General features: G+C 39.2%; 1 pseudogene; it reads right to left on the reverse strand.

The window, feature by feature from the left end:
- Positions 1-24,920: 24,920 nt before the first annotated feature.
- Positions 24,921-51,732, reverse strand: LOC149263055 (cell division cycle 20.2, cofactor of APC complex-like; annotated as a pseudogene).
- Positions 51,733-72,089: the final 20,357 nt, after the last annotated feature.

The following is a 72,089-nucleotide window of genomic DNA, read 5'->3' on the forward strand; positions in this document are numbered from 1 at the left end:
CATTATTTGTTGGTTTAAGCAAATGAGCTTTTGGTATATGTATGTGTATATAGATGTTGTTGTAAATACTACAATGAGTTTTGTTATAAAGTTCCAATAAGCGGTATGTTTGTTTTTCTTTCAGCAGAATGTCATTGGAAATACTGCATTGAGCTATGTTATAAACCTCCATAGCTAGTATGTTTTATATTCAATGATTTTCTGGTCATAAGCATCATTGAACATTGAGGACGGTGTTCCCCTAAGGGGGAGGGGTTTGTAACAACCCCTGGTTTATTTTTCATGTAAATAAAATAAGACCAAGGTGATGGGACACATATTCCAAGCTGAATGTTGGGAAAAACATAGTGATGGGTATTACTTGTGATTAATTAATGGCTATAGAAATTAGAAAATGCATTGGCAAAGGGAAATATGTAATACTTGGCATTTTATTTAAGAAAATAAAGGAAAATCGGAGAAAAAGAAGGTGAAGAGACACAAATGTGCATGCAAGGGAAATTAGAGGAAAAATGAAGGAAAATGAAGAAATTAGAGGAATAAATGATAAAAAAGCTTCAAAGAATCAATTTACAACTTTTGGCTTAGTATTTGGTCAGTTCCATTTTCGCTCTCTCATTTTCACACTCTCATTCTCTCATACTCTAGCACACTTAGAGAATTCTTAGAGCATGCTTGGAGCAATCTAGTATTCATTGTATTTGGAGAAAGAAGGCAAAGGAAAGCAGGCAGCGCAAGGAAACAATTGGATCAACATCTACCGTTGGATTACTTTGCAGGTAACAGGTTGAATGTGTGATTTCCTTGTTGATTTCTGGATGCATGATATATACATGTGATTCTCTAGTTATGTGTTATCATTTGCATGGAGATTTGCCTGGATTGGTAGTGGTTTTAGCCTTGCCTTGCTATTTCCTAGATAGCCATGGTGTTGTGGGTTTCCCACTTTCTTTCTTTCTTTTTGGTGCTCATATTCCTTATGGTTGTGGGTTGGAACAAATGTTGTAGAAGCCATACAACAGTTTGGGTTGAGTTACTAGTTCCTAGAGTCGTTGGTTGGGACAAATTCTCTAGAGCCCTTGGTGGGTTGAGTTATTAGTCCCTGGAGCCGCGGTTGGAACAAACGTTTTGGAGCTCTGGAAGGTTGTGGGTTGAGTTACTAGTTCATGGAGTCCTTGACAGCTTCGGTAGAGACCGATTTGGTTGATGTTAGTGATTTTCATACCGTAGAGGTGGAATCAATATGGTTGAGGGTTGAGGTGGTTTGGCCTCTGGAAGCCTTGGTTGGTTTTGTCTTGGCTTATTCCATGAGATCCCAAATTCATGCTTGGAATATGGTAAGGGGGTGATTGGATGAAAGAGATATTTGGTTCAACCTAATCTATGGTCGAGTGGTACGTGGAAGTCCCTAACTTGGTTGGTATTTTTATATATTGATAAGAGTTATTTTTCCTACTGTGATTTATGAATACTTGTAGTGATTATGTTGGTGGCATTATGGTTGATTTTCCATGGTTTCTATGTTTGTTATATGATGTAATCTGCCTTTGGCTCTTGACATGTTTTGATAAGTTATTGATTTGTTGATGAATGCATGGCCTAACAAGTGTTATTATAACTATTTAGAGAGGGATTAGAGCCTTCATTTTGATTCTCAGATGAAGACTATCAATTTATCATCAGATATTCATAATGACCTGTAGCTCACGTGTTTTTCATATGTTTGAAAAAACATTTGTTATGGATTAGGCAGTCTAGGTCAAGTTCTTGCTTCGAGTTTAAATGTTTGGCATTAAGACCATGTAAATTATGATTTTGGAAAGTTACAGGGAATTCTAGGCAGTGGTCTAGAGGCTGGTCTGAAACTTCGCACAAATCCCGGGGCTGCATGCTCATATCAGAAGGATTTAGGTCATAACCACATGGAAGGAGGCTTATGTCTACGGTTGGATGCATATAACCGCACCCTTGGCTTGTTATGCATGTAGTTGGGGTGCTAGGTCATATGAAAGGGTTCCAACTCAAGGATTGATCACTTGGGGTGGTTATTCAACACCTGAGTGATTTGTAGTTCTTGTAGGATGTCAGTATGTGTTCAGTTTGTAGGTCCCACTTCCTTTTATGGAACTTGGAGGTCAAGTCATGGCATAATTACAACTCGTCTCATGTTTACCCTAGTGATCTTGTGAATTCGGGTAAATATGGGAGGGGTGGTTACACAAATCCCTTAATGTGGGAAGAGCTAGATCCCATGATTTGGCCTACCAAGCCATGTTCAACTAATGTGGGGCTTGTGCTCTTTATTATGGCGCAAAAACTTTGACCTTTGGAATTTCTTCCAGCTTCTTGGAAAAACGAGAAGACATTTCCTTCTAATACCATGGTCTATTTGCTACCATTGAATTAAAAGCATTGATATCTCGTAGCATGACTATCGATTACAGGTTGAGTAATTGGTCTAAATGTCTAAAGTTTAAGTGATATATTGGTTTCCTTGATGATAAACAATGCAAAAAATTTGAATCTTTACTTCTTGTCTAGTTTTCCAATTGGCAGACTATGTAATCTTCTTGTTGTCCTCAAAATTTAATATACATTGTCTAATCTTACCCCAAAAAAATTAGTGCAACATATAAATGAAAAAATTGGTAAAACACCAATAGGCATCAAAACATTTACCTCATAATGCATCTCACACTGTCAAGATTAAGGAAAATAAAAATGAACTAAATTATAACTATATTTTAACTTATTACTATTATTATTATTTATAAAAAATATTTAATATTTGAGTTAAACATATATACTTAAAAAACACGTAACAAGATTCTTAATCATAGAGATTAATATGTAAATAAGCTTTGTTACAATACCATGGGTCAATACCATGGTTTACTAATACCACATGTCCAAAAAGTCCATAACTCTCGTTCATGTGACATTTTTTTTCTAATTAATCAGTTTAATTAAAAGGGAAGAAATGACATAACTATTTTTTAGATAAAACTCATTCTTTGATGTGTGATTACTATTAAGAATACTTAGAGGTTAAATCCCTACCATCCACTTAATAATAACTAAATTAAAATTTTAGAAGTCTTAATCCAAAATAGATATGTCTATAGGCTTAACTATATGAAAAATAATTATTGCATCATTTTACACTTCAATATGAGGAAAATGTGTAATTCCTTCTATCCTCAATTTGTCACAAATGTTCTTCTTAAAATAAAGATAAAATATTTTCTGAATAAAAAAATAATGTCTACTATATTTAAAAACAAAAATAAATATGCATATCCATTAATTTTAATGAAAACCATTATTAATATTACAAAATATGAAGAAGATGTGTAATTCCTTCCATGGGTTGATATATATATACTTTCAACTACAAATAAAATATTTTAATGTTTAAATTAAATAATGTAAATATATATCAATTTTATCTATAAAAAAATGGAATAATTGGAAGTAAAAAAATTTATTGTATTTTAAATGTTCAACACAATGAAGATGTGTAATTCTTTTATTTTTAAAGATATTCTAATAGGAGCCTTAAATAAAATATATAAATATCCATGTTAACAAATATGTTTTAATATTAAATTCTCTCTCTAAAACACAAGCACATATAATGTTAATTATAAAAAATATATTTCAATGCTTAATTTAAATAAAATAATTATATAGAGAGAGATTCCAATTAGTGTATTTCATTCAATTTTTAATATGAAATAGAAACCACATGTTTAAAAAATATAGATTATAAGCAAAATATTTCAAAGAAAAGCAATATATAATATATATAGAAAAAGAAGGAGACGGGCATTTAAAAATATATTAATTAAAAAACATTTCAATATGAAGATCGTAGATTATAAATAATATATTTTTAATGTGTATGTCAGTAATATATATATAACGAGGAAGAGTATTCCACGCCTTGATTGCGAGAAATACACTAGGAATTGTAGAATTTAGATTATAAATAATATATTTTTAATGTGTATGTCTAGTAATATATATATAACGAGGAAGAGTATTCCAAGCCTTGATTGCGAGAAATACACTAGGAATTGTAGAATTTCCACGAGATTCTAATATGCTGATAAGAACAATATGAAAAACATTTTCTTTTCTTACAAACACATAATTTCTCTACTCAATTTGCAGCGGAATTAGAACATAAATAAAACACAGTCACAGAATTCAAGACACACAATTTTTTTATAGGGAACCCAACTGGGAAAACTCTCTACTTGATGCGAATTTTATTGATAGATAAAAACTAAGCAATTGATCTCTTACAATACATTGTTTCAATAGAGAATACAACCTTCTCTTAGCCTTAAATTAGGCTTGAAAACACCTTCAAGAATATTGATCTTTGCTCCTCTATCAATCATGTGCACAAGCTTCTCTTGCACACTCTTCCTCTCACAAGATCCACACTCAAACTTGTGCTTCCTATTTCTTGGTCTCACCAGCTCGTGCTCAACAAAACAATGATTAAACTTGTTCCTTTGTTCCTCATTTAAAGGCAATTTGGATGGTTAAAACTAGCATTTGCACCAGATGTTGCAAATGAAAAGCCGTAAGGCATAAATTGAAGAACACAAATAAAACAAAAGAATACTTTGATAAAGAATATGCAATCAACAATAATTGTATAACACCCTGCAAGCTTAGCATAGTCATTGAAGAAAATGCTTACCTCTGATAGATGAATCCACAGAGGCGATATTTGCACGGTTTTATTTTCCCTGTTTCTTAAATTTCATTTCCATAACATATATTTGAAACCAATTTATTTAATAAATTTCATTTACACTACCTAAATAATTTAAAGAGAATCCTTAATCTATGTGATCTTGCCATTTGAACCATCCTTATTTATGACATATTATTTGCAGGTCATAGATATTCCACAATATCACATATTCTCACCAATGACTTTGATTCTACACAATATCACACATTCCCACCAACGACTTTGACTCTACCCCACATAGCTGCATGGTCATGATTACAGAAGATGCTTTCAAATATTTTTAGTAGTTTCTTACACACTCACATGTCCTTATGGACAAGAACTTACAACATTACATACATACTTAATTATGAGACAGATAAACCTGAAGGCCAACACCACTACATTACAGTTCTAACTTGATAGTGCCATAATACTTCAAGTCTACTTCTTTGCTGCATTATTCCTATTACCAAAATTAGCAGTAGCTTTGGCTACCCTATCAAGAACCCCAACAACCATCAGTGCTCCTGTTGCAAAATAATTGTTGTTGACAGTTGTTGTTCCTGCATTGCAAGCTGCATGCCCAGCTGTAATCAAAGCTGCTTTTGATATCTCTCCGAAGAATTTGCCAAAATCTGCCACCTTTGCTGCAGCAGTGTCACTCCCAGTGGCCACTATTCGACCATTGTTGGCATTTTCTATCACGGAGATGAGATGGTCATCGCCCAGATCCAACAGTGAGATTGGCAGCAGAGGATCTATGCGAATGGAATTTATGCCTCTGTGAATTAAATCTAGGCAGATTGCAACTCGGAGAGGCCTGGTGAGAGCCACTGGTTGAAGAATATTTCTGTAAAATTGATTCGCAATTCAACGGTTTTATTGATTACTTGTTGCATAGCCATCGACGTCGCTGCACATAGTATTGTTGTCCATTAAGTCAATCCCAGGAGGCGTAGTATTTTTTTATATCCATCTCTCAAACATTGTGGAGATTTCTACATTTGTGAAAGCCATTAATGGAATTAGTACAACGCTTTGCTGCCCATGAAGTCAACACCACCCGACACCTTGTGGACATTTCTGCATCTTTTGAAAAGCATTCAAGGAATTAGTATGGTGTAACATCCCATACCCAATTCGAATTACCTGTCAAGAAAGAAATCAGAGTCAGAAATGGAAATCAGCGCGGAGATTCATAAGCAGCAGAAGCTAATCATTAAACAGTCCAGGAGTGGGAAGGCAGGACAGAACTGCGGTCCAAGTATTGTGATAGAGAGCTCATAGTGTTTCCCAACCTTCGATCTATACAACAGTATGGTGTACTACAATAGACCATATAGCAGGCTATACAGTTTTCCCTGTAGGTTGTTTCTTCTTGGTTTTTGTGCAGATCTGTTTCTGAGGTGAGTTTGATTAATTGTGGAGCTACTAGATTGTAGAGCCAAAAAACATACCATAAACTTATGCTTCTTCTTGTTGCAGTTACTCTTAAGATTCTGCATCTCCTTCTTGGGCTAACGTAGACACAGATGAGTTGCCATTTTGGTTTTGTTCTCACTCATGTAAACCCTTCAATCTTGCCCTTGTGCACTCTATTCACACAAGCTGAGGCACTCAACCTCCTTCAAGGGTTACATCAATATGGCTCGATCTCCTTTATTGGCCTTAGACCAAGCCCTAAACCAAACTCAACCTTGCACTGGTGACACATTGTTGTATTGAAATTAAATCTCAATGTAGTGATGAATGCGTATGTTTTGTGGAAAAAGGTGCGAGAACCTTAATTGACATGTTAAGATCCATTTTACACAAACTGCTCCCTGTGGAAAAATGTCTACCTGCGACACATTGTTGTGTTGATATAAATTCTCAATTTAGTGATCATTGCCTTTGTAGAAAGAATGTACGGATTAATCCAATAAGGCATCAATAAGTTTGAATCTCAGTATTTGAGACGGTTCATAAAGCATTGCTGGCACAGAAAGCTTTACCAATTGGAAGCTAGCTTTGGAGTGTAAGTTCCTGGGTTGATGTGATAGCCTCCTTGCACAAACTTCCTTTGTGCAGTGCCATCATTGTTGGTGACTTTAATGGCATGCCTCATGGACCATCTTCAGCTTTTGATTGTGACCTATGTGATGTTATAGGGTATGTTTCCAAAATGGCATATCCCTTTGTTGAAATTATATGAACTTGTTTTATTTTGGTAATTAAAAGATGTTCTTAATACTTATTACTGATCTAAAAAATTTATTACAAAACTGGGGTGGCCAGAGCCAATCCCCCTGTTGTGGTTTGGAAGTGGCTTTTAAAGCTTTTATGCATGATATTCTAGCCATCTTTACAATGGCATGATATGAATTTCTCCAATATATATTTCTGCCCTGTAACAAAATTGGCCTCCTAATGGTTGGACTAATTTGCTTTCTAGAGATCAGATTGATAGCCTTTAAGATTTTAATACCTTGGTTGTACAGATCTGTACAACAGTATGGTGTACTACAACAGACCATATAGCAGGCTATACAGTTTTCCCTGTAGGTTGTTTCTTCTCGGTTTTTGTGTAGATCTGTTTCTGAGGTGAGTTTGATTAATTGTGGAGCTGCTAGATTGTAGAGCCAAAAAACATACCATAAACTTATGCTTCTTCTTGCTGCAGTTGCTCTTAAGATTCTGCATCTCCTTCTTGGGCTAATGTAGACATAGATGAGTTTCTATTTTGGTTATGTTCTCGCTCATGTAAACCCTTCAATCTTGCCCTTGTGCACTCTATTCACACATGCTGAGGCACTCAACCTCCTTCAAGGGTTACATCAACATGGCTCGATCTCCTTTATTGGCCTTAAACCAAGCCCTAAACCAAACTCAACCTTGCTCTGGTGACACATTATTGTATTGAAATTAATTCTCAATGTAGTGATGAATGCATATGTTTTGTGTAAAAAGGTGTGAGAACCTTAATTGACATGTTAAGATCCATTTTACACAAATTTCTCCTTGTGGAAAAATGTCTACCTACAACACATTGTTGTGTTGATATAAATTCTCAATTTAGTGATCATTTCCTTTGTAGAAAGAATGTATGGATTAATCCAATAAGGCATCAATACATTTGAATCTCAGTATTTGAGACGGTTCATAAAGCATTGCTGGCACAGAAAGCTTTACCAATTGGAAGTTGGCTTTGGAGTGCAAATTCCTGGGTTGATGTGATAGCCTCCTTGCACAAACTTCCTTTGTGTAGTGCCATCATCGATGGAGGCTTTAATGGCATGCCTCATGGACCATCTTCAGCTTTTGATTGTGACCTATGTGATGCTATAGGGTATGTTTCCAAGATGGCATATCCCTTTGTTGAAATTCCATTCCATATTAGTATTCTTCTATCTTACCTTTAGCTTTAATCTTGTGAAATCCAATTTATTGTTTTATAACCTAGCTAAGCATTTTTGTTACACAACTATGGCACACTTGGGTTCTATATTATTATACCATTTGAAATTTACAAAATTATATATGTTAATAGCCTTTCAAATATTTTTGCATGCACCACAAAAAAAATCATAGAATAGATTGTTCTCCAAAGAAAGTGAAAACAAACATGAGTTGGCCTTTTCAATTTTGTTTTAATCCCATCCACCTGGCTAAGCATTTTTGTTACACAACTGTGGCACAATTGGGTTCTGTATAGTATAGCTTGCATTTGAAACAATGTTCAAATCAGATTTGTATTGGTGCTCATTAACCCCAACAACAAACATAGGCACATCCTTGCTTGGAGCTGAGATAACAACTTTTTTAGCACCTGCCTGTTAGAAATCAACAAAAAAAATTATTATATGGAGTTCAAATTGTAATTTCCATTGTTGCACTTTATGGAAAGGCAGTGCTATGGCCTTTGAACCAAGGCCAGACATGAGGGTTCTGTGAGGCCTGGTATGCATTCCTTTTCCTTTCACATCACCACCTTCTAACATTTTAAACATGATTTCTCTCTTATTTAGATCTACATTTTTCTCTGCAAAGTTGCCTTGCTCTGCAATGTTCTTTGATATCAATAGTGATACGAACTTGTTTTATTTTGGTAATTAAAAGATGTTCTTAATACTTATTACTGATCTAAAAAATTTATTACAAAACTGGGGTGGCCAGAGCCAATCCCCCTGTTGTGGTTTGGAAGTGGCTTTTAAAGCTTTTATGCATGATATTCTAGCCATCTTTACAATGGCATGATATGAATTTCTCCAATATATATTTCTGCCCTGTAACAAAATTGGCCTCCTAATGGTTGGACTGATTTTCTTTCTAGAGATCAGATTGATAGCCTTTAAGATTTTAATACCTTGGATGGCCCCATCTTGCAACCCATGATAAATATTTTGATAACATAAGAAAACCTTCTTAAATGGCTGCAAAACCTTCCCATTGCCTCGGTCCTTTTTGCTTCATTCTTCTCTCTCTATCAGTGCTGTGTTTGCAATGTATGTACTCTGTTTTGTCTCTATTTGTAGGATGGCTTCTTTGTCTTTCTCATCTCATTGGGATACACGCATGGTGGGATTCGTCAAGTTGTACAACCTTAATTCCACTTCTTCCTTCTAGTATTTCATTAGAGCTCCATTCTCCAAAATTTCATTTGTAGGATTGATGGTCCATTCAGTGTGCTTGTGTTGTGCCTCATAACACATTTTCAGCCAAGTATAGACTAGCTAGCTTGTTCATCATGAATGTGAATGAGAGTGCAATGCAGCCTAGTAAAAATACGTCCCAATTCTCTGTTTTAAGTTCCAGGGGAATGGGTCTGTGGGGGATACATTGGGGATTCTCCTGTTCTTTATTTTGGGTTCTCACTTTACCTCCAGTCTTGAGCAAGGTGCCCATTCTGTCTACCACTCACTTCTTTGATTGCTCCTCATAGCTTCCTCTTGCTTGGTAGGTTGCTCCTCATATCTTCCTCTTTTGGAGGAGATCTTTGCTACCCTTTGAGGACGAAAGTGTCCGGACCTACACATTTTCCTTTCTCGTACATGCCAAATAGATATAAAGAGGTTTTCCCTCTTATACTCAGGACAAGGCTCAAGCAATCAAAGAAAAGCACAAAGCCTAGGGCTTGACAGCTAAAGGAAAGAGGAAGCATGGCATGGTCTGAACTTATAAAATTTGGTGGAAATACACCTTAGAAATGGAACTAAAACTATGAAACTGCACTGGATAAACAATAGAACCTGCCTTTAAAACCTAAATCTTCGAGAGAACTGGGCACGATGTTAAACTATCCAAGAATGGATGACCCAAACCTTTTGGAAGAACTCTATTGCACACTTACTCAGCACAATGTTAAACTATCCAAGAATGGAAAATCCAACCCTTTTGGAAGAACTCCATTGCACACTTGATTTAGAATCCCAAGCAAAATAAAAAAGCAGAGGCCATAGAAGTGCACTTTGTAATATCCACAATGTCGTAGTCTAATGAGGCCAGGGTTTCGCCCAGAAAATAATAGAAATTATGGCATAATTTTAAGAAAATTTTGCAAATTTTTTAGGCAATCCGGATTACAGCTATCAACGTCGCCTGCTCCACCAACGTTGGTGATGAGGAACACATTGAATGTCTTATTTCATTTTAGAGTAAGTTAATTACCCAAAATCAAGAGGTTAAGTTAATTACCCAAAATCAAGAAACCTCTATAGATGGCCAAGCATATACGAAGAATACATCTCATTCATGTGCAATACCAAATCCATCTTTTCTTTTCTCTGAGTAAAATTTCAAAAGCATGAACACATGCCATTTCATATGCACAATAAACCCAACTTCTGAAATTTCAATGCTTGGATGCATCCCATTCATATGCTACAGTAAACCCATATTTTCCTTAAATTTCAATCCATAAACAAATAAAAGTAGCCTTGAAACCAGATCTGGAACAGAGCTATTCATCACGGGATGATCTGGAAGAAGCTTGAACTCAGTTTTATAGTGATTGCAAAGACGTACATTTTTAATTCCACAGAGAAGGACCCATGTTGGCGAGACAGACAGGCAGGCCTACCATTTATGGATCACTTGGTAATTGCCAATTTCTAAAACACTAATTGTAGAAGAGCGTCAAGTTGATTTCCAACAGTCAAGTTGAAGGGTGGAAAAATGTCCACTCTACTATTGGCATTTATAAATGCCGAGAAAAATAATGTGACAGACATCAATAAATATTGATCATTCATGCCAGAAACGAAGAGCTACAATCAGGTAACAGTGACAGAAGAATGCAATACAAGAACTTGAAGTTGCAAGGCAACTCATGCCATAAATGATAAAATAATATAAAGATGACACATAGATGTATCACCAAGGGCTACTTAAAAATTCAAATTTGTTGCAAAATTGTAGTGTGATTAGCTAAGTACAAAACCAACAAACAAGCGCACCATAATACAAAATGCAATGGAGGGACCATGCTAGTCTTCTCTGTATGATTCTTTTGTTGAGAGTTTGAATCCATCCATGTGCATCTTAGAATGTTGGCACGATCCCATGTTCCTTATGCCTTGCCTAGGATTTTGATTCAGAAGGATGCACTGCAATAAAACAATTATTACTGAGTAATAGAAGCAATTCATCAGCATTAGACACATATTAAATGGTAGTCTTAAGTATCAGATAACCATGCATAACAAATTAGACAGTAGCTGAAAACTCAGCCTCTGTGATTAACTGAATTCTGCTACATTAGCTTAAAATACCTGACAGTATATCATTTAAATAGCCTAAGGAGGTACCTTTAAAAAGAGGCAAAACTAGAATTTCATCTTAATGATTTCCATTGATCCTTAACAGAATTCATTGTTGATACCTCATTATCCCCTTTATTGTTGACTAAAAGGATGAAAATTTCAAAAATCATTTGTTAGACATATGGCAAATGCAGTGCTAACTTGCTAAGTACCAATCAGCCATGCATAATAAATTACAGATCATCTGCAAACTCTGAATAAAACTAAGTGACTAAATGCTGCCACATTAAATTTAAGAAACCTGACAAGTATCTCCTTTCAATTACCTTAGAACTTTACGAATAGGGAAAACAAGGTTTTCATCTGGTTATTTCTTACTCATCAATAAATGAATTCATTACCAAAATGTACTGGAAAGTGGCAATAAATAGATGAAACCATGATGGAACTTAATCTACTTTATTGGCACTGAAACCCACACTATTTGGCATAAAGAAAGGTATTGGAAAACACATGTGGGTATGTTAAATTTTAGTACCAGCAAAAATATCAATTAGTGGGGCAGACAGTATGAGAGGCCAAAATCTGACAAGGGTCCCTGAGAAAGCAGTCACAACAATTAACACAAACAGCGAAGTTTCAAATCAAAGCACAGGCATCGGATGGAAATCAGACAAAACAAAAAAGCCACAACTTAAACTAATTTCGGAAGCAGATGAATATAGGATAAATATGGTTGTTTTAATAAAAAAAGATAAATATGGTTGATCAGTCCAACAGACCAATAACAGATACTAGCAAATGGGAGGAATGATATGATAGATCATAAAACCAATGAGCATGAACAACATTAACAAACATTCAAAATATGTAAGGTGTTGTTGTGGTCACCAACAACCCTCCTCTTCGTTTGATATTAGTAATAACATCAAGCAAAGGGGGACCCTTAGCCAAAAATCCAAAAAATATTTTTGTTTGAAAATTCTTTTGTATCAGCTCCCTAAAAGCTATATCGCGTCGCAACGGAAAAAGGAGCGCTTGCCCAAAGCGGATAAATACACTAAAAAGGAGCGACGCGAGAACCCATCGCATCGCGCACATTAAGAGCGTTTGAAAAAGGAGAACCTAAAGAAACGCCGACGGCCGATATGCGACGTCACACGTCGCAATGCCACACGAGCAGCACAAAATGACAAAGTGAAAACCTTGCGATGTTGCGATCTGCGATCTGCGACCATGCAAAGCTGCGATCTGCGATATTAGCGATCTACGATATCTGCGATCTGCGATAACACTTAATAACGTCGCAGCCACCGATACTGTGATACCAATCGCAGAAAAAACTCATCGCAAGAGTTCTCCAACATACACGATAGATCCAAATTTGAAAGCGCGCCTTAAGGAAAATTAATGACCGCATGCTCGAATATCCAGAAATGATTGCATCGCATTTATCGAAGAGTCAAGTTATGATGAATGTCATTAATTTCGCATTCATTAGAATTTAATGCTTTCATGTCAATCTTTTCGTCATTTCCCTTCTTCTTTGCGTAAACTGCAAGACATGCAACTTATATAAATCTATATGCAGGAAACATCTAAGGAGAAGGGAAGAGCGCCAATAAGACAATAGAGAGAAGATGCCTCTGCAATTGGATGCCGCATACAGCAGAACCGCGGATTCCAGAGTATCGCCCAACAGGCACTGATGAAAATAGACTGTCCAAGACTCAGAGTCAAAGGCGCACAAAAGCAGCGTGTTTACAAAAGATCCTGAAGCTCAGACTTGGTAAAGCAGAGAAAGAAGCACAAGAGAAGAAAGACGCTCCAGAAAAGCCTGGAACAAAGAACGGAAACAGTTCTCGAAACAGGGGATTGTCCATACAGCGCAGCTTCTAACTCATTGAGTCATTCGCATGACCGGAAACTGAAATAGCAACAGAAAAATCAGTTCGAAAAGAAACTGGGTTGTACTAAGTGTGCGCACAGCGAATACACCCAGCTAGAGAAAGGTTTTCGAAAATATCTTCTAATCTAACAGAAAGAGGTGCCAGCGCTTGTTGTTTCTAATTTTCAAGCACGAACAAAAGGAAAGGACAACCAGCCGACTCTTTCAGGGTGAACAGCGCATTGCTTATAGCACTAAGGAGCAGATACAGAAACGGTTAGAAATTAGATTCAGTTTTTAGAAATAAATTTGTTTTTAGAAAAAGGGCGGTCATTTGAAGCCGTTCCTTGAATTTGTGTAAAGTAAAATTAGCCGGTTACTAGTATTTAACCCTTCTCGTTGCATTGGAGAAGGGTCTGAAATTTTGTCAAAAAACTTGTCCTCAGAACATGCACTTTTGCACCCTCGGAGGGGGTTTTTGATGAATGGACGGATCAAGATTTATTTATGTTTGCATTTTAAAACCTGCTACTGATGTTGCACTTCTGTACTCTTAGTAGGCATTAGAAGCAAGTAGAAATAGATCATTATTGCTTAAGGTCTGTAAGTTTAAAATCAGTCATAAATGGTACTTTTATCTCTTGACTAGTTTCTGCTTGCATTCTTAGAGTAATATACAGCTGTTGTTATTTATATGTTAACGTATGAATGAGTGGACTACCATTTGGCACTTTTGTACGGTGGAGTCATTGATTTGTGCTTAATACATGAATAGCTGATTATGCAATATGTTGTTCACAACCATTTTGCTTAACTTCTTACGCAAGATGGTTCATCTTAATTGATTTATATTCTCATAATAGCTGAATAATCTTCATTACCAGTTATTCTGTGAAATCTTTCTAGATTGCATAATGGAAAAATTTTGTCCCGGGTTAGTGTAGATTAGATGTATTGTTTTTGTTAGATTAAAGTAGTATAAAGTCATTTTAGAATTTAGAATTAGATTAGTTAAGGAATAATTACAGATTTTTTACTATCATTTTCCACACACACACATCACCAGTTTCTACACACACACACACCCCTTAGAACGGCAAGCTGGTCCCGTCATCCCCAGTCGGACCTGCTACACCAAACGGGCACGGAGCCGCCAACTAGGTTCCCGACCGGGTGGGTATCCCCCTTGTTGTTGACCCGATTTCGGGGCCCTCAACATATTTGGCGCTAGAAGGAGGGCCCGAACTATGAATGGCACCTAAAGCAATATCCAAATACCATTCTGAGAGTAATACACCCTCATCAACTCCCTCAACTTCTCCAACACGGTTAAACCCGGAATTTGAAGTCGCTTGAGTATCCACCACTGCTACATATTCGAATATATCAGACCAATCTATTATTGAACCCCCTGAAATTCAAACTTTGATTCGTAAACTCCAGGGATTCTCCATTTTTAACCAGAAGTCTGATAAATCTAAAAGCAGCGTGACTTCGCAGTACAACCCTGCTCATCCCCTTACCAGATTAAAGAGTGAAAAATTTGGCATACAACCAAGTGAACTCCCTCTTCCTACCAGAAAAAGAGCAAGGAAAACACCTCAAGAGTCTGACGGAGAGACTCTCTCATCCACTTCGTCCATATCAACTCCCTCACCGCGAAGTCAACCACCCACTTTTCCATTCCAACTCACTCACCCGGCTTCCACAAACCTTCCTCTTCGAACATCAAAGATCCTGATTTATTCACCTTCTCAGCATCAGGGGTCAGTTTCTGCACTTCCATTAGCTAGCAGCTCCACGATGGCCCAATCTCCATGGAACAATCCTGGGGCGGTTTTAATGCCTCCACCCCTGAGCCCTATACCGGCCCATCCAGAGAAGTGGCTACCTAAATTCAACCCAGAAGCAGGCATGCTAGCCGAAGAGCATATCAATAATTTCATGCTTTCTGTTAATCTCAACGGAGTTACTAACGAAGATGCTGTTTCCCGGCTCTTCCCTTATACAATGCAAGGAACAGCCGGGTCATGGTACTTTTCGTTACCTTCCGGATCCATCACAAGCTGGGACATTTTTCAAAGTCAGTTCCTCACTAAGTTTGGTGATGACCGATCTACGGCGACATTGATTAATGACCTATCTAATCTTAAGGCTGAGGTTAGAGAACCCATTAAAGACTTTAACTTACGGTTCAATAAGATCCTCAACAAAATCCCCGCTGCTTCACAACCCAGCGAGGAAGTAAGATGTGAATGGTACATCACGGCTTTACCTCCAAACTTGGCTATCTTCGTAGATAGGGCAAACAAGACCACATTAGTTGACAACTTGACAGAAGCGTTAGCAGTGGAAAGACGCGTGGTAGCCCTAGAAAAGAGATCTGCTATAGAAGAACGCAAATCAAAGAAGATCTCTTTCAAAGAAGACACCAAAAAGAAGCAAACGAAAGATCCTTTTGATTTGGAAGGGTTACAAAAGGTGTTGAAAGCCATGTCCAATGAGATGGTCGATATCAAGAAACAAGTAGCAGAGACTTCTTCGAAAAAGCCCTTTAGGACTTTTAAAAGAAATCCTCCCATGGAGGTAAAACCACCCAGTGTTGTCTCAAACGTTGAGTCTGAAGAAGATGAAGAAGAAGAGAATACCACTGAAGGGCAGACTGATGAGGAAGAAGTTGTAGAACTTCAAGGAATGTGGGATTTCATCCTCCCACAGGAAGAGGATCAAGAAGCACTTCCTGTTAGCACGAGAAGCAAAAATCAGCTTGATCCTCCCCAAACTACCCCAAAACAAAAGGGCGCAAGCCCTGCAACAAAAGAAAGGGTCGTAACCAAAAAGACAACTGCTAAAGCGACCCAGTTTAGCCCAGTCCAATCTGAACAAGCACCTCCATCAAGAACACTAATAGTGTCGGATGAAATGGATTATAACATCATTGACGACATGAAGAAGACTAGGGCTAATATCACTCTGTATGAATTGAGTAAACTGAAACACCAACAGAAAATCATGATGAAAGAATTACATGCTGTGCCTACTACATCTTTACCTACAACTGTGGCTTCCCACAATCTGGGAAGACCTCCAACCAATACGATAAATAAAATTGATCCAAATGACATCGCCTTGATTGGAGGGAGATCAAGGTCTCATACTCCTCCTTTTCTTCTCACATATGAAATCTTTAACAAAAACGTGCATAATTGCTTGGTTGATTCTGGTGCTTCAACGAATATTTTACCCAAGTCAATATGTGTCAAATTGAATGTGCAACCTCAAAAATCTGCAGTACGTATAGTTCAACTTGATCTATCCCAGGTCGAAGTGATTGGTGAACTTAATCAGGTGACCATAAGATTGTCGACTAACCCAAAAGTGTGTCAGGTTATCGACATTCTGGTAGCCGATATCCCTGAGTTCTATGGCTTGATTCTTAGCAGGGATTGGTCGGAGAAACTCCACGGATATTTCTCAACCGACTGGTCGCACATGTGGTTACCATACAATGGTAAACCAAATCAGATAAAGGTTGAACGAGAGTTGCACCAAAAATACATAGTGACAGAACTAGAAGGAGAAAATGAAGCCATCACATACAATAGCAGCATTGTAGGCAATTACGCAATAGATTCTTTCCTAGGCAATTTCAGTGCTCATATTTCACCATACTTAGAGAATTCAGTTTTATCCCAAGTTGAAAATTTCTCCCAAACTGATGACTCAAAATGTTTTAGTTTTTTAGATAATTCTGTAAATACTTCTTTATTTTGGAAATTATATTTTGACGGATCTAAATCCAACGAGGGGGCAGGAGCAGGATGCGTTCTGATCAACCCAGACGGGAACAAGATTATGCTCACATGCAGACTTGAGTTCGATTGCACGAACAACACAGCGGAGTACGAAGCCTTGGTTCAAGGCCTATACAAAGCAATCGGATTGAATGTTAAGTATCTTCAAGTCTTTGGAGATTCTGAGATCGTCGTAAAACAGGTACGTAACACCATACATTGCCTGTCTAGTCATTTAAAGCATTATCAATCGTTAGTGCAAGATCTCACTGCCATTTCATAGCATTTAACATCTCGTCAATTCCAAGAATTCAAAATGCAAGCGCAGACCTGTTAGCTAACGTAGCCTCTCGACTTATCCCTTCCGAATATTTTAGTCCTGATAGGTTTTCAATAGAATTAATTTTTAAACCTTCCATTCCTGACAATATCACCAACTGGAGAGTGTTCAACGACGACCCAGACATCGTAAGTTTCCTCACCTCTGAAGGATCCTACACAAACCAGATAATTGACGAAGACTGTCATGATCACCAGATACAACAAAGTAGCACTGATAATGCTATACCCAAATCGGTGGTCAAATTAGAAGACTTATATGACTTGAAAAGTCGGTTCAAAAGGTCGGCTAATGCCAAGCTTTATAGTTCAACTCTGAACTACGAATCAATCAACCTAGGAACCGACGAAAAGCCGCAAAACGTTAATCTAGGCCAGGGCTTAGCCCCTGAAGAAAAATCAGCATATATCCGCCTTCTGAGACAGTACAAAAACGTTTTTACCTGGAACTACGATGAGCTGAAGACTTACAACACTTCCATCATTCAGCATGTTATCCCTATGACTGACAACGAGAAACCTGTCCAGCAGAAGCTCAGGAAAATACACCCTAACCTAGAAAACCAGATAAAAACTGAGCTTAATAAGTTGTTGAGAGCCAGAATAATCTTCCCCGTTAGGCATTCCAAATGGGTATCCAATATGGTGCCCATTAGGAAGAAAAACGGAGACATTAGAATCTGTATCGACTTCCGAAATCTCAACAAAGCCTGCCAGAAAGATAACTTTCCCCTCCCACCTATGGAGCAAATTCTACAGGCAGTAGCAGGCTCAGAATCAATGTCATTCCTGGATGGATTTTCAGGATACAATCAAGTACTGGTGCATCCCGATGATCAGTTAAAGACTACGTTCCGAACCAAGTGGGGCACTTATGCATATCGGAAGATGCCATTTGGTCTGATCAACGCCGGAGCTACCTTTCAGAGAGCCATGGACATCGCGTTTAAAGGATTGGTCAATAAATCAGTAGTGATTTATCTGGATGATATAACAGTGTACTCCAAAAAACGGAAAAACCATCTCCAAGATTTGAAGCAAATCTTTCAAAGATGCTTGAGGTATGGGATTTCGCTCAATCCAATGAAATCTTTCTTTGCATTAAGCGAAGGGAAATTGCTCGGATTCATAGTATCTAAATCTGGTATTCACATAGAACCTGACAGAATCAAGGAAATTTCCGAAATATCCATACCTCATAACAAGAAAGCCATGCAATCCTTCCTTGGACAGATCAATTTTGTCAAAAGATTTGTCCCGGATTTTTCACGTATTATTTCACCCTTACAAAAAATGATAAAAAAGAATTCAAATTTCAAATGGGGTCTAGACGAGCACGAAGCGTTCAACTTAATCAAACAGGCCATCATCAACGCTCCATCTTTGGCTACCCCAAATTTTTCAGAACCTTTCATCTTATACACGTTTGCCTCAGAAAAATCTTATGCTGCGATTTTAACTCAAGCAAATCACGAAAAGGTAGAAGCCCCAATCGCATTCTTTAGCTCGAACTTACAAGGTGCTGAACTCAATTATTCTGACGTCGAGAAACAGGCATATGCCGTTTTCAAAGCAATCAAATATTTCAGACCTTTCTTTCTAAAAGCCCATACCAAAGTCATAGTAGCGTTTCCAACGGTAAGAAACCTCCTGATACAGAAGGATGTGGGCGAGAAGAGAGCGAATTGGATCACCGCCTTACAAGAATACGACCTTGAGATCAAACCGGCACACATCGTAAGAGGCCAAGGCTTCTGCAAGATGTTAGTTGGAGCATCGCAAATGCCTGAGAACTCGTCTGAAGAGGTACACGCGTATGAGGTAAGCCTAGACGACGCAGAATCATTATATGCTGACACCATTTATTTTCTTAAGAACGGGTATGCTCCATCACGTCTGGATCATGCCAAGAAAAGAGCTCTGAGATTAAAAGCTAAGCAATACCAGCTCATAAATGATGTCCTGTTTAAAAGGAATTATGATTCTGTACTTCTTAGGTGTCTTGAGAAAACTGAAGCCGAAAAGGTTTTGCAGGAACTCCATGATGGACCAGCAGGTGGACATTATGCCGGAGATGCGACTGCACACAACATCTTGCGTGCAGGGTATTATTGGCCCACGCTGTTCAAAGACTCATACAATCACGTAAGGAAATGCCAAGTCTGCCAGACTACTGCAAGAAAACAAAGGAAAGCGTCCATGCCGCTACAACCGGTCAACATTGACCAACCATTTAGTCAATGGGGCTTGGACATAATAGGTGAGATCGTTCCTCACTCTTCTAAGCAGCATAAGTATATCCTTACGGCAACTGATTATTTTACCAAATGGGTAGAAGCAGTTCCTCTCAAGACAGTTCATTCTGAAAACATTATTGAATTCATAGACCAATTTATCATAACTAGGTTTGGATTGCCAACGGCCTTAATGTTTGATAACGCTTCATATTTTTCTGGAAATGCTATGACTGAGTTTGCGCTCAAAAGAGGGTTCAAACTGAAATATTCTGCCAACTACTATCCGCAAGGTAATGGGTTGGCTGAATCAACAAACAAGAATCTAATCAGAATTATCAAAAGAACAGTCGACCAAAACCAAAAGAATTGGCACAAAGCGCTGGTAAATGCTTTATGGGCTGATAGAATCACAAAGAAAGCTTCGATCGGCACTTCTCCCTTTAATTTAGTTTACGGGCGGGAAGTGGTTCTTCCGACTCACTTAGTCATTCCCTCTTTGTATTTAGTACAGTACATCGATGAAGTACCTACTTCCTCATTACAATTAAGACAAATGGAAATAATCAAACTAGAAGAACAAAGAGAACAAGCTAGGAAAACCCATGCACATCACCAAGCGCTAATAAAATCTTCTTTTGACTCAAGCATCATAACCAGAAAAAACTTTCAGATGGGTGATTTAGTTTTGAAATGGGATAAGGCACATGAAGAAAAGGGCAAACATACGAAATTCCAGAAGCTGTGGCTTGGCCCTTTTCAGATTGTAGAAGTCGTAGGCCCGTCCACATTCGTGTTGCAGGATCTGGCAGGTAGGAGAGATTCTTTACCTGTCAATGGATTGATTCTTAAATTATATTTTCCATAGAAGAGAAATTCTTCTAATTTTTGTAGGATAGATTTAGTTTTTATATTTCATTTTGTTTTTTTTTTTTTTTTTTTTTTTTTTTTAATAAATAAAACCCGTTGTAGATGATCATGTGAAAAGGATTCATGAAAAGAGCACGCCAATTCTCTATCAGATTTTGATTTCGCTTGTACAAATAGCAAAATTTTTGAAAAATCTGAATTTTATTATTAACAAATAGAGTTAACTTCACCTTGATTACGATATTAGTTTCAACCTCAAAGAACTTTGACGAAGGCAACCTTTGGTAAAAAAATTGTTTTGTATCAGCACCATGAAAGGTATCATCAATAATAAAATAAGTACTCTCTGCAAAGCTGTTGTTTTCAAAAAACTCTATTATTGTCGTCCAGAGCTTTCTTAAGGAAAAACAATGACTTCCTCCCTGCTAAAAGGGAATTGCAGCATTCAGAGAAATAATCCAAGCAAAACACTATATCTCAAAGAATAAGAGGTCTCATCACGAGCCGGCTTATCATGATCACAGATATTATAACTTGCTGACTTTGCCAATACTGTCTATCAAAACAGGGAACCGACTTAAGATTGTTGCAATCAAAAGACAAGAGGTCTCATCACGAGCCGGCTTGTTCAGCAAAAGTGTAAATCAAGTGAATGACTGTGTCATAATTTGGCCACCAAACCAAGACATTGTTCTTTAGAGAATTAAAAAAGGAAAAGTGTGTCAAAAAGGATTTTTCTCTGGAATGTTGCGAGTAACCTCAGGCAGGAAAAAGGATCATTGCTGGATAACATGGTAACCCTGTCGAGGCTATGGACGCTTGCAGGCAGCAGAGGCTCTACCTACGACAAAATGAGTATACTTTTAAGCCAGTACGCAGAGAAGACCTTATTTTATCTTTAATCAAGACCAAGTAATGTCTGGTGCGAATGCAAGAAAAAGCCTGAGGAAGCAAGCAATTGAGATTAAAAAGGTTGAGACAAAGTATCGTTGACAAGGTGAGGGGGTCTACTCTATCTATTCATAACAAAATTTAGACATATAAGAATTTTGTTGTTTCGGAAGTGAACGGTCAATAGAAATGCAGAGATAACTGGTTCTTCACAGTGAATTGCCATTGTTGTGGTCACCAACAACCCCCCTCTTCGTTTGATATTAGTAATAACATCAAGCAAAGGGGGACCCTTAGCCAAAAATCCAAAAAATATTTTTGTTTGAAAATTCTTTTGTATCAGCTCCCTAAAAGCTATATCGCGTCGCAACGGAAAAAGGAGCGCTTGCCCAAAGCACATAAATACACTAAAAAGGAGCGACGCGAGAACCCATCGCATCGCGCGCATTAAGAGCATTTGAAAAAGGAGAACCTAAAGAAACGCCGACGGCCGATATGCGACGTCGCACGTCGCAATTCCACACGAGCAGCACAAAATGACAAAGTGAAAACCTTGCGATGTTGCGATCTGCGATCTGCAACCATGCAAAGCTGTGATCTGCGATATTAGCGATCTGCGATCTGCGATAACACTTAATAACGTCGCAGCCACCGATACTGTGATACCAATCGCAGAAAAAACTCATCGCAAGAGTTCTCTGACATACACGGTAGATCCAAATTTGAAAGCGCGCCTTAAGGGAAATTAATGACCGCATGCTCGAATATCCAGAAATGATTGCATCGCATTTATCGAAGAGTCAAGTTATGATGAATGTCATTAATTTCGCATTCATTAGAATTTAATGCTTTCATGTCAATCTTTTCGTCATTTCCCTTCTTCTTTGCGTAAACTGCAAGACATGCAACTTATATAAATCTATATGCAGGAAACATCTAAGGAGAAGGGAAGAGCGCCAATAAGACAACAGAGAGAAGATGCCTCCGCAATTGGATGCCGCATACAGCAGAACCACGGATTCCAGAGTATCGCCCAACAGGCACTGATGAAAATAGACTGTCCAAGACTCAGAGTCAAAGGCGCACAAAAGCAGCGTGTTTACAAAAGATCCTGAAGCTCAGACTTGGTAAAGCAGAGAAAGAAGCGCAAGAGAAGAAAGACGCTCCAGAAAAGCCTGGAACAAAGAACGGAAACAGTTCTCGAAACAGGGGATTGTCCATACAGCGCAGCTTCTAGCTCATTGAGTCATTCGCACGATCGGAAACCGAAATAGCAACAGCAAAATCAGTTCGAAAAGAAACTGGGTTGTACTAAGTGTGTGCACAGCGAATACACCCAGCTAGAGAAAGGTTTTCGAAAATATCTTCTAATCTAACAGAAAGAGGTGCCAACGCTTGTTGTTTCTAATTTTCAAGCTCGAACAAAAGGAAAGGACAACCAGCCGACTCTTTCAGGGCGAACAGCGCATTGCTTATAGCACTAAGGAGCAGATACAGAAACGGTTAGAAATTAGATTCAGTTTTTAGAAATAAATTTGTTTTTAGAAAAAGGGCGGTCATTTGAAGCCGTTCCCTGAATTTGTGTAAAGTAAAATTAGCCGGTTACTAGTATTTAACCCTTCTCGTTGCATTGGAGAAGGGTCCGAAATTTTGTCAAAAAACTTGTCCTCAGAACATGCACTTTTGCACCCTCGGAGGGGGTTTTTGATGAATGGACAGATCAAGATTTATTTATGTTTGCATTTTAATACCTGCTACTGATGTTTCACTTCTGTACTCTTAGTAGGCATTAGAAGCAAGTAGAAATAGATCATTATTGCTTAAGGTCTGTAAGTTTAAAATCAGTCATAAATGGTACTTTTATCTCTTGACTAGTTTCTGCTTGCATTCTTAGAGTAATATACAGCTGATGTTATTTATATGTTAACGTATGAATGAGTGGACTACCATTTGGCACTTTTGTACGGTGGAGTCATTGATTTGTGCTTAATACATGAATAGTTGATTATGCAATATGTTGTTCACAACCGTTTTGCTTAACTTCTTACGCAAGATGGTTCATCTTAATTGATTTATATTCTCATAATAGCTGAATAATCTTCATTACCAGTTATTCTATGAAATCTTTCTAGATTGCATAATGGAAAAAAAATTTCCCGGGTTAGTGTAGATTAGATGTATTGTTTTTGTTAGATTAAAGTAGTATAAAGTCATTTTAGAATTTAGAATTAGATTAGTTAAGGAATAATTATAGATTTTTTACTATCATTTTCCACACACACACATCACCATTTTCTACACACACACACACCCCTTAGAACGGGAAGCTGGTCCCGTCATCCCCAGTCGGACCCGCTACACCAAACGGGCACGGAGCCGCCAACCAGGTTCCCGACCGGGTGGGTATCCCCCTTGTTGTTGACCCGATTTCGGGGCCCTCAACAGGTGTCAGAGGACAAAGATAACTGATCAGACCAACAGTTCCATGAGACGGGATCTTGCAACAGGGGCACAGCAAATGATGATGAATATCGCTTGTCGTAGCAGCACATTAGAAGCTCTCAATTTAGTGTCTACTCATTCATGGCTATATCATCAATACCTGGTATGCATGGAGGTCTTGAGTCAGTTTTTCAGTTCTTCTGTCGTAGTCAATATTTTTGTAAGGTTGAGAGTTGTAGCCACAAGTTAGGGTAATTCATGGAGTTCTTTCAAGTTTCAAGCACCTATGTATGTGACTATTTTTTTTATTAATGTCTATTAAAAAATGCTTTACTGATCTCTTGAATGAATATATGTGAGAGATGAATTTTGCAAGCCTAAGGAACTAAACTACGGTACAATGTAAAATATTACAAAAAAATTATACAAATGAGATAGCAATATAGATACATAACTAAAATTCTATAGCAATATAGATATAGAATTTATCTCAGGTAAGAAATTACATAATAAGTGCGTCATAGCAAAATGAAGAAGATAAATCATTCAAGAATTACCTATAAGATTGAGTAGAGGCGTGAAGGCTTTTTGTAGAATGTGAATCATTCCATGAGTGGAGGAGGCGTGGAGGTTTCTTTGTTGATGTGAATGACATACTTGCTAACACTCATAATGTATTATTTTCAGAACCTTCATTGAAGCATATGGCGCTCCAAAGACTTGCCAAAACCATTTTAATTTTTATGATGCAGCTGAAGGAGTGGTTCTTGTCTCAAAAAGTTGTTGCAACATTGTTCCATCAGGTTTCACAAAAGATAAATTCAAAGTTCATGGTATACGAGAAGAAAGAAAGAAGAAACTATAGCATATTACATTGAAGAAAGTGGAACATGCTCCATGACAATCCAACAGCCTGCAGAAGAGCTATGTGAAATAGAAAACAGAACATTTAATTACTACCTTGAGTTAAACATCCTCATTTCATAAATATAGAAAGATGCTTATTAGCGGATGTAAGTATGACACTTGTTGAAAGCCCCATTTTCATCTTTACTCTTCGCCCTTTTTGAGGTATCAAGAACTCCAAATACTTGCCAAAACCTAAGTGTTTCATCTGCTGCAGCTGATGCAACTATGTACCCATCAGGGCTCTGAAGAGGAAAGGCATAAGAAGGATCATGAGGACAAACCCATTCATAAAACGAGAGATGAATGCATAAGTACTCATAAAAATAAATCAATTTCCATACCTGTGCCAGATGAAGAACTCGAGAAGTATGACTTGTAAGTTCAATAATCTTCACCATATATGGGTACTTCCATAAGGTTAACTGGTTCTGACTAAATCCATGTGAACTCAGTAACTCACGTTCATGCCTATTCCAGAGTAATGAACAAACTTGGGAATGAGTGTCTACGGTATTTAAGCAAGCACCTGTGTGAGTATTCCAAAACTTTATAGACCTGTCCGCACTCCCTCCACCAGATGCTAAAAGATTTCTTTGGAAGGGGCACCATGCCAAGGCCTTGACTGCTGCAAAGTGTTCATCTAAGCGGTGGAGATATTGAGAGGTAGAATTATGGGATGCCATGCTCTGATCCCAAATGTACAGCAGATTGTCATTCCCCCCACTTGCAAGTTGTTGGCCAGAAAGAGACCATTTCAATCCACAAACCTCCTGGTCATGCCCTCTATATGTTTGAACAATGTGCTCTCGCATATGAACATCATGATTGATTACGATCCCATCCCGTCTTCCTGTCGTAAGAATAGGACCATTCTAAGCAAGGGTGCCAACACGTGCGTGATGACCTTTCAATGCTCTTAACTGCAATTTTATCCATGTCAAAATTTGGAGATTGTCATTACATTGGAATGAAAAAACCTTGAAGGGTCCCATAGCTGTATAACAGAATTATTCAACCCAATGGCAATGTGCCTCCCATCAGATGCCCAGCTAACACTAATAATAGGGCCTTCTTCATCGTCTATAATCAGAAGCTCTGATATAGAACTATTTGAAGCATCCCACAGGTATACAGTATTGCCAAGGGCTACGGACAACACATTGTTCAAACTCCAGTCCGGTAGGTTCAAGTAATAATCATTCACAAGGTCTAGTGCATCCAGAGTTCTATTTGCATACTATAATCAACATGGATAAGTTAAAATATTAAGAAAAAAAGGTAAATGGCCCAAGGACAATTGTTTTGAGATGGGCATATCTAGTGTACTAATAACTGAAAGCCCCAAATACTATTCTATTTGACTAGACTCCAAGGGTATATTTAAAAACCCACATCAAGAAACTCTAAACAACACTAAAGCTAGCAGATACAGAAAAAATCCACAAACCTTCTGTATTGAACAGGGACGATTCCAGCCTGAAACTTAGCAATGTGCAAACCCTCATCCAAACCCTTCTCCATTCTCTGCAGGTGCCCCACCCTCCTCTGCAGCAACTCCGCCCTCCTCAACACCCCCGCCCTCCTCTGCATCAAACGTAGATATTCGCGTGGGACGGGTTCATTCGGTAGGTAATATAACTGATATATTAACTAATAACTACTAGATTAACTTTTTTTAAAGGTTTTTTAATGTTTTATTACATTTTTAATTAAATTAGACGGTTGATTTCTGTTCAATCGTTTAACAATAGATCCGACAGCTACTATTAGGACAGAAAGGCATTTTGGGGGGTTTATTTCAAAGGGAAACGCCTTACGGCGTAATTAGTGAGTTCTATGTTTGGAAATTTGAACTGGTGCTTTTCTAGTTAACAACAATTAACACAACTTGTTAAATAGTTCCTCCTAAAATTTAGGAGGCTAACTCCAATTGTTCTTTTAGTTTTCAACTAACTCACACTAGAAAATCAAGAACTTGTCTTTCAAATTCAACGCATAAGTTAAATGCCTCATACACTCCTAACTTTTAGGGAAACTCCTAAATTTTAGGAACTTGACCATGCATAAAAAGGAACTCGACTTTGACTCCTTGAATTAAGGAACAAATCAAGGAATCACTTTTCTCTCTAATTTCAACACTCCTTGATAGCGAGGAAGGTGTTCCTGGAAGACCCTTGTCCACCTGGATTTGTCCCCAACACTGCCAAGTTCTCCATTGCTACAGCTGCTCCCTCTGAACTAGAAGACTTCCATGCTTTCTTCTGTAGAACCTTCTTTGAAGACCTATTATTTCCCACCATACTTTGTGAGTCCATCACTTCTCCATTATGAGCACATACTTCCTTGTTGCTCCCTCTGAAGGCATGCATCTCCAACTCCACAATCTACCACTTTAATGATCACAACTTCTTTTGTGTCACTGAACTTTGGCTCACTGATCTGCCCACTAGCAACTCCTTTGTCCATCAAGAATTCCAACTCATAGGGTCTTCAATCTGCTGACTACTTGCTTCATTGTTGCTCCACAAAGACAAGTCTTAGGGTAATGGAGCTTGCCCACTATCACTGTAGAATTCCATCTCTACACAGTGAACTAGGGATAAATACTAGGCCCTCTTGGTTGCTTCGTTTGTCCATTCAAGGATCAGCCCTGAGCTTCAACAATTCTGTCGCTCCAACCAGATTTGATTTCCTCCTCAAATGTTGGACTTAGGGCACAAAAGCTACCGTCTAACTGCTCTCCAAACAGTACATAAGATGTCCACCAAAATTGTCCTAAATCTGGACTCAAACAACCAACATAATCATCAACTACATAAGGACATACATACCTCAGAAAGTATCCTTCTTTAAGTTGTATGAACCTCTTCGACCTGTGCACTTCCTTCTGAATTTTGGTCATATGTTTAGGGCACCCTGCGGCAGTATGGGAATGATCCTACTTGGCCAAATTTCCCTTCTATACCTGTGAAATTCCCTTCTTAGATACCCTTCCTGCTACGTTGTTCCTTTAGGTGTTTCCACCCTTGACTTAATTCTTCTCCAAGACAAAAAAATCATGCCCAAGTCTACTCATAAAAGGGCTCGACCCTTCGTGAATAAAACAGAGATACTACAGCCTCTTCCACAAATAATTACCACTCTTAGAACATGCACAAAACTACCATTAAATATGCCAATGAATTCCTCTAACTAAGCCTACTCCAACACAGAAAGAACCCTCAAGAAAACTCATAGTTCTCCCTTTGGACAAACTCTTATAGAGGTTGCGGCTCTCTTAATTCATATGTATTTCTTCTTGAAGATTTGCACTGGTTTTGTTCTTAAATCTATTCCAAGAGCTCTGATACCATGTAGAATTTCCACGAGATTTGATTTGCTGATAAGAACAATTTGAAAAACACTTTCTTTTCTTACAAACACAGAAAACCCTCTGCTTGATGGGAATTTTATTGATAGGAAAAATTGAGCTATTGATCTCTTACAATACATTGTTTCAATAGAGAATACAACATTCTCTTAGCCTTAAACTAGGCTTGAAAACATCTGCAAGAATATTAACCTCTACTCCTCTATAAATCTTATGCACAAGATTCTCTTGCACACTCTTCTTCTCACAACCTCCACACACAAGCTTGTGCTTCCTATTTCTTGATCTCACGAACTCATGCTCACCAAAACAATGATTAAACTTGTACCTTTGTTCCTCCTTTTAAAGACAATTTGAATGGTTAAAATTAGTGAGTTCTATGTTTAGAAATTTGAACTGGTTCTTTTCTAGTTAACAATAATTAATACAACTTGTTAACTACTTCCTCCTAAAATTTAGGAAGCTAAATACAATCGTTCTTTTAGTTTCCAAACCGACTCACACTAGAAAATTAAGAACTTGACTTTAAAATTCAACACGTAAGTTAATTGCCTCATGGACTCCTAACTTTTAGAGGAAACTCCTAAATTTTAGGAACTTGACCATGCACAAAAAGGAACTTGACTTTTACTTCTCGAATTAAGGCACAAATCAAGGAATCACTTTTCTCTCTAATTTCAACAAGAATTGCATATCAACTTTTTTCTATTATCCAAGACATATGTCGAACTTTCCTGCGGAGCATACTACTTAGAGATAAAAATGGAGTTTATGTAGGTGTATATTGGTGGGCCCCTCCCGCCTATTCCACTTGGACCCCCAACATGATCTCTTTCATTTTTTCATGTTCCTTAATTGTAGCAGAGTTTCCTATTTTTGGCAGTTTTTCGAGTCCTTAACTTTTAGAGCCGTTTTAAGGCCCTAAACAACGTTTTTTTGGGAAAACCAGGAAAACATTATTTTTTAATTGATGTTTTCATTCGAAAGTTGTATTCCTCTAATATATCTTTTTGACGAAGTATTATGTGCGTCAAACAGAGATCGTATGCCAAAACTACGACCCGAGAAGTTGATGTACCAATTTACCCAAACGGAGCCCATAGTTTTGGCGCTTCATCTCCTAGGGTTAGGTTTTGGGATGTTTAGGGTTTTCCATTATTTCTCAATAATAAATAAGCCTTCAAGCCTCATTGTAACACAATTCAGAGAAACGTAGCCGCCACATCTCTCCTCAGAGATAAGCTACCATTGCCCAAGCTAGTTTTACTTCCTTTCTGTTTGTAATCATATTTTAATATTTGATATTAATGAAATGAAGTGTTATTTCTACTGCATCTCTATATTTATGGTTATATCTATAATTTCTTGTGTTTATGTTTAATTCCGAATCAGTGGTATCAAAGCACTCTGCTCTTTCCCTATTTTTCTTTGCATGTCCCCAACGAGGTCAAGATATAAGGAGTTAGGGCTCAAACTGGTCTAACCTTTGCAAGACCAGCCTCGCAAATCTCTATGGCCTCCCATGGTAGAAGAGAAGAGAGACGAGGGGGAAGGATATCCTTTCAAAATATTTATTGAAGAAGCCCTCGAGCGACAAAGCAACAACTTTTCTCAGATCCTTCAGCGACTACCGAAAGGCAGCACATCTCTTTCCAGTAGCTACTCTCGGAGCACCACACCCTTTAAGGTACAAGCTAACTTTGACATCCCCATATTTGAAGGTCAGATAGATGTGTATGTCGTAGATAAATGGTTAAATTTGCTAGAAGGATATTTTTTTGTTCCTGATTTTTCCAGTCAGGAAAATATTACTTTTTCACTTCTCAAAGCTACCCCCCACGTCAACGACTAGTGGGAAACTACTATGAAAAGAAGGATGAAAGTAAACCCTCATTGTTTTCAGCCGCACCCACTTGGAATTTGTTTCAGGACACCATCAAGATGTAGTATTACCCTATCGGGAGCTATGAGGATAAATACATAAAGTGGACCACACTACAGCAGGGAAGGGACCAAGACTTGCCAGAGTTTACCAATGTTTTTCATACCCTTCTCACAAAGTTGGGCATCAAGTATTCTGAGTGATATTTTGTACTCAAGTACCGTGGATGCCTACACAAGTACATCCAGGATGAGATGGAGTTCCTGGACATCTCCTCGCTCGACACGGCGTATTGATACACTGTCATGATTGAGCAGAGCTTTAAGTAGAAGAAGCGAAACTTTGGATCTATGAATCTGAAGCAAGGGAAAGATGCACCCAAACCACAAAGCAAAGGACAAAGCCAAGGCGGGGTGACCTGGGACAACCTGCCAAAGCCGCAAGAAAAGAACAACACCATGAAGACAAAGAAGGACACAGGAAAATGGTGTGAGTTCCATAAGATCTCCACTCATAACACGAATGAGTGTTGGGCCAAGTAGTCACCAGTGGCCGAGTTGAAGGCTTCTGAATCAGACACATGTTCTGACTCTGAGTCAGAACCCAACAAGGGGAATGACAAAGGGAAGCAGATCATTTATGCGGATCCCAGTGCCACCGTGGCCACCACCAAGATCCATAATAATGAGCCTAAATATCCATAAGAGGGGGAACCCCTCTTCCACTCACAGATGTGGGTGAAGGGTTCTCTGCTGCAGTTCATTATCGATAGCAGGAGCCAAAAGAACATCATTTCAGTTGAGGTCGTGAAGCAGCTGGGCCTACTGACTACAACACATCCACAGTCGTACACCATTGGGTGGCTTCACCCAGGACGAGATCTCCATGTCAGCCAGCAGTGTTTCCTTCCCTACAACATCAAGCCCTTCATGGATGAAGTACTATGTGATGTTGCCCCTCTTGAATTTTGTAATGTATTATTAGGACAATGTTAGATCCCTATAATACTAGTGATTACCCCACTACTATTGTAGTTGTATCCCTTATTAATATTGTTGTGCCCATATTTCCCCCATATTGTTATTATTGTGCCCCATAGAAACCCTCTATTGTTATTTTTGTGGCTTTATAGTATTATTGTTAGGTCAGCTGGGTTATATTGTGACTCCTTAGACTCCTATATATAGAAAGGAGGTTTTGTCATTTGTATCATCCAAGAATTGCTCATTTATGTAATGTAAAGGAGGTTGCCCCCTCGAAGAGGCTGAATTCTAAGGCGTGGATCTCTCTTTTCTATCTTTTTGTGAGCTGGTTTCATAACATTTGGTATCAGAGCTTTGGATTCTAGGGTTTCGCTGCTCCAAACAGGTCATCAAGGCATTTTCGCTATAACTTTTTTTCTACGACGTTTCAGAAGCTAAAAACAAAACCCATTTGAGAAGACATCACGCTAAATCTTAGGTCCGAATTGTAGAGCTTTTCACTCTATATTTGCTGAGATATGATCTGAGGAAGTTGGTATTTTTGCAGACTCCTGAATTACATTCCAAACAGAAGACCTGGGGAAAATCGTCATAACTTTCTCTCTGAGCATCGGATTGAAATTTCGTAAGAAGGTACAGAAAGAGGACAGACTGTATCTTTCTTTTATATATTTTTCAGAGCCAAAGGTCAAAAAAGTGACTCGTGGCATGTCATACAAGTTCGCCCTACTAAACTAGTCTATAATCAGGTCACTGTGGGAGATTTGGCATAACTCTTCTGTGGAGAATCCAATTTGGATCAGAATGGTGGCATTGGAAAGAGGACATAGAGGGCTATCGCAGGTTGCAATTTTAGAACTAGATGATTCGAAATTACAAAGATACATCAGATTCAATATCAAGCTCCTACAAAGTGAAAAAAGGTGTGTAGTTTTTTTTTAATTTTTGCATAAGCTTGGTTTGAAAAATTAGTTTGAAGGAATTCAAAGGGCATAGTAAAGAATTATTATCGGTAATTGATGACTCGAGGGAAGAAAATTCAAACAACTAGTAGGCAACCTGAAAGCTCTAGCATGACTCATGAAGAAGAGGAAGAAATGCAACATGATATATCAAAATTACGAGACCAAGTGCAACAAGTGTCACTTGCACAAAAAGCAACAGAATCTAAGATGGATGGTTTAAAGAAAGATGTAGAAGCTAAGATGGATGGTTTAAAGAAAGGCGTAGAAGCTAAGATGGATTGTTTAAAGACAAGCATGGAAGATTTGAAGACAGGCATGGAAGATTTGAAGACAGATTTGACAAAGTTTCTACAAGAAATGCTTACTAATGGTGAAAGGGTAGTAAAGGAAACTCATGATGAGAACAAAAGAAATGTTAATCATGATTTCATAGACTCTAATTTTGGATCGAAGACCCACCATATTCCAAAAATTGATATGAGGAAGTTTGATGGCAAGGATCCCCCAACATGGATATTACTGATGGAGCAATTTTTCGATCTCAATAATGTGAAAAACACACAAAAGGTACGTATTGCAACTTTATATTTGGAACCAAATCAGTTTGTATGGTATCAATGGCTTTTCTCTCGTAAACAAATTATCACTTGGGCAATTTTTACGGAAGAATTGATAGCACATTATGACGACACAAAAAGCAACACTTTTTTTAGCCAATTGATAAGTCTCAAACAAAAGGGTTCAATAATGGAGCACATTGAGGAGTTCCAAAAATTGAACATAAGGGTAAAAAATATTCCAGAGGAGCATAGGATTGATCTGTTCATATGGACTTTAAAGGATAATATCCAGCATGATGTTCGCCTTTGGGAACTTGATTCATTAGAGAAGGCATTCAGGTTAGCAAGAAAAATGGAAAGCAAAATTATGGCAACCAGGAAGCATACCACTCACAACTATAAAGATGGAAGTGTTGTTGCCCCTAGTCTTCCACAACCTATAAGGTTGACACCACAACAATTTGAAGAAAAAAGAGCAAAAGGGCTTTGTTACAGTTGTGATAGCAAATACACTAAAGGTCATAAGTGTGCTGAGAAGAAATTATTCTACATAGATTGTGAAGAGGAAGAAGAAAAGGAGCAAGAAAGGTCAAAAGAGGAGGATATACTCCAGGAACAAAGCCTAGATAAAGAAGAAGTGAATCTAACCATATCTTGTAATGCATTGGCGGGAATTACCACTCCTCAAACCATCCAGATAGAAGGACAAATCAAGAAGAAAAAGGTAATAGTGTTGATTGATTCAGGAAGTACCCACAATTTTATTCATTGTAAGGTAGCAAAAGAATTGAATTGCTTCTTATATCCAGCACCAAAGTGTCAAGTGATGGTTGAAAATGGAGGAACAATAAATTGCTCTAGAAAGTGCCATAATATCAAGCTATCCATGAGAGAATATGTATTGACTAGCCCAATGCTTTCCATTCCAATGGGAGGTGCTAATGTTGTACTAGGAGTCCAATGGCTACAATCCTTGGGTACAATATCTTTTAATTTTCAAGAAATTTTCATGAAATTTTATGCGGAAGGAGTTGAATTAAGGGGTATTGCAAGGAAACCGGGAAAGATAATCAGCTCTAATGGTATGACCAAGCTTCTAAAAAAGGAACAAAGAGGTGTAATTGCACAATTATGTTCGCTAGATGTTTCCACATCGGAATCATATATTTCTCCAAATCTCCAAAAAGTCTTGGACAATCATTCCAAGGTATTTGAGACTCCCAAAGGTCTCCCACCTATTCGTGATCATTGATGAATTACTGGATGAATTGCATGGATCAATTTACTTCACCAAGTTGGATCTTCATTCAGGATATCATCAATTCAGAATGAAGACCGAAGACATTCCGAAAACAACATTTAGAACTCATGAGGGTCATTATGAATTTTTGGTCATGCTTTTTGGCCTTACCAATGCACCTTCTACATTTCAAGGTTTGATGAATTCCATTTTCAAACCCTTCCTTAGAAAATTTGTGTTAGTATTTTTTGATGATATACTAATCTACAGCAAGACTTGGAAGGATCATGTTGAACATGTTGACAGGGTGCTACAACTATTGGAGGAGAAACAATTATATGCAAAAAGATCCAAATGTTTCTTTGGAGTACAAGAGGTGGAATATCTGGGTCATATTGTATCTCATGAAGGAGTTAAGGTAGACCCTAGCAAAATTAAAGCCATTAAGGAATGGAAAATCCCCACATCCATAAAGCATCTGCGATGATTTCTCGGGTTGACAGGGTATTATCGCAAGTTTGTTAAGAATTATGGGAGAATAGCAGCACCTCTAACCACATTATTGAAGAAAGATGCATTTTCATGGACTCCAGAAGCAACAAAGGCCTTCGAACATCTTAAAGAGGCAATGTGCCAAGCACCGGTCTTAGCTACACCAGACTTCACAAAAACCTTTATTGTGGAATGTGATGCTTCAGGAAATGGAATTGGTGTTGTTTTAATGCAAGATGAAAGACCCATTGCTTTTGAAAGTCGTCCAATCAAGGGAAAGTTTTTACACAAAGCTATTTATGAGAAGGAAATGTTGGCAATACTACATGCACTTAAGAAATGGCGACCCTACCTAATGGGAAGACACTTCAAGGTAAAAACGGATCATGATAGCCTTAAATACTTTTTAGAACAAAGATTATCCTCTGAAGAGCAACAAAAGTGGGTCACAAAGATGTTGGGTTATGACTTTGAAATCATCTACAAAAAAGGGAAGCAAAATGTGGTGGCAGATGCACTCTCAAGTAAGGATGAGGATGTGGAAGCATTGTTGTGCGCCATTTCTATTATCCAACTCGATAGGATAAATGAAGCAAGGGAGGAATGGAAGAATGATGAAGAAGTGTGGGCACTTATTCGAAAGTTACAACAAGATTCCAGTACATCTTATACATTTAGCTGGCAAAATGATTCGTTATGGTACAAAGATTTCTTATACCTCTGTAAGAATTCCCAACTCAAACAAAAGATTCTTATGGAATTGCACACTTCTCCCTTAGGAGGGCACTGAGGATTTTTAAAAACTTACCACAGGGTTAAGAAGGAATTTTTTTGGGATGGCCTTAAATCGGATATTCAAAAGTTTGTGGCGGAATGTTTGGTTTTCCAACAAAATAAAGTTGAAACAATTAAGACACCGGTCTATTACAACCTTTATCCATTCCAAGCCAACGTTGGGAGGAGGTGTCAATGGATTTTATCATAGGTTTACCCAAGTCTGAGGGAAAGAATGTCATCATGGTGGTAGTTGACAAACTTACCAAGTATGCACACTTTTGTGCATTATCACATCCATTTAAAGCCAGTACAGTTTCTACTGCATTTATGGAAACAATTCAAAAGCTACATGGAAATCCAAATATTATTGTAAGTGACAGAGATCCCATCTTTACTGGAAATTTTTGGACAGAATTATTTTCTTGTCTTGGTACTCAGTTAGCTCATAGCTCATCTTATCATCCTCAATCTGATGGGCAAACTGAGATAGTAAACAAATGTCTGGAAGGATATCTTCGTTGCTTTGTCTTTGATAAACAAACACAATGGGTCAAATGGTTGCCTCTAGTTGAATGGTGGTATAACACATCCTTCCATACATCAACAAAAATGACCCCATTTATGGCACTTTATGGATATCAGCCACCATGCATCACATCATATTTAAGAGAAAATTCTAAGGTTCAAGCAGTGGAACATCACATCCAACATCAACAACAAGTCCTCCAACTCTTAAAGGATAACCTCGTGTTTGCATAGAATAGAATGAAACAACAGGCAGATCAACATCGCAGTGAAAGATGTTTTGATGTAGGTGATTGGGTATTCCTACCGGCTACAACCATATAAACAAATGTCCCTGAAGCAAGCTAAGAAGGATAATAAATTATCACCAAAGTATTATGGTCTGTACAAGGTGTTGCAAAAGATTGGTATTATGGCATACAAATTGGAGCTTCCTTCAGCTGCTCGAGTGCACCCAGTTTTCCATGTTTCATGTTTAAAGAAGGTTATAGGCGACAAGCTCCCAGTTCAAAAAATATTGCTAGAACTTGACAAGGAAGGAAAAATTATATTGGAACTGGAAGCAGTCACAGAGACAAGAACTAGACAGCTACGAAATCGATCAATTTCAGAGTATCTCATCAAGTGGAAGAACTTATCCGCTAAATATTCCACATGGGAGGATGAGAATTTTACACAGAAGCATCCAGAACTACTCAAGCGTTGAGGACAACACTTTTTTGAAGGAGAGGGGCATGTTAGATCCCTATAATACTAGTGATTACCCCATTACTATTGTCGTTGTATCCCTTATTAATATTGTTGTGCCCCTATTACCCCCATATTGTTATTATTGTGCCCCATAGAAACCCTCTATTGTTATTTTTGTGGCTTTATAGTATTATTGTTAGGCTGGCTGGGTTATATTGTGACTCCTTAGACTCCTATATATAGAAAGGAGGTTTTGTCATTTATATCATCCAAGAATTGCTCATTTATGTAATGTAAAGGAGGTTGCCCCCTTGAAGAGGCTGAATTCTAAGGCGTGGATCTCTCTTTTCTATCTTTTTGTGAGTTGGTTTCATAAAAAACAACCATACTTATGGAAACGGCATGTTGTATATGAGTCGTGACCTTGCTTTGTGATTATTACTTTGGGAAATAAGTTGTGCAAGATACCAGAGGTAGCCCCACATACCGCCATCTATTTGATCACTGCAAAGCAATGCAGTAAGATCATTTCACATACCAGGAAATTTATTTTCCCTATGATTCACCCTCTTGGACAAGGTTGTGGAGTAGTATAGGGAAATTTTCCCCTCGCCTACGAGGGTTCCTCTGCACTGTCAGGTTAAGAACTTCTATAGATCTAAACTTAAATGTTTCGCTACCCAATGGGCTGATCTATCAACACTATGTTCTGGAGAATGATGAGATCAAGAGGTAGATTCATGAGTTGTTGCAGAAAGGGCACATCAGGCCAATCTTATCACCCTGTGGGAGCCTGATTGTATTGGTACAAAAGAAGGATGGGACCTAGAGACTTTGTATTGACTATCGGGCATTAGATAAGATCATTGTACGAAATAGGTACCCAATACCACAGGTTGATGACCTTCTCGACCAGCGCAAGGGGGCCAAATATTTCAGCAAGATCGATTTGAAGTTCGGTTATCATCAAGTGCCTATCAAACCCTCCAATGTGTGGAATACTGCCTTCAAATCCAAAGAGGGCCTTTTCGAATGGTTGGTAATGCCTTTCAACTTAACGAATGCCCCTGCAACCTTCATGAGATTGATGGACAACATATTATGACCCTTCACCAATGCATTCATGGTGGTGTTTCTGGATGACATATTGATTTTCATCCAAAGTTGAGAAGATAACCTCCACCATATTTGACGGGTCCTCCAAACGCTTTGACAACACAAGTTGTGTGTCAATTTGGAGAAATCCACTTTTGGGATGACCCAGGTTCAACATCTGGGGTACATCATTGATGAGTAAGGTGTGCATGTGGACCCAATAAAGATACAATTCATTTAGGATTGACCAGCCCCAACCACTCTAACAGAGCTCCACATCTTTCTAGGTCTCTCCAATTTCTATCGCAGGTTTGTGTTGGGTTTCTCTCATATCACTTGGCCTTTAATTCAAGTCACCAAGGGTGGAGCGAAAGTAAAGTTCTTTTGGTCTTAACCCAACAGAAGGCGTTTGGCGATTTGAAGCATCGCCTCTTCTTTGCACTAATGTTCACATTACTAGACCTGCAGCAACCATTTGAGATTGAGACAGATGCCTTCGACTATGCTATTGGTGCAATTCTTACTTAGCAGGGGCATCCTGTAGCTTACCACAGTGAGACACTCTCAGACATACTGAAAGTATCCCACCTATGAAAAATAAATGTATTCCATTGTGCAGGCCTACTGTCAATGGAAGCATTACATTATAAGGAAGGAAACGATCATCGACACAAGCCACCGACCACTGCAGTTCATACAAACACAAGCGAAGTTGCAGAACGATCACCATTAGAAATGGTCCACATACCTACAACAGTTTCATTTGAACATTAAGTACAAGAAGGGCAACACCAATAATGTTGCAGACTACCTCAGCCGACCACCAGTTATGTCACTAATCATTGTGCTCAACTCCTGTGGGCACGAGAATTCAAGGTGACCACATCTTTACAAGAGCGATCCAGAATTTGGAAACACATACCAGAAACTCCTAGAAGGTAAGAAAGTTCCAAATTTTCACCTCCACGATGCACTGTTATGCCACCTGGGACACATTTGTGTTCCTTCAAGCGAGTGTGCCAAGATTATTTGGGAGGCACACTGTAGTCGGGTCGCTGGACATTTCAGAGTATAGAAAACAGTCGCAATGCTACAAAAGTATTTTTATTGGCCAAACCTTCGTCAGGATGTTGGGAAGTACATTCGATCATGCACTGCCCGTGCCATTGCCAAACCAACCATCAAGAATGAAGGCCTATATGCTCCTCTGACTACTCCTTGTTGACCTTGGGAATCAATCTCCATGGATTACATGTCGGACATTCCTTCTACAAATCACGACAATAATTGTGTTCTCGTTCTCATCGACAGATTCTCTAAGATGGCCATTATGGTGGCTTGCAAGAAGAGTATCATAACAGAGGCCACTACTAAGCTCTTCTTTGAGTGAGTGTGGGTATACTTTGGGATCCCACAGTCCATTGTCTCAAATTGGGACAACAGATTCCCAAGTAAATATTGGTCAAATCTCTAGCCCATGTTGGATACCAAACTTACTAAGTCCATGACTTTCCACCCCCAAACTGATGGTCAAAGAGAGGTCATCGACAAGATGATTTTACACATTCTACGTATGTACAACTCAACACATCCACGCACATGGGATGAAAGCCTACCTTATGTATAGAACAGCTGCAACAAAGCTCTCCATAGCTCAATAGGTCATAGCCCCTTTAAGGTAGGGCTGGGATTTCAACCATTATGTTCCACTGATGTGTACAAACAACGCCATGATTAGCATTGGTTTCCGCACAAGTTTGAGATGGCCAAAAAAGTTTGGCTACATTTGCAGAAGGAGCTCCTTGCTAGACCTCACCACAAGCTTCACTCGCTCTGATAGGGGTCATACACCATCACCAAGGTTGTGGGGGACAATGCCTTCGAGCTCAACATACCACCTTTCCTTGGTCTACACCCAGTGTTCAATGCAGACCGTCATCGACCATACTTTCCACCATTGCTTGACACATCCTACATTGCAAAACAACTCACACCAAGATACCCAGACTGCATGGAGTAGGCCACAACTGATCGGATCATGGACACACATATCAAGAACACTCACCAACAAAATATCCATCTATATCAGGTTGTCAAAGTTCCCCAACTCCTACACCAAGGCAAGTGGCTCACCAAGGACCAAGTTCAGCAGAAGTTTACCCATCTCATGGAGGTACTCAATGCAATGGGGACCATTGCTTCCTAAGGGGGGAGGATTGATCTGGTTGGATATTGGTGGCCACCCACCTATTCCACTTGGACCCCATCACTGTCTCTTTTAGTTTTTTAGTTTCCTTAATTGTAACACAATTTACTATTTTGGCATTTTTTCGGGTCCTGAACTTTTGGAGACATTTTGACGCCCTAAACGATGTTTTTGGGAAAATCGGGCAGACATGACCCTTTAATTGATGTTTGCATTCGAAATTTGTAGTCCTCAGATAGATATTTCTAATGAGGTATTGTGCGCGTAAAATGGAGATCATATGCCAAAGTTATGACCCCTGGAAGTTGATGTACCAATTTACCCAAACGAGGCCCATAGTTTTGGTGCTTCATCTCCTAGGGTTAGGTTTTTGGATATTTAGGATTTTCCATTATTTCCCAATAATAAATAGGCCTTTGAGCCTCATTGTAACATAGTTTAGAGGCATGTAGCCACCAAATCTCTCATCAGAGATAAGCTACCATCGCCTGAGCTAGTTTTATTTCCTTTTTGTTTGTAAGCATATTTCAGTATTTGATATTAAGAAATGAAGTGTTATTTCTGTTGCATCTATGTATTTATGTTTATATCTGTAATTTGTTGCGATCCTATTTAAGTTCGGAACATATGCCAAAGTTTCCTGAGGAGCATACTACTTAGTGATAGAAATGGAATTTATGTAGGTGTATACCTCACAAAATTGCCTCAACAAAACACAACATTTACAAAACATAAAACTATCAATTGATAATACAGTCTTTGATGACTATGAACTTGATTTGGTGAGTTAATATGCATTGGGTTAAATTAACTTTTGAGTTATCAGACTCCATCGAGGTATAATTGATGGCCTAATTTAGCCATTGATGCACAATTCTCCTACTTTCAATTTCCATCCATCATTAGCAAGCTCGTGTCCTTCTTTATTATGGTCTCATAATACATGAAAGTATGTTATTCATGGAATGATTTTTACCATTTTTTGTGCTCTTTTCATGATATTTTCCAGAGATTTTTCCTTCGACACTGAGCCTTTAACTAAATGCTGCAAAATAAAGAGGGAGTCTCCTAGGATTGTGAGCTTGTTCACTTGATTTTATTTGGCAATCAAGAGACCTTGATAAACAACATGAATATCCACTTGATTATTTGTCATATGACCAAGTCCACATGAGTACTTGAACATTTCGTTATCCTCAGGGCCATATAGAGCCCCTCCCCTTCCTACCACTCTTGGATTTTGTTTGGATGCCCCATCAAAATAAAGAATCCATCCTGATATATCATTCATCCAGGTTCTGAATTATACATCTATCATTTTAAGCTTCCACCATTCTCCCATTTATTGTCAATTCCAACTAGTAATTTATGGGCTATTATCCTCTAACAACCATGGTTAAAAATCCATGTAAAAATATATAAGACCATGGTCATGGGACACATATTCCAAGTTGAGAAGTGGGAAAAACATCCTAGTGGGTGTTCATTCGGTTATTATGGCTAAAGGAAATTGGAAAGGGAAATGGCAAAGGCTTTGGATGGCATGAGGCATTTATTGGCATTGTATTTAAGAAAATAAAGGAAATTCGGAGAAAAGGAGGGTGAAAGGTCATAGGTTTCATGTGAGGAAGAAATTGAAGGAAAATAATGGAAATTGAAGAAAATAGAGGCCTCGATAAAAAGGCCTCTAAGGATCAGTTGGCAAGCTTGGTTAGTGTAAGCTTTGAACAACTCTCATACTCTAGGAAACTTAGTGTTTTCTTCGAGAACTCTTGGAGAGTGTGGCATACTTAGAGTTTTGGAGCAAGAAGGAAAAGAAAGAGCAGGAAAGTGTAAGAGGACATCCGGATCAGCAGCTACAATAGATTTTTCTTGCAGATACCGAGTTGCATGTATGTTTTGCTCGCTAGTTTTGGCATGCATGGAATATGCATGTGGTTTATTGGTCATGATCTATCATTAGCATGGAGAATGGCCAAGATTGATAGTGGATTTGCCTAGCCTTTCCATTTCCTGGATAGCCATGGTGATTGTGGATTTATTTCCTTATTTTGCTTTGATTGGTTCTCATGTTTCCTTAGCCTAGGTTAAGTTACTAGTCCTTGGTTGGGAAAACTCACTCGAGCCCTATAAAAACTTGGGTTGAGCTATTAGGCCTAAAACCTTGGTTGGACAAATGCTCTGGAGCCCTTGGTGGGTTGAGTTACTAGTCCTGGAGCTGTGGTTGGACAAACGCTCTAGAGCTTGAAAACAATTACAGGTTGAGTTACTAGTCCTGGAGCCTTGGTTGGAACAAATGCTCTTGAGCCCTCGAAGGCTTGAATGGAGACCAATCTGATGATGGTTTTGTGATGTCCAACCGTGAGGTGGAATCATTATTTGATGGTTTGAGGTGGATAGCCTCTCGAAGCCCTTGATGGTTTTGGATTGATGTGTTCTATGATATCCCACATTCATGTTTATAATATGGCACGAGGGTGAACGTCTGAAGAGAGATTTGGCTCAGCCATTCTATGGTCAGGTGGAACATGGTAGTCCCATCCCGGGTTGGATTTTGCATCATCAATATAAGGTTATTTCTCCTTGTATTTCTATGAGTATTATAGTGGTTTATCTGTGGATCATATGGTTGTGATTTCCTTCATGTTTATGTTGTTATCATGTTGGTTATGTATATGTTTCATGAGAGTAGTTATGTATGTATCTCATCATGTTTTTACTTGTAAATGAATGAATAATGTATATATGACCTAGTGGATGAAATGGAAGCTAATGTGTTGAGGCATCAATGCTTCTTAGCGATTCTCAAATGAGTATGAGACCCCTATGATTAAATCTATTATTTACACCTATAGATTACATATTCGTGATATGTTTGACAAAATGTTTATCATGGCCAGTAGGGGTAGAGTCAAGGGCTTTTTCAAGTATTTTCATTTGACTCATTATTTCCTTGTTATCTTTATGTTTTGAAGGTGTCATTCAATTATGGGGCAGTGACCTAGGCTCTGGGCATGAAAAAGTGGGTCAAATCTCGAGGACGCTACCACGGGTCTATTTGAAATAATCCCTAGACACAGGCATGCAGGCTTATCCAGAGCTCTCTAGATGGTGGCATGCCCATAACATGGGAGTGTCCAGAGGTTTAATAGCTTAAAAACTCAATGGGACCCAGGGGCATGATACCTGAGTGGTTGGGATGGCTCCTGGGAGGGTTTTGCTGATGTGGAAGGTATGTTTGATGTGTTTTCGTTGATTCCATTTCCTTAAGGTCACCTAAGAGGTTAAATCATATCATAGTAGCCTCTCATGACATGTTTACCCTAGTTGGCTAGTTACTTAGGTAGATGTGGGAGGAGGGTGTTACAGAATGGTATTAGAGCATGGTTCACCCCTTGTACTAGATGGGTTGTGTGTTGGTCATGCATTTATGTTGGTTGCATATGTGTCCTTATGCTTGTAGTAGATGTGCTTGCTTCATTTGCATGGTGTTGATCATGGTTTTAGTGATGTCGCCATCTGAAGGTTGATTGTGGAATTTGTCGTCATGAGTGTATGGTTGTCTATGCATTTTTATGCATGTAGATGTCTATATGTTATTAGGCATGCGATGAGCTCCAACATTGCAGCAATAATGTTGCAACTCCTAGGGCTACCAACTTTACTTCATCAACCTGGGGTTCATACAAACTTGGAGGTGAAAACGTCGTATACACAGTAGATGCAACGGTCTACTCTTGTCACTTTTCAACTGGGGCGATAGACCACTAGGGTTTTTCAAACCAGTCTTCTATTGACTAGAAGGAGTCTGACTACCAAATGGCAAAGGGTACATTACTCTTAATGCACAAAGGCAATGTTGCCTACTCTAGGAAATGAAAGCGTTGAATTGGAAGGTGTTATAAAGTGACATGAAATCATCTAGCTAAGCATCTACACATATTGCTTGCAAACGAGACCTAACTTAACCTTGCATATAGCATCTAGTTATTTGGACTAAATGAGCATGGACATTTATCTAAGAACTATTGTGACTATTGCATGCATGTGCTAACTAGAAATTACAGAAAAAGCCTTTTTGATTTTCAGTTTTATGATGCAAATGCTAATTTAACCAATTTGTTCTTTGGCAGGGGAGATAGGTATGAGGAAACAGGACTGCAATGGTGTTGAGGGTATGGAAACCAAATGGAGGACTAACCTTATCTAAGATGACCATTTATGTTCAATTCGGGCTTAAAACAGGCTGCTACAGGGTTTCTTGTAGTACTACTGGACGTCCTATTTCTACGACAGGATGCCCTATTTTACTATAGGAAACAGGGCGAAATCTTATAAGGAGGTAGGAAAGGTAGAATGAGGTGTGGGAAAGGTGTCTGATGAGTAAATAAGGCACAGAGGAGGTCTACACTACCCAAGGCTCGGTCCAAGACTTCAAGATGGTTGAACTTTATAAAGGAAAATGTCCACTTTGCTACAAAAGAGGAATTCATATTAGGGTTTGGTGGACTTTGGCAGCGTAGGTGGAGAAGAATTTGACGAGGCTGGCAAGATGAGGTCTCCCTGCAGATCATAAACTCCTGCAACAACATACATCCTTTTCTTAATTTATGTACAACTTCATTTACATATGGAAAATATGAGTTGAAATTAGAAAAAAAAAAGTTATTAATAGCTAATGGCTAAGTTTATGAATGGAAGTGCTTCTAAACCATAGCAAACTCAAAAGACCAAAATGAAAATTGCGGGTACTACTAAGAAATTTGGAAACAATGATCTATGCAATAAGAAATCCTAAGTTATGCAGTGATCAAACAATAAATATGTTTTTGGGTTGTGTGAATGGAACCCTCAACCCATGATCCCATAAGGGAGATGAGGCAGAGGCCACTACCACAAGCTTTTATGAAGTGTTTATTGTCACTATTGTACCACTGATCTATCTATCCACAAATGGAAACTAAGTAATCATCCAAATACTTGCAATTTAAACAAAACCGAAATCACTTCAGCAGCTAACTATGAATGTAATCTAAGCATACATGTACAGAAAGAGGAACCTCTACTGCTAGGGTTGGGCCCTAACCCAAGAGCTTCAGCCCTCTGAGTCAACTCAATGTTGGATCAAGGGAATGCTTTTAATTTTTATCAAAATATCAAAAATACGTAATAGTTATCAGTCACAATGGCTTAGCTCGAAAATGCCTCTTGGATACAACAAAAAAAGTCGAATCCTAATGAGGCCTTAGGCCTTCTTATTTATAAAACTGAAGCTACCAACATCTTCCTTAAAATTAGGGAGGCTTGGCTCCCAACTCAAGATCAACTTGTCTTCAACTGTCATTGGCTTGGCTACCAATGACCTCGATGGGCTTGGCTGCTTGTAACTCTGAGCTGATGAGATCTAGTGGAGGAATCTTCAAGTGATTGAGGAGTTGAGGAAGATACAATCTCCTAAAATGCCTCTTGCTTATCTAATTCGAGTTCCTTCACTTAAATTAGCCAAAATTGCTCCAAATCCTGCAATTAATGCACATTAGGCCACATGACATAACATCTCATCTTTACCCTTCTCACTAAGAAAATATAATAAAATATGTAAAGAAATGTGAGAAAAGTTGATTTTAATAAGCTAGAGAGTGGCATTAAGGTCCATATAATCTACATATTGATGATCCTCATCATCAACCCCTATTGAAAGTGTTACTCATCTTCTGAGAAACTTAATCTATGTCCATGTCTTTCATTGCTCTTGTGGACTGTTTGACATCTCAGGCTTCTGTTGATGTATTCTCCTATTGTGGTTAAAATCTTGCATGCCTCTCTATTTCCTCCCACTGCTTTCTTTCCTCTTCCTCCTTTCTTCCTTCTAACATACCCAAGAGCAATGGTGGGCTGAGTTTCAAGCCAATCCAATTGATTTTGAGTATTTACAGTGCCTTCTTATATAGTGGGGTCCTTTCTAGTGCATCCATCATTCTTTCAGGGGAATGATACTCCCTGATCCTTAGGCTTTATGGTAGGGTACCCCATCTACTTTGGCATGCTTGTTGGCTTTCATCCGCTAGCAATCTCAAAGTTTCCTCAAATGAGTGATTGCTTGCTCTTATGTAGCTAGGTATCTTGGTGCAAGATGGGGATCATTGGCGATGATGTTGTGGGTGCTAATGACAACCATGGAATTGATCTATTCTGCTATGATGTAAAGGCGCTATTTTTCGTCTCTTTCCAACACCCTCTTTACTTCCTTAGCCCTGGCCTCCTCATGAGTCATCCATGATTCCAAGGCCATTAGTTGTAACTCCCCCATCTTTGGATTGAGGTCCCACACCTTCAAGTATGTTAAGGCAAAGTTGTGTAAGTATAATTCAAATATCTTGGCCCTCTCCTCCAGGGTGCTTTGGTCACAGAGCTCAATGAACTGCATATAGCCTTGGAAAAGGCACAGTCCCCTGTTGTTCTAGGGTATTTATCTGAAATTGCAACCAATTATCTTTTAGGTACAAAGCATATGATTTTGATGGCATCCTACACTGGAGTGCCTCCATAGAGAGGCTTGCCATAGTGGCCAATTGGCTCTCTTTTTCCTGTACCTGCCTCCTCAGCCATGTGTTTTCAACCTCTTGTTGAGATTTCATAACTCTTTCCCTTTCTCTTATCTCACTCAACTCTTTTCCCATCTCTAGTAGCTTATCTTCCATATGGACTACATCCTCTACATACTTTGATTTAGCAATTTGCACCCAACGATTTTTCCTTGCTCTCTCCTTCTCAAGCTCAAAGAAGAGAGGGATGGAAAAATTTAGGAGTATTGCTCTACCTCCCTCAATGAATCTGTAATAAGAGTTGAGATTGGTTTGTGGGCTAGGTTCCTGTAGCTCTTAGGACTCTCCCTTTAATGTATTTGGAGCATCTGTCTCCCCAGTTGCTACTTCCTTTCCTTTCCTTTGTCCTTGTTGTCCTTCCTACTCCTTTTAATGTGTTTCCTGTAGTGCTAACAGGGTTTCCTGTAGGAATGTCTATGTTTCCTGTAGGAGGCTTTTCCCTTTCTGAAATGGGGTCAAAGGTTCTTTGATTTGCTTTGCTGAGGTTGACCTAGTGGCATGCCTCCTAACATAGGTGATTGGCGACTTAGGGGAAGCATGTTTTGATGTTCCCTCTTCACCTTTCAATTATGGGGAGACTAGTTTTTCTTATCCTTTTGGTGAGTCTTCAATGATGATAGGAGTCTTGGTAGGTGTTTGTGGTCTGCCCTGTTTTATCCTAGTGCTCCTCCTTGTTTTGAAATATAGGGGATTCTGCCTCTGCCTTTTTCCTGTTGACTTTATGGATACGCTTAGGTTAGTCAAGGCAACAACTGCCTCCTTCTCTGTGGGTTTAGGAGACACCCTTAGAGATTCCTCCCCTTCCTTGGTATGTTTTTCAGGGCTTGCCTCACTGTTGAGGAGGTAAATCCCCTCTACGGACAGAGGCGATCCCTACTAGCCCAGACCGGGTCTAGCAACAATCATACAACGCTACAGCGCAAGTTCGTAATTGCAAATTAATAGACCAGTGATGAAGGCCTACCTTGATTCCAATGCTAGTACTTGTAGAAGAGGTGGTGCTCCTGTTCCTTTGCTCCGACAAATCACAATCCCCACGATCTCCATGAATGGACACCTGCACATACAAGAAACGACGCAAACACAAACATAAAATCCAGCATATGCAACTATATATCAGTTAGAAAGGATATAACTCATCATCATCACAAATAACAATAAGAGTGGAACCATAACCAATAGTCGTTCATTAACAATTCATCAAAGAAGAATACAACCAAAGTTCTAACGCTAGATTCTCCTTTGGTTGGGTAATCAACAGCACATGTCTTGCAAAGCTTGTTGGGAATAGGGACAAGCCTCTCTCTCTTTGGTTATTGGACAAGAATCTCCTTGCTTGGATTTGGCCTTGTGGGAATTAAGAAGGCTCTTGCGGCATGAAGCTCTTGGAAACTTGACAATTCTTAATCTCTGGAACTATGGAACTAGCTTGCCAAGGAAAATGGACAAGCTTTTATAGATGGAGGAAGGGGAGTTGGGATCATCCACAATAATCATGGGATTGGCCATATCATCAAGGAAGCTTCCATGAGAGGTGGCAAACCACTTCCTCTCTATGGAAATCCGTAGCCAACCCACCCAACTCAAGATAGATTCAGTCAGGGAAAATTTTAAGAACCCCCCCTAAATTTATAAATATAATAAATGGGCGAATCTCCATGGTATATAGGAAAAATGGAAGGCGATTTTATCAATAATATAATATGTATATATAATTTTTTGGCGAATCTCTCACCAGGCATGGCGAATATTTTACTCAATTATAAAATCTTGTAAGATCTTGGCGAGTCTTTCACTAAATAATAAAACTTTGTAAAGTCCTAGTGAATCTTAGCATAGTCTACATTCCAGGTGAATACCATGGGTCAATACCATGTGCCATTTTTATTTTTATTAATTCTAATATTAGGGTTAATAATGGTTTTTTGCATGGTATTAATAACAATCTAGTCCATGGTATTTGTCCCATAGTATTTTGGCTATAGGTTTCACCTAAATATAACCCATTTTTTGAGTGTTCGTACATATAAGGTGACTTATGGAGTAAATATAAAAAAAATGTTTTATTTGTTTACCATACCTCTCGTTTATTTATATTTTTATTAATTTACCATACCTCTTTTACAAATATGGTATTTGGCCCATAGGATTCACTTAAATAAAACCTCTTTCTTGAGCCTTCATAAATAGAACTGGGGTTATGGACTAAATATAAAAAGAGGTTTTATTTATTTATGATACGTCTAGTTTATTTATATTTTTATTTATTTACCATACCTTTTGAGTAAGTATAAAAAGACATTTTATTTATTTACCATACCTCCACTTTACTTGTATTTTTATTTGTTTACACCCTTACATGTATATAAGATGACTTATGGAGTAAATATAAAAAATGTTTTATTTATTTACCATACCTCTCATTTATTTATATTTTTATTAATTTACCATACCTCTTTTATAAATATGGTATTTGGCCCATAGGATTCACTTAAATAAAACCTATTCTTGAAAATAGGATTCACTTAAATAAAACCTATTCTTGAAAATGGGCGAATGGATTCACTTAAATAAAACCTATTCTTGAAAATGGGCGAATGGAAGGTTGTAAGTCCTAATTTCAAGGGCTAAATTTACCTTTTTTACCCTCTCCCTTAAAATAAGGTCGGCTATTTGAGGTGATTTGTAAAAATGTACTATGATACAAAATATTCGCCCACTAAAAATTTAAAACCCCTTAATTTCGCCAAAGGGCGAACATTCGCCCCTAAAATTATCCTTGGATTCAGTCCAGGAATTTGTTAGGATGAAACTTCCGCCATTTGTTTGTTAAAAAACACCACTGATTATGGTTGGCGCGGGTGCGACTCTGTGACAGAGTGCCAACTAGCGCGCCCTCTTTGGAGGATTTCCCCAATTGGCGCGAGGGCTGCACTATGGAATCACGCCAATGGAAAAAGGGCTATTTTTAGGTTTTTTTAGCAGGATATGTCTTCAGGGCAAATAAAGCTCATGTTCAGAGGAATGCAATGCAAGTGTTTGGAGGCCATGTCACTTCTCATAGGTCCCGGAATGAGTCCTCCAAGATGCGAGATAGGGGTAGCAGGGACGGCGACAAATTGCTATGTAACAGATGCCCCCTAAAGCATGAGGCCCGAGAGAGAGAGGGGTGAAATTCTTTACGAGAACATGTCCAACCGAAAACACTGCCACCGGAAAACCTGCGTGGAGAAGTACAACTGATATCTCAAAAACATGATATATGTGGTATGGGCGCAGCCATCCATAGCAGAGTACACAATAATCTAGATCCAAGGTATGGGCGCAGCCATCCAGTGAGGATCAATAAATAGACTCAGGCATGGTCGTAGCCGTCCAGTGAATGAGTCATGTAATAATCATCGGCCACTTCATCAGAAAGCTCATTCACGACCATGTTCTTGAAGTGCAATATTGTTCAAGAAATGATCAAGTTGCAGACATCTTCACAAAGGCTCTCACAGAGGCGAAGTTCACTAAACTTCAATTTATGGTTGGACTTCAAGAAGTTGTCACTAAGGGGGGATAGGCTCTAGTGCCTCCTTCCTTCTCCTATTGTGTCATATTTGTAAATCCTTCAATCCTATCCCAAGTTGTTCTTAAGGGGGGATGTTAGGATATTCCGACACATAGGATATAGTTAAGTTCAACTTGGTCTAGTGTAGAGTTAGGTATAGAGTTAGGTAAAGTGTGTTTCTTTACCGTTGTACATTTTGTAACTTACAATCCGACGGTCACGATATGTAGTGATCCGACGGTTCATTCTCTCCTCGGTATTACTGACACTTGATCCGTGGCTTGACACCCGATTGGTCCATGAATTCTATTTAAAGCACATGGAGGGTCATTTGTATTGTAATCTGTGCATGAGAGAAGCTTATGTAAATTTTCATTCTTTGATTAATAAATTGCCTGAAGTGGTCGCGTTGGCTCAGGCCATGGACTATTTCCCTCTTTGAGGGTTTTAACCACGTCAAAAATACTGGTGTATTGATCTGTGATCTGGTTGTGAGCGGTGTCCTTTTGGTGTTCTTTCTGAGGAACTTACCCTGTAAATTCCTACAAAAATCGCAGCCTGGACCCCAACAGAAAAAATCCAGGGTCTTGCGCTCCATCTCGATCCGAACAAAGTACAATTTCAAGCATGCAAATATAGGAGTTGAAGTCGAACATGCAAGAACATCGTCTGATTACCAGCCAATGGTGAAAGTTGTTAACAGACGCGAGAGGTACCACCAATAATGACAATGGCCCTCAAGGTATTATAGGTACAATCTACGGCGTGTGAATCAGTGAGCCGACATCAAACACCCGTAGAATCATTCGATCGGAGGCCAATGATGAAAACCTCGCGTCGAACGCGAAGAACCTGCCATTGAGGCATGCAGGCTCCAAGGCACCAGAAGGGAGTCTCTAGATCAACTTCCTGGATAATGAGCTGAAGTCGACAGGAAGTGACCTTGATCGAAGGTGGGCCATAGTGTTTCCCACATCATCGACACGAGACAGAGGAAGATAAGGTTGTTGAGAATCAGGATTATGTGAGTTATCAAAGGAAGGTTGTTATTTCGCAGAGGTCAACTTCTCTTGAACATATTGGCGGCATGACAGTGGACTTGGCAGTACTTGACATCAATCGATCAGAGGTCATGGCGACAAGGCAAAGAGTAGATGAGAGGTCAAACAGGATCACCCAAACCCACGGAGGCAAGTGAAAAGCGAGATGAGATGTCCCCACCCAGACACGAATGCAAACAAGTGCCATGTTCAAGAGCGACATACTGCCGACACGACAATGATTGTGGTTCTATTTTCCCCAACATTTCTGGCGAGTACCACAGTTATTTTTATCAACAAGATTGACGGGGATATCATATGCTTGTAAAGTGTCATTTCGACAGAATCCAATGTCATCAAGTTTTAACAAGTCTGACAGAGGAAGAACTCGGCGTCTTTTCATGTTTAGAGAGTTTGAAAAGACAGCAGAAAAGTAAACTCCAGGGGTGTCCTTTTTCGTAAAGTTGTGTCTCTCAAGCCCGAAAAAGTAGAAAACAATGCTCGAAAGAACCGCCCGACCATTACGATCGAGGAGTACTTTTCATGATTAGTGACTTCGACCTGAAAAAGTAAAAAAGCAATCGAAATCACGTCGTTTCGTAACCGTTAACGAGCCTGAAACAACAAGGGCCCGACAATATTTTCGTCTTTACATGGTCGGAAAAGAGTTTAAAGACGACTACCTCTTATTTACGTTTAGCGAGTCAAAACGAATAACTCAGCAATCTTTTCACATTTAGAGAGTCAGAAAAGAGCTGAAAGATGACTCCATAATGACTTTTTCGTGTATTTACCGAGTCCGAAAAAGTATAAAATACAACTCCTTTCACCGTCTAAGTCGCATAAAAACCTGTTGCTGCACAAAAACAAGTGTAAAACCCATTTTCGACAAAATATATTAAAATATTCATTAAAAAAAATGACTTTTAAAACCTATTTTGAGTTGAAAAAGCTATAAGTATGTCAAAATGGTAAAAACAAAATTACTTTTTACCTCATTGAAGAGCAGCAGTGGTCCATATGGTGGCGAACTTCGGGCGGCGATTGTGATAGATCCGTGCGACCATTTAGAGCTCCGTCAGTTCCAGGTAAGAGGCGCTTCCTCATACTCCACTTTAGTCCATTTTTTAATGGTTTTCTTGTCCTCATTCCGTCTTTGTGGGAGGACTTTGAAAAATTAGGGCCGCGCCCATTAGCGTGGGTGTTGGGCACGGACCCGCACCAATGGGCCTTTATACTCCAAAGGCCCGCGCCAATGGCCGAAGCGTGTTTTTTCTTTTGAATTTCAAATTTTCAAGTGATTTAAATGCATTTTGAGCCTACCAGAGATCTAATCAAGGTTTGTTTGATCATGTGGATGTAGGCAACCGAACAAAATGGTGGTCCAATGGAAAGAGAGGGAGCATGACAGTGTGGACGAATTTGCCATGGAAGACGAAGCTTGCATGGATGCCCTCAGGTTGCGAGCTGAAAAAATTCTTCCTAACGCCTTACTTACGAGCTCAACCTGAGCTCTTACAGTACTTGATCAATCTTTGGGACGAAAACGGGCAAATGTTCCGATTACGAGACCAAGTATTGGAATTGGATGTTTCTGACATCTATTTCATCACGGGATTGTCACGTAGAGGGGCGGTGCCCATATTGACAGGGAGCAGACCATCTGGCGAGAAGATGGGCAAGGTGATGGAACGGGTGTGCCCAGGGGCACAATTCGGATCCGGGAGTGCAAAGGTGGATATTGCCACCATTCGGGATCTAACACTCAAGGCGGTGTTATTTACCATCACACGGGCTGCGGGGGCACAGGCACCCCACGAGGCAACAAAAAACCAACTCATATTGGCCACAGAGTGTCTGAATCCCACTATTTTTTATTGGGCCACAGCAGTGACTGCAAACATGAAGAGACAGCTTACAAAATGTAAGTGAGGCAAACTGAAGCAGTTTGGCTACGGTTCTATTCTGGTAATGTTCATTCTGGAATGATTACCAATCTTTCAGGGCCAGGGGGCCATCGTAGCTGATCCGGTGCCACGAGAGCCGAGAATGGCTCGCTGGGCAGCGTTGATGCCCAGAGGGGGAGGAGGCCAACAGATGTCTTGGAGGCTAGAGTTCTTTGGGTGGCTCTGTCGCCAGCTGATCATGGTCGAGGATTGGCCGTATGCAGGGACTGACTTCACAGGTGACCCAGATCTCCCACTGCCAGAGGGAGATGAGTGGGATGAGGAGTTGGGTATGATCTCTTTTTGATTTTATGTTTTATGATTTTTTTGTTAATACATGCTCGTTCTAACAACAGTCATATGTGTATGCAGATGTTGGCCCAGAGAGACCAGCCAACATGTCCCCTATTTCGCGGAGAAACCAGCCTGCAGCTGACCCTCAGGAAGAGGGTGCCGAGGGAGGGGAGCTGATCCAAAACCTCGAGGGAATTGCTCGGGGGATTCCGGATTATGCCCGGCTGGCGGATGTCCCACTAGCGTATCAGAGGCATACAGTGGGAGTGCCCAGTCGCATCCACCATCTCTTGAGACGCCTAGTGCGTGCGGTGACGTGCTATCATGAGCACCACAGGGATTAGACACCTAGGTTTATTTTTATGCATATTTTTTGAGAGACATGTCGTCTCCGGATGTATTAAGACGAACATGTATTATTTTTTGATCTATGTGATGCACGTTGTGCAAACATTTCGACATATATATATACATATGCTTATGGTTGGATGGATCTTTTACATGTGATGATGTTTTTTATATGCCATGCAGATGTCTAACACAAATGTAATCTAATGTATCAGTCGAATAACAAACGACCCAATGTGAAACGTATTTATCACATATTTTATTTTTACGCAAGCTTAAAAGCACACATGACAACACATATGCAAACTATGCTTGGAAATGGATTTTATTTTTATGCAAGCTTAAAAGCACACACATGCAAACTATGCTTGAAAACAAGGGAAACGGGCATGCCCCCCAACATGATTTCTCAATTCGAGGTACATGCCCCCCAAGCTTTAGTCCATTGAAAATGGAGTGAAGGTTGACAATATTGTGATCACACTCGAATTGCACGAGCTCATGTTTCATTATTTTAACGAGGTTGACACACTTAAAAGAACTATCCTCATGACACCTGGTTTCATTTGTTAAGGAGCTTATCACAGGAAAGGAACTATGCTCCGACTAGACCTAGTTTCATTTTTTAAGGAGCTTGACATAGGAAAGGAACTATGCTCCGACCAGACCTAGTTTCATTTGTTAAGGAGCTTGACATAGGAAAGGAACTATGCTCTGACCAGACCTAGTTTCATTTTTTAAGGAGCTTGACATAGGAAAGGAACTATGCTCCGATTGAACTTCATCAGAATGAACAAGAAGCCGTAGCTTCCAAGAGTGCCACTCCCAGTGGAAGGATCACATCTTGGAAGTCATGACCCAATGCCCCCAGGACACTATGCATGACAGCGGAATCACTAGATACAGGCACAGGACAAGTAGCCACATAGTTGACCTGCGGTGGGGCAGATACAACTGGTGGATAAAAACCAGAAGGGGATGACCATTGCGCAAGAGGCACCGGGGGACTAAAGAACGATAATTGATCGATAGTCACGATTCTTCCGTCATGTGGAAAGCAAACCACATGGAAAAGCGAAGAGACAAGGGCCCCCATGGCATAAACATAGTCACGGCCAAGGAGAAGACTGAAATCTAAAGCACCTTGGGTAAGCAGTACGTTTATATAGGCAGTTTTGCCTCCCAAAGTAATAGGGAACTTTGGAAGGATCCCTAATGGTTGACTGGTTCCTCCGTCAAATGCCATCAGATTCTGTGCGACCGGCACAAGCTGTGGGGAGCCCAAAGCTTCCCAAGTAGTGGAAGGCATAAGACTAACAGATGCACCCTCATCCAAGATAGTGCCAGGGACTGCCTTAGCATAGGCGTGTATTGTAATCTAGAAAAGCACATGGGATGGAAGGCGGAAGGCGATCAAATGACTCCAGTCGAAGGAAACGACTGAACTACTTGGTGGGGGAATCATATGATTTCCCTCCTGCTCTAAAGGAACCGAAGAAGGACTCTCGGGATCAGCTGGGATAGGAGAGTCATTTTCGGACTCAAGAGAGTCTGAGGAGACGAGAACAACATGAGCATGATGCTCTTCTGAAACAGAGTAATCGACGGGTGGTGAACCCGAGTCGACACTCTTTCCGACCAATGGTTGGTCTAGAACAAGCTTGGCACAGCCAGGCTCAGAAGGAGGAGGGTGGACAAGAGAAGAATCTAAGTCAATCTCATTGTCGACAGGGAGAGAATCTAAAGAGAGCCTCTGATAACCAACGGGAAGTTGGGGTGAGGAAGCTGTAATACTTTCCAAGACAGCGGAAGCTTTATCCATGAGCGGACAAAGGTGAAGGGGATGGTTGCCTTCACATAGTCTACAGGGGATTCGAATCTTCCCTTTCTCCTAAATGTTGTCAGTCGATAGGGTAGAATCGCCATGAGCTTTAGAGGATGATGAGGGGCAGGCCAAATCATGAGACCATACTTCTAAGATCCTGGGAATTCCAGGACAATCACGAAGAAGATGGTCATCCTTGCATAATTTACAAGGAAACTTGACCTTCCGCGGAGCAGCAGAAGGTGGCCCGACTTGAGCTATACTTTTAACCTCTTGCTTATGAGACTTCTTCTTCTTCTTCTTCTTCTTCTTCTTCTTCTTAGCCACCTGGTTACTTGAATCCAGACTTTCACCAGGCGAAGTAGAAGATGAGGACGTAGAGACAGGTGTAGAAGGGGAGAGGTCCACCTTGGAATCAACGTGATATTGTTTAGGTGGAGGAACTGATTGACCAATAGTTAAGACATTAGGGACCAGAGAGGTTGAGAACAACCAAACAGGCAACCCAACAGTTAACCCAGGAAGGGACAGCGTTGCCATGTAAGGAGCACCAACATTTCCAAAAGGAGGGAAATGACCAGGATTCCCGTCAGAGGGGATTCCTGGGTTGGTGAACTCTGGAAAAGTTGCCATCAAAAACTGAAAATCACACACGGGGCTGAAAAAGAGTCAAGACACACAATCAAATGGCCAACAAGCAGAATCTAACATGGTGTATGATCGCGAGTGAATAAATTTTAAGACACAAGGACATAACTTGACCTTTTCATATTTAAATAGTCGAGAAAAGGACAAAAAGATGACTCTAGTCACCTTCGAATGTTTAATGAGCCCGAAGTGACAAATGCTCAGATGAGCCTTTTCTTTTGATGAGTCCGAAAAGGATCAAAAGTGACAACTCTGGAGAACTAGGAAAAGGTTTACCAGACAATCCGTAAAACTGCATATAAACCTTGGCAATCATATGAAAACCAAGGACTTTCCGTACGGCAGTCAATCTTCCCGAATGTTGTGTTCCGTGCGTTACGGGCCGTAAGGCGGTAGACACGGCTTCCTATGGATAAAGGATGATAACCTAGTGGGGTGTCCCCATATACTCGACGGTACGTGGGAGCACAAATCTGTACTAGACCACTATTGAGTCACAGAAGGAGGAATCACCCAACCTTGAGTGGAAACAAAAGTGACTAGGTTTAACGACGCCGGAGCACGTCTCTAGCCTAGACCTCTAAACAGTGTGCGTTATGTTCCAATGCGTTGTTAGATTCATTCAGTTCATTTTAAAGTTGATCTTGGATTATGTTTCAGTTTTCAGGCCTTACCGTATGTAATGTCTCAAAATTTCCTAAATGCAAACTATATGCCACAATATATCATTTCATTCGATGAATGCTAACTATGAGAGAGTTGAGAGCTTTCACACAAACAAAATGATCATAGAAAAATCAACAATATCTCTAATGCAGCTAATGGAAATTAACAAACTTTTCTTCAAAGTCACTAATCACTAATAACAACGAAAAGCTCTAATTCACATTAACTAATGAAAAGAAAAAGAGATTTTTTTTTATTTTTTTTAAATTGATGGCAAGATGCACTAAACGAACTTTGAAAAACGATAATAAGAGTAAAAACACAAATTTCACTCAATGCAAACACAATCAGATCCCTAAATGCCAAAGTAGTCCTTCAAAACCAAGAAAAGTCCCAAAGACACCAATGAGCCGTGTAATCTAGGCCCAAAGCGAAACTAAGTGGAATCCAAGTGAAAAAAGGGGTAAGTCACTCAAATAACACAATAAAATGCTTAACAACCACTAAACGAGTGAAAGGGAGTAATCAGAAAGTCGACTGGACTGACAGAAGACCAAAAACTCCTAAGGAAGGCTCGACACACAAAGCCACTAGATTCCCTAGGGCTAAAACGTGAAATCGATAGAAAATGGAAAACACCCAAAGGGTAAAGGTTAAAACCAATTAAACAAGACTACAACACACTCAAACAGTCGAAAAAATGTATCCAAAAACAAAGACCAAGCTCAGAAGGCTTAAAACAAGCAAACTTTAAAAGTTCCCAGGCCTGGCGCGACTGTCAGGATGCAACTAGCCCTTTTAAGGATTGGCGCGGTTTATATATAGCATCTAGTGCCAATTGGCGTGACTGTTACGCTAAAAAAGCGCGCCAGTCGAGTTTGCTATGCAAAAATAAAAAAGAAGCAATCCAAGACTAGGCCAATGATAACCAGGTAAACCAAGAAGCAAGAAACAGCAAAAGGACTCAACCCAGAAGGCTGACCAAGCAGGTAAAAATCAAGAAACAATAAAAAATGGAAGACAAGCTCCCCAGTGGAGTCGCCAAATTGTTGAGGAGGTAAATCCCCTCTGTGGATAGAGGCGATCCCTACTAGCCCAGACCGGGTCTAGCAACAATCATACAATGCTACAACGCAAGTTCCTAATTGCAAATTAATAGACCAGTGATGAAGGCCTACTCGGATTCCAACGCTAGTACTTGTAGAAGGAGTGGTGCTCCTGTTCCTTTGCTCCGACAAATCACAATCCCCACGATCTCCATGAATGGACACCTGCACATACAAGAAACGACGCAAACACAAACATATAATCCAGCATATGCAACTATATATCAGTCAGAAAGGATATAACTCATCATCATCACAAATAACAATAAGAGTGGAACCATAACCAATAGTCATTCATTAACAATTCATCAAAGAAGAATATAACCAAAGTTATGACGCTAGATTCTCCTTTGGCTGGGTAGTCAGCAGCACATGTCTTGCAAAGCTTGTTGGGAATAGGGACAAGCCTCTCTCTCTTTGTTTATTGGACAAGAATCTCCTTGCTTGGATTTGGCCTTGTGGGAATTAAGAAGGCTCTTGCAGCATGAAGCTCTTGGAAACTTGACAATTCTCAATCTCTGGAACTATGGAACTAGCTTACCAAGGAAAATGGACAAGCTTTTATAGATGGAGGAAGGGGAGTTGGGATCATCCACAATAATCATGGGATTGGCCATATCATCAAGGAACCTTCCATGAGAGGTGGCAAACCACTTCCTCTCTATGGAAATCCGTAGCCAACCCACCCAACTCAAGATAGATACAATGCAGGAATTTGTTAGGATGAAACTTCCGTCGTTTGTTTGTTAAAAAACACCACTGATTATGGTTGGTGTGGGTGCGACTTTGTGACAGAGCGCCAACTAGCGCGCCCTCTTTGGAGGATTTCCCCAATTGGCGCGAGGGCTGCACTATGGAACCGTGCCAATGGAAAAAGGGCTATTTTTAGGGTTTTTTAGCAGGAGATGTCTTCAGGGAAAACAAAGCTCATGTTCAAAGGAATGCAATGCAAGTGTTTGGAGGCCATTTCACTTATCATAGGTCTCGGAATGAGTCCTCCAAGATACGGGAGAGGGGTAGCAGGGACGGCGACAAATTGCTGTGTAACACTCACCCTTTTGTGCTTCTTCCCCACTGTTTTATTGGTCTCTGCCTCCTCTTCTTCCTCTAGTTCTTCCTCTTCTTTTTCAGGTTCCTCCTCTTCTTCTTCAAGTTCCTCCTCTTCTTCTTCTTCAGGTTCTTCTTCTTCCTCCTCACCACTAGAGGTTGGGTCTCTTTCATACTTGATTACTTTAATTACAGCCTCCCCATCCATGTCCCTAAATGTGGACCATATAATAGGGACTCTTAATTGGCTTAGGACATATTCTAGTATGAGCTTGATTCGACCATGATGTGAAAGTTGTTGATGTTTTCCTACATGTACCTTTATACTCATGTCTATTATCGATTGCAACAAGAAGTAGGGCGCACTAAGTCTTCTGTTAAGGGGTAACTTTTCTCCAAATCTCAGCTCATGGAGGAGTATAAACTAGTAACCATAGACTATGTTAAGCCTTCCCTCACAAGAATTATACTTGAGAATGTGATAACTTACTTCATCCTAAGGACAGGGAAGGCTCTCCCTTCTAATCCCATTTTTGTCCTCAATTGGCTCCTCATCTCTCAAGAAAAAATTCTTCTTGGCATAAGTGTTGCTAGCTTTATCATCCTTTCTCCATTGTAAGCCTAGAGGAAGTGTAGTGATTTTGCTAATGCTTTCAGGGGTAATTGTTACTGACAATCCTCTCACCATATATCTACCACAGGGGGATGGAGATGTATTCTAGATGTCCCTGTGGGCTCCCTTCTATTGAAACCTCCCATAATTTTCTCCTCTCTATCAAGCTGACTGCAGGTAGTTTGGTGTCTTAACTTTAGAGCTTTCCAAGGTGACTGAGGGCTTAGAGTTTAGGAGGGGGATGACTGAAATTCTTCCTTTATCCCCACACAATTTCTCCACACAATTATGTCTATCCCTATGCACATTGTAATTACTAGGAAAAAATCAAGATTTATTTTCCTTTTCTCTTTTCTAGGTATCAAGTCAAAACACAGAGGATATGGGCCACCTACCTTTCACTGTAATGTCCTAGTTGAGGAGAATTCCTTAATAGCTAGGCCCTAGGCACCCCCTTGTAGAGTTTTTTGACAATTCCCACTGTTTCCTGTAGTTTTTCTGTGTTTCCTGTAAGTGTTCACTGTAGGATGGCTGAGACTAGCTTTCTTCTTCGATGGCTCCTCCAAATGGTCCCAGTTCTCTAAATATTGAAATGAATGATGTGTGCATGAAATTTAGGGATTTTTGTTATTTATGGTTGATTACTTGGAGCGGTGTGTTGGCTGGCAGGGTATGTGATTTCTCCTTTTGGACCGTTGGCCCACCATTAGTTATCATGCAGCCCTTTCTTGTAATCATCACCCACTCCTGTACAACTTAACTCAACCACCTTTCTAACATATTTTATTTGATGTGACCTTGCCACGTAGCCTGCTGACTGGAACTTCACTTTTTGTTTTCAGTTTGAGGGTGTCCAAGTTAACTGGACACCTTCAGCTTATAAAACCAACCTTTTCATATTCTTAAACTTTTATCATATTCGTACTTAGGAAAGAGTGTGGATAGGTTCCATATCTATGGTTTTATTCGCTCGGTCGATGCATGCTGGAGGGTGGCTCTTCTGCACTTCTTCTTGTTTAGGTACAGGTTCTCCTTTGCTCTTGTTTTGTTGAATTCACCCACTTGATATGTTTGTCTTCTTTGTTGTGATGTGTAGGTGATGGCCTCTTCTGTTGCTACTGAGCTCTGGATAGGTGCCATAGTGCCTACAGGGGTGCTAATACTCTTTCTCTACCACGGATGTTGAAGGAGGATCATGGAGACTGTTGTTGTCATGATACATGCTGCTACGGGGTTTCCTGTAGTACTACAACAAATCCTGTAGTTGCCTCTTTCTTAATTTTTTTTTTTTTTGGAGGAGGAATAAGTATTGAAGTAGGAGTGGAAGGGGTGGCAATGGGGAAGATGGAGTGGTAGGTGAGGTAGGCCACTGATGGTATGGCCCTTGGGATTTTCTTTGTTTTCCTTTTTTATTTATTTTTTTATTTTGTTTTTTTTTTATGTTTTCTTTCTAAGTGGTTTCCTTGATGGACACAGAGGGTGGCATGGTCATGAATTGGTGTTGGGTGAGATGTGGTGAGGTCAATGGCCTCCTCTTTCAACCCAGAACAGGCCTACATCATTATTTCTCAACCGGGATTCCATTCCTGTAGAGTTTTAGGACATCCTGTACTACTACAAGAAACTCCTGTAGTAACTACAGGAAATCCTGTAGAAATCAGAAAAATTGTTTGCAAATTGGTTTTTGATGTTTGGAGATGAGAATGGATGCTGAAGACATGGTGGGCATGGAAGATATGAAATGAATGAAGGAACAATGGGGTGTTTCTTGGCTTGTTATCCTCTAAACTTGGTGTCCTTTGTTGCCTTGAAAACTTTCAAAAACCACAGACTTTTATTAGTGGGTAGGTTTGAGGTCCCTGCCATAGCATTTTTGTGTTTCTTCTTCTTCCTTTTGTTTATATTTATTTTTTGAAAGACACACAGGTCACCTCAAAGGAGGTTTTCGACCTGTTTGCCCGCCCTAGGCGCCTAAAGGGAGGTTTTCACCCATGGATCTTTTCTTTTTCCTTTTTTCATTCTTAGGCTACCTCAATGAGGTTTTCAACCCAAAAGTTGGCCTTATGTGCCTCATGGAGGTTTTCACCTAGGTCCCTTATTGTTTTTTTTCTCCTTTTTAATTTTTTTTCAAAAATAAAACAATCTTCAAGAATTCGATGAGGTGGAAGCCGAGACACCTCTAATCACCATCACTTCCTTATTGATACTACTGACAAAGTCTTCCTTTGACAGAGGTATTTTGTAGGCTTTTCATCTGTACCCATTGACAAGCAAGGGGATACCTTCTTCATCAATGGTTCTTATCTGAACAACCCTGTTATCACCAAAATAGGGGTTTACATTGTTCCTAGTCATGGTCTTAGATAAGTGTCAAGTCACCCTATGTTTTAATGGGTAGGTGATAGGTTAGGAGTCTCAAAGGTTTCATTTTTTATATCCAAATAAAGTCTAACATCCTTATTCCATGTTTCACGAGTCTAACATTCTTTTTAGAAACTCATAACTTAAGCCATTTTGAAATTTTTTGGAGTTAGCCCCGAAAGCACGTTTTCGTGGCACAGACAGTGTAAAATGTCTATTTTGCGCTACGAAAGCACTGCTCTTTTCGTAGCACTTTTCCTTGCGCGCTACGAAAGTGCGTATTCATAGAACAGTCTTGTCAAACATCAATCCGTTAATATTCCGTTAAAATTTTCATTATTAGGTGTCAGTTAGGAGTCAGTCCTTAAGCATGCTGCCATCCAAACTCATCATTTCAAATTTAGGGCTCATCATGAAAGGTAATTTCAAATTCGAAAGGATTGGCTAGTCTTTCATTGTATTATGCATGCAAACCCTCAAACAGAATTGTTTTTCAAATGGTCAGCTTTGGTAATTTTTCACCAAGGTTTTCCTCATCCATAATTCAGGCGAGACTGACCAACATAGGCAAGCGAGGCTGATCAACAGAATTTCAAGCGAGGCCGGTTTGTTACAGGAATTCAGAAGGAAAGATGACAAAGGAGAAGAAAAGTCACAGGTCTGGTCATTGTTTAAGAACAGAGCCTGAAAGCACCGAGGTCTTAGTCAGAGATAAATCAGTTGTAGAAGCCTTCAAGAAAGCAGGATGCTGGAATTTTTGTAAAAAATTGCAAGGAGGACATACCCAGGTGACAAAGGAGTTTGCACTACATTTCACTGACTCAAGCACAAAGGTTGGGATCTTGAACTTGCAAATTTCTCTAGAGGTCATAGCTTTGGTGACAGAGATTCCTAGGGGGCAAGATATATGGTTCAAAAACTTTAGATTCGACATGGAACCATGTAAGGTGTTTCTAAAGCCAGAGTTTGTAGAAACAGACTTAACCAAGGTAGTTCCCAGAAACTACATCAAGGACATCTATGCCAACTTGCTCTTCAACATTCAACGTTATTTTACCTGTGAAGGCAGATATCAAAAGGTTTATTCATATCATTTTAAACTCCTGTTACATTTTACTGGTATGATTTCTTTAGATTTGCCTTACTTCTTATATCAAAGTGTAGCTAATATGGCAGATAAAGTACAGTTGAAATATCAAGGATGTGAAACTTCCCTGTTTCATCACGGTCTAATTAAATTGATAGTTCTACATGAACACAAAAGGATCAACAAAGAATGGTCTTCATTTTTTTTTATGTGACTTTGGAGCAGAAAATCAAGGTGTAGACATTAGCCCTAGGGTTAAAGGAACTCCATCAGCAGAAACCAGCAATTTTGTAATGTCCAGGGCAAAAATATTTGTTAAGTTGAAACCTAGGAAGCAGGTAAAAGAGAAAGTAAGTAAAGCACCAGTAGTTATTCTTGAAACTCCTAAATCTACAAAGGTAAAGATATCTGAGGTTAAGGGAATGACACAAGAACAGTCAACTAACAAACCAGTTCAAAGGAGATTGACTAGAAGTCAAATTGCAAAGGAGAAAGGAAACTCAATAATCTCAGGAGAAGGTTCAAGCTTGAAGGGTGATTTAAATGATATTTTAAAAGCCATTGATGTTGCAGAATCCCCTTTGGTGCAGGCAGATGCCATAAAATTTGATCAAGGAAAGTCAAAGAAAATGAAACCCTCCAAGAAACTGGAATTTGAGGATGATGTTACAGCATTTGTTTTCAAACCCAGAAATCCCTTAACCAGGCAATCCAAAAAGATGCAAGAGTCTAATATTGAGTTGGGGAGAACAGAAGAAGCCTTCGTTGTTCAAGAAGAGTTGATAGACTTTCCATCTCCAAGACTTGAAGGTGACGAAAACAAAGTTCTTTCCACTCAAACAGAAAAAGCCAGTTACGAAGAAATGGAAGAAAGTTTAAAAGCTACTAATAATGAAATTGCTAGACTAAGAGTGAGAGCAAGAAGGCATGTTGCTGAAAGGACAGATTTCAAAAGGATAAAGGCTCTCTGGGAGGTTGAAAAAGTTTCCAAGCTAGAAATAGTCAACAGTGAAACTCAGTACTTTACCTGGAATGTTCCTGCAATCAAAGAATCCAGATTTGTAAGGAGGATTAATGCTCAGCTGAGAGCTACTAACAGGACATTGAAGAGACAGATTGAAGGCCTAGAAATAAAGTTAACAAAATCTGGAAAAAAGGCTATAGCAATAATGAAACAAGGTGATGAAAAAGGGCAGTGAAGGACATATCTTAAAACAGTTTTGGCATATAAAAAGAAAGACAATTGTGAAGAAGAACATCGAATAAGGGTAAGTGGTTTTGAATTTTGGTTGATCATATCAGTCTTCATGGAATAAAAAACTCCCAAACTACATATTTTTGAAGGTCGTGTTGAGAAAGAACATACACAACAGTTTCGTAGAGCGCTACGAAACTACTGAAGGTGACCATTTAGCACTTGATAGATGCATTTCGAAGGTAAGGTCTGATTAATTCCAAGTTTTGAGGTTGTTGGTAGACATGGGATCATATATGAAGTTTTAGATGGTAGTGGTGTAGAAAGAAAAGTTCCAAGAAGTATTTAATAAGTGATATAAAAGTTGTGCTACGAAAACATAGTATTTTCGTAGCACAGTCATGTTTCATCCTTTCCTCCATATGTTCGAGCTTCCCTTTCTGCATCGGTGGAAAATGAAGTTTAAATGGATTATTAATACATGCCACATGTACACCAGAAAAATTGCTCGAAGATAAGCATAAAGGAGGAACTCTGTCTCCTTGTTTTCGGGACAGTTAGGTCATGACTTAACAGGGTTTGCAACAGCACTAGGGACATCATCAAGCTCGAAGACATGGATTGGCAGCTGATTAAAAAATGCATTGAAGTCATAGATAAGGTTGTTGAAAGCATTTTTTAGGAGTTTCACTCCTATTTGTACTAGGACTCTTAAAGAAAGCCAGTTGTCAAGTTGTAATTAAGTAGTTTTTTTTATGAATAGATAGGTGTCAGTGTTAGGAATTCGAATTCCCCTAAATATGGGTCATAGTATCCAAGGTTGCAAAACTCTATATAAATCTTGAGAACTGAATTCCTCAGGGTTGGTAATTTCAAGAGCAAAAGAAATTTGTGTTATTGTAAGAAACTGTGGTTTTTCATATTTAATACAAAGATCAGTTTGACTACTCAAGATTCACAAGGAGTTTATGTGTTTGATGTTCTTAAGGCCTTGTTCAATTACTTATTTGCAGTGGTATGAGCTTGTGATACTTAGAATTCATTGGAAAATGCTCTAACTTCCTTCACATGCTTGTCAACTGTGTTGATTCACTGTGTTACTGTTTTATTTATAAACCTAAACTCTAAGTGCCTTGACTTCCATGTTTTTCTGATCATGTTATTTTGTTGAAGACTATATTGACTCCATAGCCCAATAGATGTTTGCTAATCTTTGATTCAACCAGTCAACCAGTTATACATTTGTCCATTTTTTTCCTAGAGTTAGCCATCTAATCATTAATCAAAAATCTTAAACCTATTGAGAGAGCCCTCTCAGGTTGAGGAGGCTAAGCCTCAACCAAAAGATTGGTTTGAAAGAGTTACTCAGGGTCTACTTGATCAGTAGCCTATCAGGGTCATATTTTGTGATAACAAACCCCATTGTCTTGACACTTTTCTATCACATACGGGCCCAACTATTTGGTCATCAATTTGCCTTTGAAATCCTTGAACCTATAGTCATATAGAAAATCCCAACCACCCTCTTGAAAAACTTTGTCTTTGATATTTTTGTCATGCCAAACCTTTCATTGTACTTGAGTCACCTCTGTGTGTAGGAGGGCCTACATCTTGAATTCATCTAACCCATTGAGCTAGAGCAACCTCTCTTGTTGTGCCCTTGTAACATCCAAATCCAACTATGCTGCCATTCTCAAAGTGTTGTACTCAAACTCAATGGAGAGAAAATACTTCTTCCCATAGACCAAATCATAAGGGGTGAAGCTAGTGGTTGTCTTCCAAGTTGTATTATAGGCCCAAGTGGCCTCCACTAGTCTGTCAACGCAATCTTTCCTGCTGCTTCTCACCACCTTTGTGAGAATGATTTCCAATGCTCTGTTGGTAACCTCTACTTGTCCATTGACCTGAGGGTGGTAAGGAGTTGACTTCCTGTGCTTAATTTTATGATGGCTCAACAAATTCTCAGTCAAGTGTGAGGTGAATTGAGTGCCCTAGGATACCCAAACTTGTAAAACACATTCTCCCTCGAGAACTTAGCCACTTTCTCTTCTTTGGCTACCTTGACAACCTTGGTTTCAGCCCACTTTGTCAAACTATCAGTGCACACAATTATGTACTTTGTTTTCTGTCCCAATAGTGGATCAATGGACCCAATGAAATCCATGCCCCACTTGTCAAATGACTTAAAAGTCATTTGAGGTTGCAAAGGCATTTCATCCCTTGGAGTAGGTTTCCCCATTCTTTGGCACCGGTAACATTGGTTGGCATATCTCTTTTCATCTTGGTGGATAGTCGGCCCATAATAGCCGACTTGTAGTACCTTGAAGGTTGTCCTCTTGGCTACAAAGTGACCTCCACAAGGCCCATCATAACAAGCCATAAGGATGTCAAAAAATTCCTCCTCCATGAAACATCTTCTCAGACTTTGATCTGGACCTAGCTTGAAGAGATTGCCCCCGATCCAAGTGAATGGTGCGATTTTCCTTATAATTCTTCTCTTTTCCTTGGAGGAAATATTTGGAGGGAACTGTGCAGCCACTAAGTAGTTGGCTATGTCAGAAAACCACAGAGAGATAACTGAAATAGCGAATAAATGCTCATCTGGCAGCTGATCATCAACCATTCCTTCCTCACTTTCAGGCAAAGCCAGTTTGGACAAGAAGTCTGCAACTACATTTTCTCTACCAAGCCTATCAATGATAGTTGGATCAAACTGTTGTAACAAAATAAACTATCTAATATTTCGGGCTTGTTCATCAAATATTTAATAGCAACATGGTCAATATGTACAAAGGTTTGGTAACCAGTGATGTAATGTCTAAATTTTTTCAAGGAATGGACAACGACTAGGAGCTCTTTTACAATTACAGTATAGTTCAATTCAGCATTGGATAGATTTTTTATGACGAAGTAAATGGCATAAGGTAACTTGTCATCTATCTGGCCTAGAGCTGCTCCTATAGCTTTGTTAGAGGCATCAACATGGATGTGGAAAGGAAGAGCCCAATTTGGGCCTTGGAGTATAGGTGCAGTAGTCAACTTGTCCTTTAGGGTTTCTAGGGACCCTTGGCAGCTTTTTGACCATAAAAATTTGGAGTCCTTGGCCAATAGTCCAAACAAAGGTGAGGCTACTTTGTTGAAGTCCTTTATGAATCTCCTATAGTATCCATCTAAACCCAAGAAACTTTTGACATCCCTCTACTTCTAAGGAGTAGGGACCCTCTTTATGATAGCAATTTTATTTGGGTCCACTTGCAGTCCTTCCTGGGATATTGAGTGACCTAGAACAATCCCTGCATTTTTCAAGAACTCACACTTCTCAGGACTAAGGGATAAGCTCATTTCAATGCATTTGTTTAATACTTTTCACAAGTTAGAGAGAGCCTCCAAGAAACCACGCCCATAGGGGTTGAAATCATCCATATAAATTTCCATAAAGCCATGGACTAGCTCTGCAAAGATGCTCAAGACTGCCCTATGAAAAGTGGCAAGGGAATTGCATAATCCAAAAGGAAGGAAACTATAAGCAAAGGTACCCTAAGGACAGGTGAAATTGATTTTATCTTGGTCCTCTGGGCTGATATGGATCTAATTGTAACCACTGAACCCATTCAAGAAAGAGAAGAACTTATTTCCTGCTAGACCATCTAATACTTGGTCAATGAAGGTAGAGGGAAATGGTCCTTTTTTATGGCTTTGTTTAGCTCTCTGTAGTCCACACAGATCCTCCACTTCCCATTTTTCTTTGGAACCAAAACTAGAGGAGACACCCACTCACTACAGAGATGGGGTAAATGAACCTTGCATCCAACAACTTCTGCAGTTCTTCTTTGACTATATGCTTGAGGGCTAGGTTCATTCTCCTCTGAGATTGGCGCATTGGCTTGCAGCCTTCCTTGATGTAAATGTAGTGAGTACACACCAAAGGGTGCACTCCCTTCATTTCCTTAAAAATCTAGGCAAAGGCGTCCAGATGCTTTCTTATCATGTCACATAACTCCCCTTCCTTATGTGCAAAGAGGGAGGGGTTGATTTTCAATGTTCATTCTAGACAAAGTTCTATCATCTTGACTGATATGAAACTAGCTCACAAAAATATAGAAAAGATAGATGAACGCCTTAGAAATAAGCCTCTTCGAGGGAGCAACCTCCTTTACATTACACAAATGAATAATTCTTGGATGATTCAAATGACAAAACCTTCTTTCTATATAGGAGTCTAAGGGGTCACAATATAACCAAGCCGACCTAACAATAATAATATAAAGGCACAAAAATAACAATAGAGTGATTCTATGGGGCACAATAATAACAATAGGAGCACAATAATAACAATAAGGGATACAACGACAATAGTAATGGGGGAATCACTAGTATTATAGGGACCTAACATGCCCCTCTCCTTCAAAAAAGTGTTGTCCTCAACGCTTGAGTAGTTCTGGATGATTCTGTATAAAAGTCTCATCCTCCTATGTGGAATCTTCAACGGGTAAGTTCTTCCACTTGATGAGATACTCTGAAATTGATTGATTTCGTAGCTGTCAAGTTCTTGTTTCTTTGACTGCTTTAGGTTCCAATATGATTTTTCCTTCCTCATCAAGTTCTGGCAATATTGTTTGAACTAGAAGCTTGTCACCTATAACCTTCTTTAAGCATGAAACATGGAAAACTAGGTGCACTTAGGAAGCTGCAGGAAGCTCCAATTTGTATGCCACAGTACCTATCTTTTGCAACACCTTGTACGGACCATAATACTTTGTTGATAATTTATTATCCTTCTTAGCTTGCTTGAGGGACATTTGTTTATATGGTTGTAGCAGTAGGAATACCCAATCACCTACATCAAAACTTCTTTCACTACAATGTTGATTTGCCTGTTGTTTCATTCTATTCTGCGACAAGGTGAGGTTATCCTTTAAGAGTTGGAGAACTTGTTGTTGATGCTCGATGTGATCTTCCACTGCTTGAACCTTAGAATTTTCTCTTAAATATGATGTGATTGATGGTGGATGATATCCATAAAATGCCATAAATGGGGTCATTTTTGTTACAGTATGGAAGGAAGTGTTATACCACCATTCAGCCAGAGGCAACCATTTGCCCATTGTGCCTGTTTAAAAGATACAAAGCAACGAAGATATACTTCTAAACATTTGTTTACTATCTCAATTTGCCCATCAGATTGAGGATGATAAGATGAGCTACGAGCTAACTGAGTACCAAGACAAGAAAATAATTCTGTCCAAAAATTTCTAGTGAAAATGGGATCTCTTTCACTTACAATAATCTTTGGGTTTCCATGTAGCTTTTGAATTGTTTCCATAAATGCAGTAGAAACTGTACTCGCTTTAAATGGATGAGATAATGCACAAAAGTGTGCATAATTGGTAAGTATGTCAACTACCACCATGATAACACTCTTTCCTTCGGACTTGGGTAAACCTATGATAAAATACATTGAAACCTCCTCCCAACGTTGGCTTGGAATGCATAAAGGTTGTAATAGTACTGGGGTCTTAATTGTTTCAACTTTATTTTGTTGGCAAACCAAACATTCTGCCACAAACTTTTGAATATCTGATTTAAGGCCATCCCAAAAAAATCCCTCTTAACCATGTGGTAGGTTCTTAGAAATCCTGAGTGCCCTCCTAAGGGAGAGGTGTGCAATTCCCTAAGAATCTTTTGCTTGAGTTGGGAATTCTTACATAGGTATAACTGATCCTTGTATAATAACGAATCATTTTTCCAATTAAATGTATCAGATGTACTGGGATCTTGTTGTATCTTTTGAATGAGTGCCCACACTTCCTTGGCATTCTTCTATTCATCCCTTGATTTGTTTATCCAATCTGGTTGGATAATAGAAATGACGCAAAGAAATGCTTCCACATCCTCATCCTTTCTTGAGAGTGCATCTGCCACAACATTTTGCTTCCCTTTTTTGTAGATGATTTCAAAGTCATAACCCAACATCTTTGTGACCCATTTTTGCTTCTCTTCTAAAGATAATCTTTGTTCTAAAAAGTATTTAAGACTATCATGATTTATTTTTACCTTGAAGTGGTAGGGTCGCCATTTCTTAAGTGCATGTAGTATCGCCAACATTTCCTTCTCATAAATAGCTTTGTGTAAATACTTTCCTTTGATTGGATGACTTTCGAAAGCAATGGGTCTTTCTTCTTGCACTAAAATAGTACCAATTCCATTTCCTAAGGCATCACATTCCATAATAAAGGTTTTTGTGAAGTCCGGTGTAGCTAAGATTGGTGCTTGGCACATTGCCTCTTTAAGATGTTCAAAGGCCTTCGTTGCTTCTGGAGTCCATGAAAATGCATCTTTCTTCAATAATGTTGTTAGAGGTGCTGTTATTCTCCCATAATTCTTAACAAACTTGCGATAATACCCTGTCAACACAAGAAATCCTCGTAGATGCTTTATGGATGTGGGGATTTTCCATTCCTTAATGGTTTTAATTTTGCTAGGGTCTACCTTAACACCTTCATGAGATACAATATGACCCAGATATTCCACCTCTTGTACTCCAAAGAAAAAATTGGAGATTGTTGCATATAAATGTTTCTCCTCCAATAGTTTGATCACCATGTCAACATGTTGGACATGATCCTTCCAAGACTTGTTGTAGATTAGTATATCATCAAAAAATACTAACACAAATTTTCTAAGGAAGGGTTTGAAAATGGAATTCATCAAACCTTGAAATGTAGAAGGTGCATTAGTAAGGCCAAAATGCATGACCAAAAATTCATAATGGCCCTCATGAGTTCTAAATGTTGTTTTTGGAATGTCTTCAGTCTTCATTCTGATTTGATGGTATCCTAAACGAAGATCCAACTTGGTGAAGTAAATTGATCCATGCAATTCCTCCAATGATTCATCAATGACAAGAATGCGAAATTTATCTTTAATAATGAGTTGTTGAGCTCCCTATAATATGGACACATGCACCATGATCCATCCTTCTTGTCAACCAATACTACTGGAGCAGAGAAATAACTTTGACTAGGTTGAATTATACCATCCTCTAGCATTTATACAACCATACGTTCAATTTCACTCTTTTGGACATAAGGATATCTGTAAGGCCTAATGTTTGGAGGAACACTTTCTGGAATCAAATTAATAGCATGATCATTATCACGAATAGCTGGGATGCCTTTGGGAGTCTCAAATACCTTGGAATGATTGTTCAAGACTTTTTGGAGATCTGGAGAAATGGATGATTTCGATGTGGGAACCTCTAGTGAACATAATTGTGTAGTTATGCCTCGTTGTTCTTTCTTTAGAAGCTTTTTCATTCCATTAGAGCTTATTATCTTTCCTGGTTTCCCTGCAATACCCCTTAATTCAAATTCATTTCCTTCTGAAGATAATTTCATGAAAAGTTCTTGAAAATTAAAAGCTATTGTACCCAAGGATTGTATCCATTAGACTCCTAGTACAACATCAACACCACCCAATGGAATGGAAAGCATTAGGCTATTCAATACATATTCTCCCATGGATAACTTGATATTATGGCACTTTCCTGAGCAATTTATGGTTCCTCCAATTGCAACCATCACTTGACACTCTGGTGCTGGATATAGGAAGCAATTCAATTCCTTGGCTATCTTACAATGAATAAAATTATGGGTACTTCCCGAATCAATCAACACTGTTACCCTTTTCTTCTTGATATGCCCTTCTATCTTGATAGTTTGAGGAGTGGTAATTCCAGCCAATGCATTACAAGATATGGTCAGATTCATTTCTTCTTTTTCTAGGGCTTGTTCCTAGTGTATATCTTCTTCTTTTGACATTTCTTGTTCCTTTTCTTCTTCCTCTTCACAATCTATGTAAAATAGTTTCTTCTCTTCACACTTATGACCTTTAGTGTATTTGCTATCACAACTGTAACAAAGCCCTTTTGCTCTTTTTTCTTCCAATTGTTGTGGTGTCAACCTTGTAGGTTGTGGATGGCTAGGGGTAGTAACACTTCCATCTTTATGATTGTGAGTGGTAGGCTTCCTTGTTTCCATAATTTTGCTTTCCATTTTTCTTGCCGACCGGAATACCTTCTCCAATTAATTTGGTTCCCAAAGGC

This window comes from Pinus tabuliformis, chromosome 6 (assembly GCF_031772625.1).
Source record: "Pinus tabuliformis cultivar Carrire ecotype Pingquan chromosome 6, CPIR1, whole genome shotgun sequence".
NCBI lineage: Eukaryota > Viridiplantae > Streptophyta > Pinopsida > Pinales > Pinaceae > Pinus > Pinus tabuliformis.